This window comes from Cicer arietinum, chromosome 3 (assembly GCF_000331145.2).
Source record: "Cicer arietinum cultivar CDC Frontier isolate Library 1 chromosome 3, Cicar.CDCFrontier_v2.0, whole genome shotgun sequence".
NCBI lineage: Eukaryota > Viridiplantae > Streptophyta > Magnoliopsida > Fabales > Fabaceae > Cicer > Cicer arietinum.
Window position 1 is genome coordinate 39,017,535 of NC_021162.2, and position 52,589 is coordinate 39,070,123.

The 52,589-nt window shown below is 30.0% G+C and overlaps 2 protein-coding genes across 2 annotated transcripts; both read right to left on the reverse strand.

Moving 5' to 3' along the window:
* Window positions 1-6,364: 6,364 nt before the first annotated feature.
* On the reverse strand, window positions 6,365-15,655 carry LOC101501913 (vacuolar-processing enzyme gamma-isozyme-like). Its single transcript, XM_027334653.2, has 8 exons — window positions 15,244-15,655; window positions 10,665-10,749; window positions 10,261-10,346; window positions 8,105-8,304; window positions 7,773-7,821; window positions 7,326-7,580; window positions 6,814-7,020; window positions 6,365-6,594 (listed from the first exon to the last, which is right to left on the reverse strand). Exons 1-8 carry the CDS (start codon window positions 15,580-15,582, stop codon window positions 6,451-6,453), a joined length of 1,365 nt encoding a protein of 454 aa, XP_027190454.1. The 5' UTR covers window positions 15,583-15,655; the 3' UTR covers window positions 6,365-6,450.
* A 13,466-nt stretch (window positions 15,656-29,121) lies between these two features.
* On the reverse strand, window positions 29,122-30,935 carry LOC101497862 (protein GRAVITROPIC IN THE LIGHT 1-like). Its single transcript, XM_004499441.4, has one exon. The coding sequence runs from the start codon at window positions 30,629-30,631 to the stop codon at window positions 29,372-29,374; it is 1,260 nt and encodes a 419-aa protein (XP_004499498.1). The 5' UTR covers window positions 30,632-30,935; the 3' UTR covers window positions 29,122-29,371.
* Between the last annotated feature and the right edge of the window lie 21,654 nt (window positions 30,936-52,589).

Here is a 52,589-nt window from a genome sequence, read left to right on the forward strand (position 1 = left end):
GAAATAATTTTTTTAATAATTTTTCATATATTCTTATTTTATGATTATTTTTTATAAATTTGTGTATTTTTTGGTAAATAGAATATATATTTTTATTGTATAAAATGTTACTAAAAAATGGATTGACATAAATTGAAAGAAATTATAAATTGATTGACATTAATGAGTAATTGAATTTTTAACGTATAAAAATCATTACTCACCATAAGTGGAGTAATATAATTGTTAATGAAAGAAGGATATTTATGTCGATATTTATGAGTGATTAGGTAGTTTTTTTCTATTGAATTTAATTACTAATAATATAAATTATTACCATTGGTAAATGACTAATAATATTATAAAATAATTTATAAATTTATTATAAAATAACTTATAAAATAATTTGATAATAATATAAATTATAAATTATTATCAAATTGTAAAATAATATATAAATTATAAATTTATTATAAATAATTGTAAAATAATTTTATAATTTATAAATTTATTATAAATTATTACCATTGGTAAATGACTAATAATATTATAAAATAATTTATAAATTTATTATAAAATAACTTATAAAATAATTTGATAATAATATAGATTATAAATTATTATCAAATTGTAAAATAATTTATAAATTATAAATTTGTTATAAATAATTGTAAAATGATTTTATTATTTATAAATTATAAATAATATTATTATTAGGCATTTAGAGCATGTTTGAGAGGGGAGAAAAGATGAGAGGTCCACAGCTTTTTGGGTAATGTGGGAAATATTTGTATAGGTGGATGAAATAAAATGAGGTGGCATTCGGCGGTGAGGTGGCATTCGGGGTCTGTTTTAAATATATATAATAGATATAGGTTAATTCACTGCAATAAATTTCAAAAATTGTGACACTTATGTTGCGGTGGTTGTAGAAAAACCGCCATTGATAATTGCGACAGTTTTTATCAAGTGTCGCCGTTTTTGCATCCTGCTCCAAAAAACTCCCCATTTCCCAAATGTGTTTCAGTTTCCTCCTAAACGCTCAATGCTCAAATTGACAGAACGTCTTTCATTTTCATTTTCCCCAAAAACGCAACCTAACCTTCAATCTCCATCTCAGATTTATTTCCCCCAATTCACGTTACATCCTCCATCTCAGGTTTCTCCCCATTCGCGACCACCCTCCATCTCAGGTTCCTCTTCATTTGTGAAAGTTGGTTTTACATAATGGAATGATATGTCTTTTTTCATTACTTGGACACTAACTTGCTACCTTGTGTACACATTTCTCTTAATCAATTTGTCACAATGATTCTAACATCATTAGCATTGTTTATTATTAATTCATTTCCCTTTGTCAAATCAAATTTACAACATTAATTTGTTATTCTTTTTTGTTACAGTTAACTTTCTTTTATATGCTCTTTTTATCATGGCTTTGAGACTTAGTTGGATTCTGTTTTGAACACTTTATTTGAGTAAGTTTACTTCGCATGCTTTGACTAATTTGACAGTTTTTACGATGAAACTAGTGGTCCTATTTTCATTTAATCTTCTATTTGAGTTGTTTATTACCACAATTAAATCGGGGAATTAGTTTGATGTTTGCATGTTTTGATTTTGAGTCTTTGATCTTGTTTGAATTTTAATTAGTTTGATGTTAATATTAAAGTCTTGATTATGTATGAAAATGTGAGGTTGAATTTAATAAATATACTTATATGTTTTTTCAGACAACATATACTCTGAATTACCAAGAGATAGAAGACGTTCTTCTGATTTTAGTTGTCGATCTAATAATGGAAGATCATTAGGGACTATCTAGATGATTTATGAACTAAGTTTCATGCCATTGTTTTGCATGTCCAGTCACTTTGTCAATATTTTAGTTTTTGAATATTTAAACTAATTTATTTATTGTTTTAATTAAATTTAATGTATGGTTGTTACTTTTGAATATATTATATGAATGAGTTTTATTTATAATTTCATATATGTGTATTTTAGTTATATGAATGAGATTTATGAATATTTTTATTTTAATTAAATTAATGAAAAATGAAGAAAAAAAAAAAAAAAGAAAAAAAAAAAAAAAAACTAAGCTTGCGACGGTTCGTAACCGTCGCAAAAAGTACATAGTGGCGGTTCGTAACCGTCGCAATACCTTCCTGGACCAAAATATAGATGCAATTAAAGACCCTGTTGGAGGCGGTTATAACTGTTGCAAACATTTCCATTATTCTTTGTTCTGCAACACTTGCTATTGAGAAATATTTCATATTTGATAAATCAGCTCCTAAAGCCCTGTCACATAATAAAAAAAATATAAATGTACTATAATTATATTAAATTATATAAGGAAACTGCAATAGTCGAGAGGATCAAGTGACATGCAACATCAACTAAAAGGAGTGAAAGTCACCAATAACCATAGTTACCATCAAATTTCCATCCAAACACTTCATATTTTCCTCATAGAATCGTTCCCAAAGGGCCGAGATCATCACAATTTAAGAAAAAGGAAATATCATCTCTCTGATTTTAAATTGGTCCATATCTTTTAAATACTGTTTCCTAACTTTTCTAGTCCTCTAACTACTTATCCATAATCAGAAGGAAAAAGAAAAGAATTTCACTAAGTAGCAACAGAATTTCACTAAGTAGCAACAGGAAATAAATTGGCCTAAATAACTATATTGTTTCTTTAACTTTAATACCTCACTCCTAGTCCTACCTTTGCATACCAATTACATCTGGCTAGGCGGCAGTTGGATACGTTAATCCAAATTATGATTATTTTTATTGAACTGGATGTATATAGGGTAAGTTATAGTTAAAGGATAGTAAATCAGCCAAATTTTTTATTGGATATCCAAGTATCAAGGATCAACCTTACAAATTTTGATCAAAATGTCCCAAATTCATCCCAATGCAAATCCCAATTCATCTATGCTGAAAGATAGTGAGGTATCATGACAATGCTTACGGTGGTGTGAGGCACCTTTACTAACCCCGTGCAGCTGATAGATTGTACAAAATTTTACATTTGCCACTATCTCTACCAATCTTTGGGCATGTGGGGAGCTTGTGCGAAATTAACTAATAACTAAAGAGTGAAACTGGACTGAACTTGATTTACCCACACGCAAAGAGAGAACAGCCAAGCCTATTTTGCTAGGTGAGATCAAATAAATACATAGGAAAAATCAATCTTCAGGCCAAAATCAATGATAAGGATGGAAATATAAGTTAACAATTTCATTATTTAATACACATGAAAAGCACGAAGCCAAAGGGAAACAGCAATTATGAAGTGATAACAGAAACATAGCTCAAGATTTCAAGTACCGAATGTAATGCATGTGGTTATTTTAAAGAATAGACATAATCGGCAGAAAATCATGCACCAGCCATGGTATATCAACAGACAATGTCAACAGTTACATGTAAGTACTTCAATTCTGACATACCCTCCGAAATGATCAAGTAAAGGGACCTCAAACCTACATTTGAAAAATAACAGTTGTTTACTTATTATTGTTTCACATACAAATAAATTTTGTAAGGAAAAACATAGACTATTGTTGGAAAGAAAAATATGTAATCATAGATTATAACAAAGAATGAACTCATCCTGTCCCTCCAGTTCCACATGTTAATAGAGAATCAGATAGATAAAAGTTACAAAAGAATCACTTCTTTGCAACAACTTTTGTTATAAAATTGTTTATTAGCAAGTGTTCAGCAAGCAAATATTCAACCACACTTCTGTTGAAAAAACAAAATGTGAAACCCAAAACCCTACTCAATGTTGGAAATAGTATTCTTTATTATACTTCACTATCTCCATTCACCTATTCAATTGAACCACCAAAAATCAAAATGTTTGTGACATAATGTTAATAGTTATTAGTTATCAATTATAATTTGACATAAACTACAGCTTGTAAAACCTCATTAACTTGTGGATCTTCAGAAAATCATTTTCAAGAAAATTCTCCAATGTTTTAACACTATGGTTAGCATGAGAGTTAGAGCTAGAACTTGCATGTCAAAGAATCTTGCCAAGACAACGCACACGTCCTCTTTTTTCATGCCTTTTAACTTTTGAGTAAATATCATTCTTTTAGTTTATAGAATCTTGAATGGTTTGAGAATTATTTGAGGTACTTATGCTATTATTGAATCATGTATCTAACTCATGCTACAATTCAATAGAATAATCAATACTATTACTATTTTCCAGTGACATTAATGCCTTCAAATTTATTCATATATCATTTTATTTTATTTGTGAATGTTTTATGTTGCCACAAGTGTCCAATCTGCCAATAGGATTGTACCGTCCTCATTGTCTTTGTTTCCTAACTTATTGATGCTTATTTTTAGAGTTTTTTGAACAAAACAATTCAAATCAATAATAGCCTGATTGCTACTGTTTTTATAAAAAAACTTCAATTAAAAATTCAGATACATGATACATCTTCTTGGAATTACCGATAAAAAACAATATGCTTTGTGATTTTGTAGCAAAAGGTATTGTATAAATTGAAAATTACATGATACTATTTCAACAAAATCATTCTATCAAACTTGAGCATGAAAATGAGAAATTCCATATCAGTTTTTTTGCTCTATCACTATCTTTTCTCTGACTATGAAAATAGGAGAACTTCAAATCAGTGTTAAAATATAAAAAACTAAAATCAATCAAATCATTCAACCAATGCAAATTGTTAATAGAGGAAAAAAAATTCACTAACTCATTAATAGCTGAGTTTGAATCGTAGATCGAAAATTGTTGAATCATAAAAACGAGAATCAATGAATAAATTGTTGAGTTTGAATCGGAAATTGAAGGAATCCATTGAAGATGGAATCGAAAAAATGATGAAGAAATTGGAAAAAGCTTCTTCAACTGAAAAACGAGAATCAGTGAAGAAATTGGAAAAAACTTCTTCAACAGAAAAATGAGAATCATAATTAGAAAAACCTTTACTAATTTTTAAGATGAAATAAGGGAAAAAAAATAAGAAGAGCTTTTGAAGATGAAATAGGGAATTGAAATCCGAAAGATCTTTTGAGCAAATTTGAGAATAAAATTTGAAAAGGAAATACACTGAGAAGAAAAAGAATGGGAAAAAAGTTGAGATGGAAATGGGAAAGAAAGAGAATAGGTATTGTTAGGTGAATTGATGTTTGAGTGAATAAGTGAATTTTTTTTTTTTATGCAAATATTTGAGTGTTTTTTTAAGTTAACACAATGTATTGATATTAAATGAGAATAGGTTACACTCTATTTGTAGTTAAAAGCAACTAAAGTGATAAATAAGAAAGTACTATTAAAAGTTAAATGTCACTATAGATTTTTTTATAGTGTCTAAATCTAAAGATAATCATCAAAAACTCACATACACAATTGAGAGATCTTTGATTTGAACTTTAAACGTAATGTTCAACCTAACTATTTGAATTAAGATTAATGGTAGATAAATATATTTTATTAAATGATATTTGTATAAAATATATACATTAAAATTATAGCGTAAACTAAGATAAAAAAAAAATTTATAGCATAGACATTTTTTTTTTATTTTTTGTTATCTCTTATAATATATATTTTTGCAGCAAACACACATTATATGTGGAGTTTTTATAATCACATATTCATATATTATATTAATTTAGAGGGGGAAATTTTATTAGTATACTGAAAGTTTAATGTTTTTTGTAAATATATTTGTAATTTAAAAAAAAAAATCAATGCATACTTAAAGCCAATTTAAATTAATTTTTGGATAAAATTTCAAACAAAAATTATGACATAATTCCCTTACCGTGGAATAAGGGTACATATAATTTAATATACTTCATTCATCTCAAAATATAAATAAAAGTTGGTCCAAGAAAATTGATACATATATTTAGTAGTACAATTATTTATGTTATACATTATCAATGATTATAACACGAAAAAAGTTTATGTAAATGATTATGCCATAAAATAAATCACAATTAAATGGTAACTAATCTTAATTAAATATATTTTGTCAAAAAATCTTATTTAAATATATATTGTAAACACAAAATTCAAAAATAATTTATACAGAAAATTTTCTTATCGATATTTGGCACAAAAACTCTACTAGTTTAGCATAAAATGTTGGTTTTTCGTTCTTTTCAATTTTATAAACCTATGTCAGCTCTCCACAAAGTGATCTTAAAAATTAAGATTGGATGTTTTCTTTATAATTATTACTATTAACTTTTATTCTTTACTTATTTATTCATTACTAAATTTATTGAATTTAATTTAATTTGGTAAGTAGTTTAATTATGTAATTAATCTTGAGTTTTGGGACCATAGACATACCATGACTAACTATATACTGTATTTTGTATCAAGAATTGAACTACGGTTGATTCACTAATATTGTAATTATTACATTATTGAGGAGACATTTGAGATACTTATATTCTCTCTCGACAAGCTTGTGTTGATGCTGCTATCATTTGCTTCTCAGAAATACCAGCATTACACATATTAGCAAAGGCTCTTGAGTATTTCCTTCCATAGCTTGATAAAGTCCCACAATGACTCTCATAAGTTTTCATCTGCATCAGATTATATAGTGCAAACATAATTATTTAATATGTACCAAACATATAATCTGAAATCATACATGTTTGACTCTGAATATGTACAAGCAATTCATAAGTGATTTGTGCTTGAAAAATGATATGGTAATAATTAATGTCGAAGAACATCTCCATAAATTAATAAATAATGTTGTAAAAGAAAAAAAAAAACTTATTGTAATGAAGTGTTCTTACAAATGTCTTTAAGCAATCCCAATCATCAACAAGAGGTTGGCCGGATGCACGAACATCGACTATTATGGTGGAACCTTTCTCTTCCCCAAACAATATACTACTTATCATATGAACACTTTTGTCTACATATTCCCTATGAGCAATTTCAACTTCTAACTCCTTTTGAGCTTTTAACTTGTCTTCAGAACCATCTGAAGCACTTTGCAGCTGAAACAATTCAAAAATAATATTTCTCTTTTTAATGTTGTAATATTTTTATTTAAAATGTAAGGACAAAAACAATAACTCTTTCTATAAATCTTTCCACTTTTCTATAGTTCAAACATATATCATGGTTTTAATTTTAAATAAAGATGTGTATCCGATGAATTGCGACTTGTTCTTAATATTGTCGAAAGTACGACATCGCCGCAATTAAAGTTGAATCGGTCACATTTGAACCAAATACATGAAATTTTTTTGATATTTGTTTTGCTTAATTTTTGAAGAGGGAGTATACAATAAAAAATTACCTTGTGCATAAGGTGAATTAAACGAGCATCCCTTTGGCCAACATCCTTTGTTGGAGTCATAGTAGTGCTAGTGACATTGAAATTATCATTAACATTAGTAGGGACTACATTAAGGTATGATCCATAGTCATCGATGACATTAGCAGGGTCTGCACCGATGTATGTAACTAAAGAATCATTGTTGATCTTCATATCACCATATTCCACCACATGAGAATATTGATCTGCATTGTTTATTAATGTTCTCCTACGAACCTGTGCATTACTCACATAAAAATATTTTAATTTAGTTTATGTGTGTACCATTTATTTACATAATTATATATTACTCTCTCACTAAATATAAATAAAAATGGGTGAAAAAAAATAAATGTATTTAGTTAGAATAAATTCAAAATACATTAATTTTATCTCATATTTTACTTAACCAATTAATCGATGACTTACTGTTTCATATTGTTGTTTCAAAGTTTCTTTTGTCATGTCATTTCTGCTACTGCACCATTAACAAGGATGTCAGCAAACATCTCCCATTAGAGAAGATGAAGAAAAAGTTGAAAGGAAAGTGGAATTATTATTGGTAGAATAAGAAAATGATTACATCAAGTCATTTACATATGTAATAGGGCACAGGTAAGTAATAGGGCACAGGCCTTAAAAAATCAATGCAAAATTAAGACAAAAGCTTAATCACTTAAGATTAGCTACAATCCATTGTTTATTTGTTGGCACAACAACAACAACAATAATAAAACAAAACATTCATTATTAAACCATACCTGTCTTCCATCCAAGCAATGCTATATGTATCTCCCAAACATATATTATACTCAGGCGGTGGAGCAGGATATAAGTCTGGGCAGTAAAATGCATAACTATTCTCATTTGTATTTGAAGCTGTAGTCACATAAATGTTTATATCATTTGGAAGAAGCCCTTCAAACATGCTCCCAGCATCACATGCTTCCATGTATATCACCTTTTAATTTCACTAAATAAAATAAGCAATGCAATAGCCAACAACATACTTAAATATCTTGCTTCATAAAAACATACTTAAATATCTTAAGTAAAGTCATACTAAATCATTATTTTTTTTTTACAGTCATACTGAATCATTAATAATATCTCGTTACCTAATGTTTTTTTTTACAGAACTTTACTTTTTTTTATTTATTAAAATCTGATTAATGAAGTAAACAAATGGTAAATACATTTATATTTTCTTTTTCAAATTATGAAAATAGTTAATAAATATTTTCCTTTTGCTGGAATAAAGTTTATATCATTTTCAACTTATATTAAATTGGAGATGCAATTGTGCTCTGCAACTCTCATGGTAAAAGCATGCAGATATACAATTTCGAGTTGAACTTGATTGTATTTTAGTGTGTGAGAGCGTCTACTCTAGTTTTTTTGGAAAAAAATGGGTACAATTGACTAATATTTAATATCTAATTATTTACTTGGTTATTATTTTAACAAAATTCCTTAATTACTCACATGCATTATATTCTTTTTTTATCGAACATGCCTTACTTCTTATTTACACAATTTTTGTATCAAATCTATTTACACAATTTTTATCATCTTATAATAGTTGATCTTATCTAATTTTAAACTACACCCATTTTAACATTTTTTAGGGTACAAAAAGAGGGCCAAATTCCCAATATATGTTTTATTAAAAAAACAATATTACATTTATTTATTTTTCTCATATTTAAATTCTTCCTCGTTTAAGTAAATTTCGACTTTCATATTTAACTAAAATATCATTTATTTTTAGTCGTTATTAAATCAAAGAAATATTTAATTTTCATAATAAAAAGTCAAATAAGAATGTTATCAATTATTAACAAATTAAAATAATAATGTTTGGTCAATAGCTTAATGGATAAACTCACACACTTTAAGTAGGGAGAAATAAGAATTTCGAGTTCGAACTCATATCTTCCAATATCCATATCAAGTTTTTTTTGCATGGGCCAATATTAAGAATTAATAATATTAATATTGTTAGTTTTTCCGTGGAGATCAAACTCGCAACATTTTTATATGTGTATTCCTTAACTCTCTACTTCAGCCACCAAGTCAACCTTATACCTCTGATATCTATCTTTTATGTGTAAAATCATCTATAAATATTTAAATAATTGTGAATGCAGATTTTTTAGGGTTTTTTTTAAATAACCCTTTTTTCAAAAAAAAAAAGTTTACTCAAATACTCCATTTTAAAATTTATATACTTAAATACCCATTTTTTTACTAAGTTGCCATTTGGAATGGCGACTTCCTTAAGGAAGCCCACTTTCCAAATGGTGACCTCCCAAAGATTTAAAAAAAAAAATTCAATTTTTTTTATTAACAAAAATAATATATATATATATATATATATATATATATATATAATAATACATAAAATTACATAAATACAAATTTTAAATTACGATAAATTTTTAAAATCCTTTATCGTAATTTAAAATTTTTATTTATATATTCTTATGAATTATATTAATTATATATATATATATTACTTTTTATTTGAATAAAAATTGAAAAAAAATTATTTTTTTTTTTTAAAAAAAAAAAATCCTTTGAGAAGTCGCTATTTAGAAAGTGGACTCCCTTAAAGAAGTCGCCATTTCAAATGGCGACTTGTAACTTAGAAAGAAAAAAAAAAGGTTAAGTATATAACTTTGAAAAGGGAATATTTAAGTAATATTTTTTAGAAAAAGGGGTATTGAAAGAAAAATCCCTTTCTTTATGAGTGAAATCATCTTTAATTATTTAAATACTTTTTTGTATTTAAAATTTGTGTTTATAAATTATATTAAAATGTATGTGGACCATGTGGAAGGATTAACCTTACTTTTTCACTTTTTCATCCATACAATGAAACAAAACATTCAAAAAAAGAAAATGAAAAACTCACCATCTTTTGGTAAGATTTAGCAGCATGTTTCTTCTTCAACGCATCTACGAAATCATTGCCATAAAGTAAACCCCCATTTGGCAAGCCTGATCGGAAAGAAATAGTTTTGACAGAGATATACAAATTAAGAAAGTAAAAAACAAAGACTGGTCAAAATAAATACCAGAAAAAGAAATTTATTAATTATAAAAATAATTTCTGTCAAAAAGAAAGTTATTAATCTTTACATTTGAGTAATATTATTCTATACTATCTTTAATCGGGAACTTGGACAAAATATTGTCTAAGTTGAGACTTAATTTTTAGCTTAGGGACTGCTTTTCTTGGTGACAGTTGACACAGATAGTATCTTACAAGCTAGGGACTTAATTATTGTTGGTTGTTGGATTGATTAAACATGGCACTGAAAGTGAGAGTGGCGAAGGGACCTATTTGCTTGGGAAGAGTCATTCCTTGAAGAGTTACATGGTTTGTTGCCTGGTATATATCCTAAATACGGGGAACGCCATAATGGATTTGGAAGCATGACCCTCTTATTGGATACAAAGTAAAGTCAGGATGTTCTAAGAAACGATCTCATGACAATTAGAGACGTCAATTTCACAAGTGCATTAATTATTGATTTCAAATCATATATTTGAAGGACAAAAAATTTCATCATTATTAAAGTCCTAAGAAAAGAAGTCCCTAGTTAAAAAATTCCTAAAATTTTGTGGATTAAGTGAAGCTTATGAGTCTACTTTTTTGTGGATTAAGTGAAGCTTATGAGTCTATTTTTTGATATTTTTCTGATAATTTTTCAGTATGCTACGCAGTAGAAGTACTTCTCAAAAGATTAAAGTATGTAATTTGGTAGGCTACAATATGGTTTAGAAGGAACAAGATCATTTTTGAGGGAGTAGTGGCAGATTTTATACAAGTTATTAGTCACATTGAATTTGTTTCGTGGTGTTGGATAACATAACAGTTTATAAAGTAGGCAGACTTAACTTTAGATTTCCGGACTGGTGTAATAATCCTGCTATCTGCTTGCAAAGTCTTTAATCTACTCTACTTGTTCTTACTATAGGGGTTGAACTTCCAATACCAACCGAGTTGTTACTGGAACATGGTTTATGGGGTATAAGGTGCCAAGGCATAAAGGTGTAATTAAGCAAGGTTATGCTTTCTGTGCTCTAGTGTAAATTTATGTTAGTTATATTATAGGCCTTCGGTAACTCTTGCTATTTATAGTACTTGGATGTATTTGTGGCATGGATGAATGTGCATACACCAAATTATGTTAGAAGGGATTGAATCTTGTCTTACTTTTGAGTAGGGATCGCATAATAATATGCACTAGATATTCACCCAAATCCGTTTAATTTGGGCGGGAAAATTCCGCTTTAATTGAGTGTGGATCTTTTTTGAAATTAAAATTTGGGAGCGGAGACGAGTTTGGGTGGTGACATTCATCCCGCACTCGCACTCAAACCCGCCCCACAAGTAATATTAATGTAATTTTTAAATTATATATATATATATATATATATATATTGAATATACTTAATATTTTTTTAAATATTAAAAATTATAATTTTATCTCTATAGAAAATACTTTTTTATTTTATTATTCTCTTATAAGAATGAGTGCGGGTGTGGACGGAAAAACTCGAAATCCAGAGGCGGACGGGGATGAATGTCTAAATTTTACGTCCGTTATAAAACGGGGACGGGCGCGGATCTTCCCCGACTAGTCGGGTATAGAGGTGGAGGAGGCAAAAATCGTCTATGCCCCGCCCTGTTATCATGCCTACTTTTGAATAGATTTTGTGGAAGGTCTACACTCCAGGTAGAATAAAGGTGATATTGTTTTTGCTTTATGATGTTAAATCTATCTAAATTTTTTATTTGTAGTACGGGTTAAAGTACTCTTTATATTCTCTATATACGGGCTGGAGTATTCTTTATATTCTCTCTAATATAATTTTATTTTTTAAAAAATTAAGCACGATAATTAAGTAAATTTTAATTTTCATGATTTTATATAATCATCAAAAGACTTTAAGATAAATTAAAATAGAAATAGTCATCTTCTCACATTATTAAAAAATTAATTTAATTAAGAAAAAAAGAATTCATTTAAGATTATTTTAAAAAAATTACATCAAAAATATTGATAAATTAGTTGATCTAATTTATAGAGAATAAAAATTATACACAATCAATATAAAGTTATTTTGTTTGTATCTGACTATCAATTTTACAACTTGTTAACATTTTAAATAATTTATATATGAATTTAACTACTAAACAAAATAAATATGAGCAACAGAAATATATATATATATATATATATATATATATATATATATATATAACAAAATACGGTTGATGCACAGTATAAAATAGATATAATATATGATATAAAATTAGATAATAATATTATATAATAAAATAAAAATAAAATAAGATTATTATATCATGTGTTTAATATAAATATATTAATATTATTTTATTTTAGCACTGATTTTTTAAAAAATAGCATATATTAATAATTAGTTATTATAACATATTTGGCTACTCCAATTCTTCCAAACCATCTTATAACTCTCTTAATTTGACATTATTTGATTAATATTATATTCATCGTGACATGATATAATATATATATATATATATATATATATATATATAATTTTTAAATGAAAAATTTACTATTTTAAAATAAGCACATATTGTTTTCTTTCAAATTAAATTACAATAATTTTAAATATTATAAACTAATAAAAAATAGTTGAAATATTTTAAATAGATAATAAAATAATTTTATATTTAGAAAAACCATTAACACCATTAAATAAATGATTTTCAATTTTTTAAACTATCACGAATAATTAAATTATGATATTGTTTTGTTAGATAAGCTAAATAAGTATGTGAGATATATTATATGATAATATAAAATGGAAATTACCCTTATGAAAATATATATTAAAATTCATAGTTGTATAATTTTGAATAATAATATATTATATTAACTAAAATGAGAAATAACCCTGGTGATAAAAACATATATATCTTTTAAATCTAACTATTAATATTTTATTTTAAAATTTAATATCAAGTTATATTGTTTTATAATTATATTTTATTAGATTTTTTATTTTGTATATTTATAATGTATACAAATACAAAAAAGCCTTGCATATTAAGTATTTAATATATTGTTTTTGGTGAAGGTAAATATTTAATATATAGAAATCTCAACTATTAATCCATTTATACTATATAAAATATATATATATATATATATATATATATATATATATAAAACAAATTCTCTTATGTCTAATTTACACATGAAAGTAAAGTGTAATCTTTCAATATTCAAAAAGAAAAAACGAAACATGAGATTTTTTATGAAAAGATGATAATTACATGTCACAAATTTTTTAAGATTAATAATAGTACAAATGACAGCTTCTTAATTATTTTTCTTTCTCTTTCATTTATCGATAAATATATTGATTAATATTTTAAATCAAGATTATATAGTCGGTGACCAGTAAGAATTTCTTTTCTTTTTCACAACAAGACCGTCCCTCTTCTCTTAAAAAATGATTGTTTTACTTAAAATGATAATAGATTGTTTATAAAGTTGAACCAAATCAAGAAAAAACATGTAGTTAGCATTCATTTCTACATTTTTATTTGATTTATCATCCATTACTAACTTTTGTTGTACAGAGTCAACATACAGCTTTGTAAACAAAAAATGTAGTCTTAATAATTTACAAATTGAATTTTGACCATTATTTCATTAAGAAATCTTTTCTTTTTTGGGTACAATCTTGTCATTTTTATATGGAAGGGATATAGTAAGGTTTAGAAAACATATAACTAAAATTGGTAAAAAAATTGACCTTAAACAATATTTATTTCTATATTATGCCAAAAATAGATATACTTTTCAACTTTTTTCTCCATGTCGCACATCATTGGTTATTGTATTTTCTTTTCATAGTAAACTAGTTGCCTTATTAAGATACACCATTTGTTCCTTATTATAAATAATTTTAATAAATTGTACATTTTTTAAGGAATAAGTTAAAGTTTTGAATTATGCAACTAATAATATTGAAAATTGTTTCAATTAATGTATTCGTCGTATTGGAAAATTAAATAAATATTTAATGAAGGATATTATAGGATTGGTAAAATTAAAAATTAGTTAAAATTGTTTATAATAAGGAGAAAAAAAATATTAAATTTTTTTACTTATAATAAAGAACGAAGGGAGTATGTATTATTATATTAAAATATTTAAAATTTTACTATAAATATATATATTAATTATGCGAAGAGTTACTCTATTTAATAACTCAGCTAAATAACACTTGCGTCCATTATCTTAATTTTAGTTTTTATATTTTATATTTTAAAAGTTGTTATCTTTCTTTTTATAAAAATTTAAAAAAATCATAAAATTTTCAAACAAAACTCATAAAATTAATTATCATCTTCAATATAATGTAAATTTCATCAAATTTATAACTTAAATATTAAAATAAACTCAATTTAGTAAAATAAAATCGAATGTCTATTATATCGATTTATTTGTAATTATAATAATATTTAAAGCTTATAATTTACATATAAATAAATAATCATTTTTCTAATCCGTGCAACACCCAAAAATCAGTTATTAGTAACTAATCACTAATATTTTCTTATAAAATAATTAAAAAAATTAATTTGAGGGAACATTTAATAATTTTGTTAATCTCCAATAACAAATAATCTTGTTTTTGAGGAACAATATTAAATAATCTGATCCTTCAATTGTGGAGATCAAACTCATTCATTCTATCGGCCCAATTATCGGAAAATAATAAATTCATTCATTTTAAATTTATAAAATTAACGAAATTACTGTTAAATATGAAACTAAGATATATTTAGTCAAAAAAAAAAAAAAAACTGAGAGAAATTTATGTGTACCTTGGGAACTCCATAATAAACATCAGGACCATTTGGATGATTGATTAAAACGCCAGGTCTTGGGTTTTGTACATTGTATGCAATGTCATCGTACATGAAAACTATAATGTTTTCATCTTTAAGGCCACCTTTTTTTAGTATTTGATAGGCATGACAAATATCAGCTTGGTGCCTATAATTCTCATAACCACTAGATCCAGCAACTAGTAGGGCCCACTTCTTCCCTGTTAGAGACTCTTCTTGATTAGACATGGGGCGCAAACCTTCTAACACTGTCACTGTTACACTCATCCAAATTGAGGCTACCAATGCAACCCAGTATTTGTTCTTGTGATTCATTTTTTTATTGATCTATTTGTGGAACAAAAACAATTTGTTTGATCAATAGAGATAAATCTTTGCCTTTGCAAAAAGAGAGAGAGAGATAAAAATGTTACTGTAACCAGTTCTATATTTATATATAACAAATTAAATATTCATAATTATATAAGTTTTTTTCATAATCATCCATAAGGTAAATCACTTTTACACCGTCAACAGTTATAATGAAGAAATTGGTTACTATAATTATATGTTTTTTTAATCAATAATTATATGTATACATTTATATAAATTAAGTCTCCCTATAGTTAAAAAACCATTTTTAATAAAACATTCAATTAAAAAATACTATCATTGAATGACAAATTAAAAAAATTCATATATCTTACAGTCAAAATACATTTAATGCTTTCATTAAATACAATCTTTATTTCAAAAATCAAATTGTTTCATATTTGTCTTGTGATACAAATTCCACTTTGTTTCAAAAATAATATCTCTTTTTTTGTTTTCACGATTGAATGAAATCATTTCGTGTAAAAAAATTATAGATGGTAAAAGTTTGATATTAAAGCTGAAGATAACAAATTAATATATTTTATATTTAATTATTTTAATAATATATATTTAATTATCCAAATAAATTTATTTATAAAAAATTAGTAAAAATAAGATAATAAAAAATTTATCACTTGATTGTTAAAAGTATATTTCTTATTTAATACATTTGTGTTAAAAGTATAATTTTGTTTTCTTTATAATCTGGCCTCTAGTAAAAATAATCCTTGTTTAATCGGTGCTTGATATTGAAACCTCAAGACACCATTGTTAATATTAATATCTCCTATTCCAATTTATTTTTAAAATTGGAATAATATTGCAATTTTATAAATTTGTCTTAATTAACTAATAGTTATCTAAAAGTAGATTATAATATGACTTGGAAGTATAACCATCCATTAAAATATTAATTTACATTTATTTTAGAATATTTTAAAAGAGAAATCTATACTATAATCATATAAATCATAAAATCATATATCAAAAAATATATAATTTTTAACAGGATAAGTCTTTTTATAGAATACATATATATTTTTCATTAAAAATTAAAATTGTCCATAATAATATAAATTTAAAATATACACTTTTGTCATATACAAATTTGAAAATTAATTGATATATAGCTCTTTACAGAAGCTATGAGCAGGGTTTAAATCTAAATTTAAGAATTTGTGATTTGAAGATAAAAAAATTGAGATTGAAGACGAAGACAGTTGAGTTTTTATTAAAAAAAATTAAAATTGAAGATTAAGAAGATTGAATTTTTATTATTTAATTAGTTTATTAATTAATAAATGAATTTTAAGTTTTGTCATAATTCATTTTCAAATTTGTATAATTATCAACTTTTTGATTAGATATATGATTGAGTATTGATTATTTTGACAATCAGACAAATATAAAGTAATGGTTATATTGACAACAAATTCGTCTGTAATAAATTATTGATTGATTATAAAATATAGTAATTTATCAATTTGATTAAACAAATTTAATTACGTCAGTGTTTTGAATATCTGATATTAACCTAGGTCCAGTAGAATATTGTTGGCTTAATTGTACTTTTGGTCCCCTATTGTAGGTGAATCGCGAAAGTAGTCCTTCCATTTTGTTTCTCCCCGGTTTTGGTCCCCCAAACAGAATTTGAGTCCAAATCATGATGAGTTGTCATTTTTTTTTAATGACGTGTCAAAAAAATGGTGACCTGACATACTTCTATGTGGATTAAAGTCATTATTATATTATTTCAAATTAAAAAATAAAATTTATATTTGGCTTAATTGCAGTTTTGGTCCTCCTATTTTAGCTGAATCGCGAAAGTAGTCCCTCCATTTTGTTTCTCCCCAGTTTTGGTCCCCCAAGCAGAATTTTGGTCCAAAATTTCATGAAATTTCAATTTTTTTTTTTTGTATTTATTTAAGTCACATCATGCCTCAAGATTTCATTTGCAACAATTGTACCTGAAATATATGATCATAAATGGTGTAGTACGACTTTAAAAAATGAAATTTCATCAAATTTTGGACCAAAATTCTATTTGGGGACCAAAATTGGAGAGAAACAAAATAGGGGGACTACTTTCGCGATTTAGCTAAAATAAGGGGACCAAACCTGCAATTAAGCCTTTATACTTTTAAAAATTATTATTATGTTTTTAAAAAGTTGCCAAAATTAAGTAAAAAAAAACAGCACCTAAAATCGTGAACCCTAAGAAGTAGTGTGAACCCTAAAATGAAAATCAAAATCAGCCTCAATTCAAAAATAAAAAATCAGCCCCAATTCAACCGAAGCAGTTTGTGAACCCTTTTCATCAAAATCGACCACTTCCCTTTTCAACATCATTAGATTTCATCTTCTTCTTCATTGTTGTTCATCCTCTTCTTCATCTTCGTTTTTCTTCTTCATCATATGTATTCTTCATCTGGTACTATATTGGTATGGTTCAGTTCTGGTACTATATTGGTATGGTTCTGTTGTTTTGGTTCAGTTAGGTTATGGTTGTGTTTATAACATGTTGTTTTGTTTTTAACATGCTGATTTTAACATGCTCTTCTGGTTCTGTTTTTAACATGATGGTTCTGTTTTTAAGAAGAAGAACCCATATGAAGATTACGAACGATGGAGAAGAAAAATGAAGATAAAGAAGAGGATGAAGAAAAAGAGGAAGAAAAAGGAAGATGATGAAGAAGATAAAAATGGATGATGATGAACAAGTGGTCGATTTTTGATTTTAGGGTTCACATGCCTTGCTGATTTTTGCGTTGATTTGGGGCTGATTTTTTATTTTAATTTTAGCTTTTCTTTTAAAATTTGGAACAATATAATAATAGATTTTCTAAACATAAATTGTATTTTTTTTAATTTAGAAAAATATAATAATGACTTTTAATTCACATAGACGTCTGCCATGTTACCATTTTTTTTGACACGTCATTAAAAAAATGACAACTCATCATGATTTGGACTCAAATTCTGTTTGAGGGACCAAAACTAGAGAGAAACAAAATGGAGGGATTACTTTCGCGATTCACCTAAAATAGGAGGACCAAAAGTGCAATTAAGCTAATATTGTTTTATGTGAAAATCTTACATTGCATTTTTTTATCATTCTAAATCCTAAATAGTTTTTTTTACTATATATACCAACAAAAATGTGACTAATGTTAATCAACCCATATTATTTTGCATCCCTTTCAAATTCTAGCTAACTATTTACATTTTTTCAATGGCTGCCAAACAGGATGCAGTTATTGATATCAGGGCATTCAAGGAAACTTTCAATAGGCTAACAACTTTTCATACATATTAGTAAAATTGACAGATATGCTGGACAAATCATTTATTTCATTATTTCACCTAGTATCATATGCTCATAGATTGTTGACAAGGAATACAAAGTGAAACAACTCACTCTTGCTAAAAGCATCTCTAACCGGTGTTAAATACGTTTGTTAGTATGTGGAGTTACGTAAAATTGAGTTTTTTTGGAAGTTTACAGTTGGAGTTGTGTCAAGTTATCTGTACTTTTATAATTTAATAATAATAAATTTATAATTGTTACCTTTTTTATTAATTTATCAATAATAATAAATGTATGACCGTGAGTAGATGTTATTTAATGAATCAATGTTAAGTTCACCGGAGTAAAAAATGAATGAATTACTTCAAGATAAGATAATGTGGCACAATGCCCCTATTTATTGATGAATTTATTGAAAATGTTATCATATAAAGTTTTTCAAATTTGATTACGAATTTAAATTATTTTTATCAAATATATATACATGAAATTGAACAAATTTTTGTAAGTCAGAAATAGATTTTTTTTTTAGTATATTTGTTTTTACCACCAAATGTACACTTCCAAAAAATAATACAACTCTACTTTTTAGGCGATTCAGTTGTTGATCGCAATCTCGGGATGCGACGACTGAAGCAAAATTATTTCATCCTTAATAGAAGATCACATCCTGGGGATGCGCCCATCTACTAGTATATTTTTTTTCATTTTATTAAATCTGTTAATTATTATTTAATAAATTATTAATAATTAAAATATTTAAAATACTATTAATAAAATAAAATACGTTAATAAATAATAATAATAATAATAATAAAATTATATTAATAAAATAAAATAAAAATATATTAAATTGAAATAAAAAAATACATTAAATTTAAGAAAAAAAATAGCACAAATAAAAAAAAAACTACATCAAATTTAAATAAATTATTTTCATCTAAATGTCCTCCTGTTTCACATCTACGCGATCGTCGAACTCGTCTAGCCCTTTGTACGACTTGAGGTTGTTGTGGTTAATCCTCAATTTGATAATTATCCTCGTTATAAGATGTATGTAGATTAGAACCACTATCATCTGCTTCCGTATAATTTTGAATTTTGACGTTATACATGGAATCAAAAACAGCATAAGCCGTCTAAGGAGTTGTGCAATGAGTACCAAACAAATAATAGAAAATTATGCTCCCTGTCGGATGAACGAGAGTTGGTATTGTTGGCACACACACACACACACACACAGACACACACACATACACACACACACACACACAAATAAATTATTAATAATTAAAATATTTAAAATACTATTAATAAAATAAAATACGTTAATAAATAATAATAATAATAATAATAAAATTATATTAATAAAATAAAATAAAAATATATTAAATTGAAATAAAAAAATACATTAAATTTAAGAAAAAAAATAGCACAAATAAAAAAAAAACTACCTCAAATTTAAATAAATTATTTTCATCTAAATGTCCTCCTGTTTCACATCTACGCGATCGTCGAACTCGTCTAGCCCTTTGTACGACTTGAGGTTGTTGTGGTTAATCCTCAATTTGATAATTATCCTCGTTATAAGATGTATGTAGATTAGAACCACTATCATCTGCTTCCGTATAATTTTGAATTTTGACGTTATACATGGAATCAAAAACAGCATAAGCCGTCTAAGGAGTTGTGCAATGAGTACCAAACAAATAATAGAAAATTATGCTCCCTGTCGGATGAACGAGAGTTGGTATTGTTGGCACACACACACACACACACACACACACACACAAACACACACACACACACACACACACACACACACACACACACACACACACACACACACACACACACACACACACACACACACACACACACACACACACACACACACACACACACACACACACACACACACACACACACACACACACACACACACACACACACACATATATATATATAATTTGGTGTGATGTCTGAACCAATTCATATATTCGCTACTGTGGCGTAAAACACCTTCTACGAATTGACCTTGCAATACGTGATTCTGACATTCATCTAATGTTGAATCTCATCTTTCCAAACCACACTCCAATTATCATCAATGTCATGCCTCATGTCGATCTCATGGTAGATTGTCATATCCTCAAGTGGTTACGAAATTTGTTGATAGAAGCCAAACTGAAGTGCGACTTTATCTATATGATGTTTTTCGACAATATGATAACAGTGCAGATAAGTACATGCAATCCAAGTGTTCATCTCTTGTTCGGGTACCTCGTGTTGGAACCCGAGATAAGGTCTCCAACAAGACTGATATGTTAAAAATAGGCTAAAGTAAATATTAAGAGGTATAAAAAAGTACAATTAAAAAGTGCAACTAAATGTGAATTAATATATTACTTCCTGAACCATCATATGATCGATTGTATTTTAGTATCCTTATATGTCGTTGTGAGGAACTCTACTGAAATTTAGACCACCGGAATTAAATCTGTTGAATATATAAAAAATAATAAAATTAGTAATATGGTAAGTAATAAGTTTAAAAAAAATAAAAATATATAAAATTATTTGCAATAGTTACCTTTTATGCAAGTGGAAATATCCATGCACTGGGTGCATCTGGAGCGACACAAGTCAAACGATACCATGCCCAATTTTGCAACAACAATGCACATCCTCCCATCGATATTACATCGAGTTTCATAGCAAGGCATAATTCTCAATAGAGCGTTGCTAAAAATGCCAACCTCAACTATATTGGGATGCTTTATTTAAATCGCCTAAGAGTGAAAGATATTTTAAACGTATACGATTGTTGGATTTGTCCGACATCAACATCATCAAAAGTATCTTTAAGCCATTTTAATGTAATAAAATTACCCCTCGTTGATCCCTCAGGTGGGATAACTCCTAAGTATTCTTGACCAACATCTTTAACATTCACAAAATTCTAACGCTAACAGCAAAATCAGAAACATTTAATCCTAAAATGTAGTATACATTTTCTAAAGTTATTGTGCACTCATCTATTGGAAGATGAAAAGTATGAGTTTCTGGTCTCCATCTTTCAACCATAGCAGTAATCAGACCAAAATCTATTTTGTAGTTTCCAAGTTTGATCACTTCACCAAATCTGGCCTATTGCAAATACAACAATATGACTTCATTCGGTTTCTTGTTGACATGACCATGACATTTTAGTTTGTCCTTCGAGGGTATATGAAATTAATAATATATAAAATACTACGCTAATATATTTGAAAATAATATATATGACATTAATATAAAATACTCAATATATATGACACTAATATAAAATACTTAAAAATGCATTAATGCATCGAATTTCAGCTCTGTGATTCGTAGATAATTCCATTAGTAAAACATAAATTTTGACTTTAAACATTGAAGAAATTTTCAGCTATGTGATTTAAGAAATTTAGATTAACAATGTTGGAGGAAGTGTGTTTGAAAACGTTGGTTTAGAGTTCTTATATAGGAAGTCGCATCCCCAAGTAGCGATCCATTTGGAATGTCGCATCCCCATGTAGCGATTCCTTTGAGACGTCGTATCCCCGAGTTGCGATCCCTTAGGGATGAATCTGAGCTACTCATTTCATTTAATCGATGGTTGTGGATCCTTGTTACAATCATAAGTGTGGATCCTTATTACAATCAAAAGTGTGGATCCTTGTTCATTTCATTTAATCTGGACCATCGAAATAAATTTAACAACGATCGTGGATGGTGCAGTAGAAAAGTATGAATCCTTGTTATTTTAGTTGGACCAATCAAATTGATCTATTAAATCTTTAATCTTGACCATCCAAATTAATTTATCAATGGATGTGGATGGTGCATAGAAAAATATAAATCCTTGTTATTTTAGTTGGACCAATCAAATTGATATATTAAATCTTTAATCTTGACCATCCAAATTAATTTATCAATGGTTGTGGATGGTGCAGTAGAAAAATATAAATCCTTGTTATATTATTTGGACCAATGAAATTGATTCTATTAAATATAAAATTTTGACCTTCTACACTTTACTAATTTGTATAAATAGAAAACTATATCACACTATATCATCACACCAACATTTCATACTTAATCAATTACTTAATCATGGCTGCTCAACAAGTCATTTGTATTGTTTATTACAATAGTTCAATAGTTGACAGAGTTGAAGGTAAAACATTTGTAAGAGATTAAAAAAAGGCGTTCAAAGTACATTCTAGTAGCAACCTTGCTCGTCTAAAGAATGTCATTAAGAAAAAGTTACAGCTCGATGACAAAGTCACGATAACTGATATAGTTTACCGACACCTTGTCTTCTTTGGTGAAAATACAACCAGGTTTGAATTGATGAAGGTTTGCGATGACAAAGATATTCAACTGATGTTTGATATTTATACAAAGTTGTCACAACTCGACACCATCGAGTTATATGTTATATTTGAAAGTGGTCCTACTTCAACAAACATTGATCAACCACCAACCTCAAATATGCCTAATCCCAATTACATCCCATCGCTCGATCATTATCAACCCGACTACATTCCATCTTTCGATCAAAGCACCCCTTATCAACTCGACTTATATTCTCCATCACAACACTATGAATCATTCTCTAGCCAAAATGAACAAACTCAACAAGTCCACAATGTCTTCCAACAACTCTGTCATGAATCTCTCCCAACAAGTCCCTAATGTGATCTTCCACTTACTGTCTTGTATAATATCTAAAGTAGCAATGTAAATTTACAAGGAAATGGGGTTTGAATTGTAAATGCATCCTTTTAAACTTCCTGTTAAAAATTGAAGAAAATAACTCAAGATTGATCATGGTTGTGAAAACAAAAAATGGAGAACGTTCTTGGTTTTATACAGAAAATAGAGAACGTTTTTGGTTAGTTAAAATTAACAATTTAATTTATCTATTTAACTAGATAATCAAACAGACTGAAAGTAAATAGATAAGGGAAGAGATACCACACAAGGATATATCCTTGTTCACCCAACTCGGGCTACATCCAGTCCTCACAATTGTGGGATTTTCACTAAGTGCTATAATGGAGAACAATCTTGGTTTTACACACCCTGTTTCAGATCAACCTTGATCTGTTACAAAAAAAAAAATCATTTCCATCCATAAAGGAGTTCAATCAAATCACCTATCAATCTTTACATAGGATTTTACAATTCACATTTTAATCATAAAAGGATTTCCTACAAGCTTACTCAAAACTATATGTAAACTACATGTTTTTGATGACGACAAGACCACCAACTATGGACAATGCAGCAAGATCAAAAAGAAGATCAAACCATCTTGAATGAGCTTCCAAATCCAAATAATAAATGAGTAAATATAAAGGTATATGATACAAATCAATAGTTCAAATACTTGAGAACAATTCATATTTACATATGCATTTAACATGTTTTCAAAAATCAAAAACAACATTAACAAATCATTTAAAATCATATTTTTGACAATTTGCATAAGTGTATTCGAATACACCATGTTGTATTCGAATACAACTAAAGTCAGAAGCAAAACTTTAAAAGGTGTATTCGACTACACGCATCTGTAGTCGACTACAAGCTAAGTCAGTGGCCAAGTGTATTCGACTACACCCATCTGTAGTCGACTACATGCTAAGTCAGTAGTCAAATGTATTCGACTACACTCATATGTAGTCGAATACAAGTTAAGTCAGAGGCTAAAATACATTGATCTGTATTCGACTACACTGATGTGTATTCGAATACAAGATGTAAAATTTGAATTTTTTGAACGTTACAAAGACGTGTATTCGAATACACATATACTGTATTCGAATACACCTGGAAACATTACAATTTTTCAGATCTGGAATGCCTCTAGAACATTGTAATTTTTCATCAAACCTCTTGGATCAATGGCTACCAATCTGAAAGGATGTTTTATGGAGTATAAATACCCCATAACTTCAGATCAAAAATTAACCATCCTTGAATTAATTCATTTGAACAACTTTGAACAAAATTCTGATTTTTCTAAGTACTTGCATTAGATTTTCATATCATTCTAAAAAGTTCTCAAGTACTTGAATTACTATTGAGTTGTTTATCAATATACCACATCTTAGATTTATTCAAACCTTATTGTATCATTTGTACAAGTAAGATAGTGGTGTGCTATCTTAGAAAGAATTGTTAGAAGTTTTGTAGCAAGAATCCCAGGGTGGGAATTGTACATTTTCTGACAAGTAGTTGATTAATCTCTTGTGGTGTGCAAGAGGACTGGACGTACCCTTGGTTATAAGGGGAACCAGGATAAATCTTATCGTGTTCATTTACTTACTGCACTTGTTATTAAGCCTTGTTCTTAAACTCAGAAAATCCAATTACCATATCACTAAAAACAAGAAAATTTACTAACACCTAATTCACCCCCCCCCCTCTTAGGCGTACTTCTATACTTACAGATTCAACTCTTCTTGCATAGTTAGTATCCATCCATCATCCGATAAGGCTTCGTCTATAGTTGTAGGTTCAATATCATATAATAGTTCAAACATATACTCTTCTTTAAGAGCAGATCTGCTTTTCACAAGATCATTTTCATTTCCTATTATTAGAGAGTCTAAATGAGAGGATTTTTAATTCCATCGTGGTTTGGATTCCTTATGCTTTTGATTTGAGTTGTCAGGCATATCTTCTAATTCATTGTAGACTAACTTTGTTGATTCCTCAGATATATCAAGTTCTTCTTATATATATGGTTCCCCTAATGTGCCATACCAAGTGATTTTACCCTTCTGATCACCTCCAAAACCTATGAATCCTCCGTTCTTGAGGGTCAGTTCTTGGAACATAGACTTTTGTCTTGTCATGTGTCTTGGATACCTGCAAGATAGATTATTTTATTCTTAGGTACCTAAATTTGGTTGGGTCCTAGTTTGTTAGTTATGAAAGGTTTCTTGTCTTTTCATGTTTTTTGCATGGGACAAGTTCTTTTATTGTGACATTTCTTTGGGCAATATATGCAAGCAATATCAGATAGGTTAAACATAGGATTTTCCTTTGGTTCTTCAAAAACAATGCCACATTTATTGTTTCTGTTAACACCATAGATCATAGAAACTTGTTTGCTTTCGTTTATGTCATTTACAAGAAATTCTTGAAAAACTATTTAGTACTAAACATAATTGCAAACTATATTCTCTTAAGTTGTTGAAACATTTTCTTTCAGAGTTAGATTTTTCCTTTTTAGATTTTCAAACTTCTTTTTAACGGAAATGCATTTATTTGTTAAGATACCATGAGCTTTTCTAAGAGGCTTAAGTTTTGAAGAAACCTTATGATTTTTGTTGAGAAACTCATTTAAGAAATCTATAAGTTCATTACGAGATAGGTCAGATAATACCACAATTTCTTCATCAATATATCCATCTTCAGAGTTAGAGTCAGAGTGAGTATCATCCGTCAAAGTCATGTTTGCTTGCTCTTCGTTAGATGATTCATCAAAGTCATCCTAGGTAGCGATAAGACCTTTTTTCCTTGTCTTGAAGTCTTTCCTCTAGGATTTTCTTTTCTCAAGTTTTGGACATTCTGATTTGATATGACCTAATTTTTTGCACTTATAACAAATTAGTTTTTTCTTTTCTAATTTTTCACTTCTTTCTCTGCTATTTTGGGACCATCTAAAATCTCTTTCGTGAAAAGCTTTTTTTTTCTATTGTTCCACATGCGTTGGATTTGTCTTGAGATAAATAAAATTTCTTCATCATTTGAGTCTTCACTCTGATTTTCCAATTCGCTTTCTTCTGAGTCTCCAGTATCTTGTAGAGCCTTTGAGATCGTTTTCTTTCCTTGGGACTTGAGGGCCAAGGACTTTGACTTCTTTTGGGGCTCATCTTCAACCAATTCAATCTCATAGGATCTAAGTGAACTCATTAGCTCTTCTAGAGGCAGTTTGTTTAGATCCTTAGCCTCTTGAATAGATGTTACCTTCGGTCTCCAATTTCTATGAAGAATTATGAGAATTTTCTTTACATGGTTAGAGGTAGTGTAACTCTTTTCGAGAACCTTCAATCTAGAAACTAGAGTTTGGAACCTATAAAACATAGTCTCAATGTCTTCATCTTCTTCCATCTAGAAGAGTTCATACTTCTTGACAAGTAGATTTGATTTGGCTTCGTGTACCTTTTTATTTCCATCTTAGTTGAGAACTAGAGCATCAAAGATACTTTTTGTTGTTTCTTTGTTGTTGCATTTTTCAAACTCTTTGAAGTGATAGCATTCATCATGAAGGTTCTGGTTTTATGATGCATTTTGTATTGATTCTTTTGTTTAGGGTTGAGATCCTTCTCTAGATATTTTAACACCAACATCATCTTTTGGGGTCTCATAGCCATCTTTGACTATGTACAACAGTTCAGGATCGTGAGAGATATAGAAGCTTTTGAGTTTGTCTTTCCAGTACTTGAATATCTCCCCATCAAACAGGGGAGACATGATAACGTTTTCACCTATAACTTTGTCACCACAGTTAGTGATAATAACATATCTTTACTCAAATACAGTTAAGTGATCACAAGTCCATCAAATAGTTTTAGATTTTATGAGAAAGATCTCACAAGAAAGTGTTTACAAAGTTGTACTCTTAGAAACTTTTCTCAACACTTAAGTAATATGAATGATTAAGAGCAAGAGTGCATATGCGACTGTATATGCTTATAACAGTGTGGTTCTTATTGTATGTTTCAAGTGAGGAATGCACATCCTTTTATAGAGATTGTTTAGGGTTTCTGGTCATTGTCCTAATTGGAAAAATTCAGAATATATCATGAAGTTTCGTATCAAATATTTTGAGAATGATTTTCCAGAGAAAACTTTCCAAAATGAATCTTTGTAACCGATTTAGCATATCTTGGTATGGAGATAGAGGAAGCAAAGGACACGATGATCAGAGCATGTCTCATAGACCTTTCAAACAAGTAACAGATTCAGGATGTTCTTTAGAGGATGTGCAAAAGTTATGTTCTTTAGAGCATTGACTTTCATCATAATGTTAACTTTCATCAGAGCATACATTTTAAATCAGAGTCAGAGGATCAAATACTTGATGCGATTATCAGAGGTAAACAATCACTTTCTTGTCAGTATTATTAGAGGCAAACAATCGAATACTTCTTGTATTCATCAGAGACAGACGAATAGGTGTTTGTTGTAGTCATCAGAGGCAGACGAAATATATCATTGATTGTATTACCGGAGTCATCATATATGCATTTTAGAGCGCGATTACCAGACTTAAAATACTAAATCAAAAGAGGAGTATTGGTGTTCTTTTATCTTACACCAATCATCAGAAGATACAACATAAGATTATACAAAATTCACTTTATTTGAAAACTGCACACTTAATCAGAATGTTAGTGCTTTAAATTATTCTCACAAATTCATTTTGTTATCATCAAAATAAATAAGGTTCATAGTTCTTCAAACGAACTAGGTACTAAAAGTATTTTTGACAAAGTAGTGACTATACACAAGATAACATTTGTTACTATCAATTTGGTAAAGTTTTTTTTTTTTTCGAAGCACAATTTGTGAAAAATTAATCATTCACAAGTCAATTATACCATTCAAACTACTAACATCGAAAGAATGTAATCATTCTCTTTCTTTTTTTCTTTGACTCATTAAATTTGCTTAACAAATTCTCACTAAGTCTAGTTTCTAAAACACTTTTTTACAAATCATAATTATATAGCTCACAATTCCCCATCTCCTCAGATAAACCTAGATCATTGGCACAAGTATTGTGTAATGAACCAACAAACTTTAAATGAATGCATAAACTTGTAGGATTTTGATTGTCTGCAGTCAACAATCCACATATTCATAGCACATCAATGATCATTAGATCAAGACCAAACAATTTAAAATTTAAATTTCTAGTCCAACATTTTAGTTTAAAAAAAAAACCAAAATCAGCTGATCTCATTTCAAATTTCCCACTGCCACCAATGTCCGAAGTGTGAGAAAATGCTGACTATAAGCAATCTAAATCTGCGCAGAAATTTTTTTCATTTTGAAGTGGTAATGTACTGCTCTTTGATTGGTATAGTGCACTCTGCTGTAACAATGTACCCAGGAATCTTTTTTTCCCTAAAGCAATGAAATTCATGAGTAAAGGGAAAACTTTTATATACCTTCAAATCTCCCTCCCACAAATACTAGAATTAGAGTTACAACAAGAGACTTGGACTTGAACTTACAAACAGATAAAGGGACCATGTAATCTTACAAGCACTAAAAGGGATCTTAAAATTACAAACACAACATTATCTTACACGATAAGAAAATGATAGCTGAAACAAACACATACAACCGAACAGGCATTTTGCCAAAAAGCTTGTTCGTTTACAGCAATCATTCAGCTACCTTCACACCAGAGAGGTAAACTTTACTCTGAATCACACTTCCCCCAATAGAAAATCCAGGCATAACCATCAATCCAACTTTTGGCTTTTCATCACTGTCATCCATTATCAGATTCTTGACCACGCTTTCCATGTAAACATCGGAGAATTCACTCCCTCCTTTAACCTGAAATACCTTGACATTTGGCTCAAAAGAATAAGCTAATTTGTGTAGAAGCCAAATCGACTTGGCCAGTTTCAGAAAAGCCTGGTAAAACGGAGTCCTTGGATGCCCTCCACCCATCACGTAATTTCTCTGATCTAAATTTCCGAAGAATGATGCTTCCATTTTTGGATGAACTACGACTACATATTTGCTCCTGCAAAATTTTCCAAAAATTGAATCTGGATTTTGCCCTAGCATGTCCAAAGGATCCATCTCCCTTAAAGCAAGAAATTGGTGGAAGAAGCTCTCTTTGTCAACTATAATATTGTCTGATTTGACAGAGAAGCTTTCGTTCTCGAAGCAACCAAACATTCTTTGGCATATGTAAGACTCGAATGCATATTTCTTATGAGCTCTCTTCGCATAAACAACATTGGGTTCAATTGAGTTAGCAGCAGCATCAAGGTCCCACCCAGCCGCTTTCATCATGTTGATCAAAGGTTTTGAAAAATCATGAATTGCTTTCGCAGCTGCTTCCACAGAAGTGGTAAAGAGATCTGGAGTTAGATCAACAGGGAAAAATCCATTTCCATCTTCGGATTCTTTGCTTGACAAACCTCTAAGCTTCAGATTTTTTTCTAGTTTTGCTCGCTTCTGACTAGCCTCCTCAATCTGCTGTTGCAGTTGATGGATCTCTGAATCTTTATTCTGAATTTCAGACTGAAATTTCTTAACCATGACCTCGTAGGTTTTCAGGAGGCTCTGTTGTTCTTGAATTTCTGCAGCTAAACGCGAGTCTTGGGGAGAAACGCAAACGGGCTTTGGGTTGTTTTCCCTGTAGAAATGCTTGAGTTCAGATAGATTTTTCAGCTCACTAATAACAAGTTTATCAGCAGTGTGGATTTTATCAGGATCATAGGGAGTATGAGCAGCTTGCAATTGGATATAAGCAGACTTCAGAGAAGAGATATTTGTGAAAATTTTAGAAACTAGGGTTTCCACAGCTTCTGGATTCTGGTTCATGGCTTCTTCCATTGGTTGGGGGTGGACCTTCTGGCTGTTGCTCTCACGTAATTGGGTCTCTTTTGCTCCAGTGGGTAGCATAGCTAACGCCAATTGCGGGGTAGATGAACAAGCTTTCCGTCAACAGAATCAAAATTAACACAGAACCTGAAAGATTTCAAAAAAGTTCAATCAAGGTGTTAATTGCAAGAGAAATAATTGAGAATGTGTGTGTAAAAGCATGCAGGGAGTGGATGCATGAGTGAAACACATTCAACCTATTAAAAACGTCACCTGCTAAAAGCAATGTGCCATTACATACTTTTATCTCTAGCAATAAATACTTGTATCATTTCACATGATATTTCATGCTTGGTGGAGTTTAAGTATTGTTTTTTGGACTTTCTCAGGAAAAAAACTCATTCAAACATGATCCACGACCTCAAATATATAAATTTATAATACAAGGAAAATAGGGGTGCTCTAATTCGGAGGAGAAAATATGATATAAATGTACAACACAAAAATAGAGATAATCACTTAATTTATGAACTCCTTTGTCGTTTTAATTCTGGTGTGTTTTGTATTACTCGTTTCAGGACTTATTATGTATTCACTTTTATAATCTTCTAACTTAATTTCCATTACTGCTATTCTTGTTCCCTTATATGCCTTTTGTGTATGATTTTACTCGCACCGTGTATGTCTCTTTGTTTTCTTCTTCTTTTTGATCATGTCAAAAGGGGGAGAAAATTTGGTGTTGTTGTTGCATTTCAAACCTTGTAGGCACTCAAAAACAATTTTCAAATCATCACATACAACGGGGGAGTATGCACCTATTACGGGGGAGCAAAGATTTCAACATCACACTCTCTTCACAACAACATTTTGTCATAATCAAAAAGGGGGAGAATGTAAACTACATGTTTTTGATGACGACAAGACCACCAACTATGGACAATGCAGCAAGATCAAAAAGAAGATCAAACCATCTTGAATGAGCTTCCAAATCCAAATAATAAATGAGTAAATATAAAGGTATATGATACAAATCAATAGTTCAAATACTTGAGAACAATTCATATTTACATATGCATTTAACATGTTTTCAAAAATCAAAAACAACATTAACAAATCATTTAAAATCATATTTTTGACAATTTGCATAAGTGTATTCGAATACACCATGTTGTATTCGAATACAACTTAAGTCAGAAGCAAAACTTTAAAAGGTGTATTCGACTACACGCATCTGTAGTCGACTACAAGCTAAGTCAGTGGCCAAGTGTATTCGACTACACCCATCTGTAGTCGACTACATGCTAAGTCAGTAGCCAAATGTATTCGACTACACTCATATGTAGTCGAATACAAGTTAAGTCAGAGGCTAAAATACATTGATCTGTATTCGACTACACTGATGTGTATTCGAATACAAGATGTAAAATTTGAATTTTTTGAACGTTACAAAGACGTGTATTCGAATACACATATACTGTATTCGAATACACCTGGAAACATTACAATTTTTCAGATCTGGAATGCCTCTAGAACATTGTAATTTTTCATCAAACCTCTTGGATCAATGGCCACGAATCTGAAAGGATGTTTTATGGAGTATAAATACCCCATAACTTCAGATAAAAAAAAAAACCATCCTTGAATTAATTCATTTGAACAACTTTGAACAAAATTCTGATTTTTCTAAGTACTTGCATTAGATTTTCATATCATTCTAAAAAGTTCTCAAGTACTTGAATTACTATTGAGTTGTTTATCAATATACCACATCTTAAATTTATTCAAACCTTATTGTATCATTTGTACAAGTAAGATAGTGGTGTGCTATCTTAGAAGAATTGTTAGAAGTTTTGTAGCAAGAATCCCAGGGTGGGAATTGTACATTTTCTGACAAGTAGTTGATTAATCTCTTGTGGTGTGCAAGAGGACTGGACGTACCCTTGGTTATAAGGGGAACCAGGATAAATCTTACCGTGTTCATTTACTTACTGCACTTGTTATTAAGCCTTGTTCTTAAACTCAGAAAATCTGATTACCATATCACTAAAAACAAGAAAATTTACTAACACCTAATTCACCCCCCCTCTTAGGCGTACTTCTATACTAACACTATACTTCACACTATAGCCTTGAGTTTACAATGATATGACTTAAAGTGTTTTGTCAAAATATGAGAAGGCTCAACACTTGTTTGATAAATCTTTGACAGAGAAGTACATGAGAATGATTCTAAGAATCAAATGGGAACAATCAGACATGATTCAATTTATGTGAGCGAGAGCAATTCAAGTATGATTGAAATGAGTAATGAATTGCTTAGTAATGGAAGCTCTGACTTTCATTTGAGCTTGACATTCCTTTTATAGGCTTTAGGAAGATTGATGTTAGCCAAAAGAGTAATCGGAAAGTGCTTTGCTGTTATGTGTCAGATTTTGACCAAAGACCAGAATTTATTAATTAAAAAAATGTTCATGTCTTTAAACATTATGCGTTCTGTTTCTGTGATGGGAGTGGCTGGTCTGAAGCTTCTAATTCTTGGAAAACTTTGATTGTGTTTAATGTTCCTTTGATTCTCAGGTATATGATTGATGCATTTAGTTCAAGACAATGTTTTGATTTGTGCAAAACAGACTGAAGAATGATGTCAATCTACTTGAGAATGATTGTTGAACATTTTGGATACTGTTTAATCATTATGGAGACTGGTCTGGTCATTCTGGAGACTGGTCTGATCATTCTGGAGACAAATCTGATCATTCTAGAGATAGATCTGATCGTTCTAGAGACTGATGATCATTTTCGAGACTGATGAGAAATTTCTGCATATTGATGTTATCATTAAATATATTGATGTTTAACATGTTGATGAATGATGTTAACATGTTGAAGATTGATGGTAACATGCTGGAGAATGATCTTGATTAATATTAACATGCTAGAGAATGATCATTCTTGAACTTGGAGGATTGTCTTGTTTGCTTTTATCATGAGCTGTGCCTTTTATCCTTTGCTCTTTTTGGAGTGTTTCTATTTCAATTGCGAGCTTTGTATATTCCTTGTAGAATACTGGAAATGTACTTGCAAATCGTAGGAACTTTCTTTTCATTAAAAGATGACTTGAGCATTCTTGTTGTAATGAAGCTATGGAGAACGTTCTCCGTTTTCCAGTCTTTTGTCAAGAACGTTCTTCGTTATGTTTGTATAAGTTCTGGTTTTTTATCTTCGACAACTGTTTGCCAAGTTTTTCTACTTTGTAGTTTGGATTGATTCTTTGCCGAGATGAATCTTGTATATCCCTTGTGGAATACTGATAACATGATTGTGAAATCCAGGAGCAATGATTGTGAAATCCAGGAGCAATTTCTTCTTCAACAGAGGAGATCATTTGTTCTTGAAATTTCAGAATTGTGGAGAATGTTCTCCGTTTTCCATACTTCTCTCAAGAGCGTTCTCCATTTTTTCTTCGTATTTTTTCTTCTTTTTCAAATGATCTTGCTTCTGATTTATAGCATAGTATGATCGTTGATTGTTGTATTTGATCATCTTCTTCATGAAGATGTTATCTTTAAGATGTATTAATCATTCTCTTGAACGATTGATATATGATACATTCCTTTTGAGATTATTTCATTGTTGAGTATATACTTCTGCACTTTGATGAATTGAATGGCTTCTTGGTTGTTTACTTATGCAATTCATGTTCGTTAAACAAAACTCAAGTGAAAACAGAAAACATAGAACATTTTTGGTTAGTTAAAATTTAATTTATCTATTTAACTAGATAATCAAACAGACTGAAAGTAAATAGATAAGGAAAGAGATACCACACAAGGATATATCCCGCTTCACCCAACTCAGACTACGTTTAGTCCTCACAACTGTGAGATTTTCTCTAAGTGCTAAAACTGAGAACAATCTTGGTTTTACACACCATGTTTCAGATCAACCTTGATATGTTACCAAAACAAATCATTTCCACCTAGAAAAGAGTTCAATCAAATCACATATCAATCTTTAGATAGGATTTTATAGTTCACGTTTTAATCATAAAAGAATTTCCTACAAGCTTACTCAAAACTATACATCACATTATAGCTTGAGTTTACAATGATATGATTTAAAGTGAAATACACGAGAAGGCTCAACACTTGTTTGAGTTATGATTATTTGACAGAGAAATACACGAGAATGATTCTAAGAATCGAATGGGTAAAAATAGAACTGATTCAATGTATGTGAGTGAGAGAAATTCAAGTATGATTGAAATGAGTAATGAATTGTTTAGTACTTAAAGCTCTAATTTTCCTTTGAGTTTGGCCTTCCTTTTATAGACTTTAGGAAGGTTAATGACAACCAAAAGATCCGTTGAAAAGTGCTCTATTGTAATGTGTCAAACTTTGACCAAAGACCAGACTTTATTAATTAAAAAATATTTATGTCTTTGAACATTCTGTGTTTTGTTTCTGTTATGGGAATAGTTGGTCTGAAGCTTCTCATTCTTGGACAACTTTGATTGTGTTTAATGATCCTTTAATTCTCATATATATGATTGATGCATTCAATTCAAGACAATGTTTTGAATCTTGCAAAATAGACTGGAGAATGATGTCAATCTGCTAGAGAATGATTGTTGAACATTCTGGAGCCTGATGATCATTCTAGAGACTGATGATTATTCTGGACAGTAATGAGAACTTTCTACAGATTGATTTTATCATTCTAGATATTGATGTTTAATATGTTGGAGAATGATGTTAACATGCTCGAGATTGATGTTAACATGTTGGAGAATGATCTTGATTGATGTTAACATGCTGGAGAACGATCATTCTTGAACTTGGAGGATAATCTTGTTTTCTTTATCATGAGTTGTGCCTTTTATCCTTTGTTCTTTTTAGAATGTTTCTATTTCAATTGTGAGCTTTGTATATTCCTTGTAGAATACTGAAAATGTACTTGCAAATCATAGGAACTTTCTTTTCATTAAAGGATGACTTAAGCATTCTTGTTCTAATGAAGTTGTGGAGAACGTTCTCCATTTTCCAGTCTTTTGTTAAGAAAGTTCTTTGTTTTGTTTGTATAATTGCTGGTTTTTGATATTTGACAGCTATTTGCCAAGCTTTTCTTCTTTGCAGTTTGGATTGATTCTTTGTTGAGATTAATCTTGTATATCCCTTGTGGAATACTGATAACATGATTGTGAAATCTTGGAGCAATGATTCTGAAATCCAGGAGCAATTTCTTCATCAACAGAGGAGATCATTTGTTCTTGAAATTTCAGAACTGTGAAGAACGTTCTTCGTTTTCTAGACTTATGTCAAGAACGTTCTTCGTTCTGTCTTTGTATTTTTTCTTCTTTTTCAAAACGATCTTGCTTCTGATTTATAACATAGTGTGATTATTAATTGTTGTATTTGATCATCTTCTTCATGAAGATGCTATCTTGAAGATGTAATTATCATTCTCTTGAATAATTGGCATATGATACATTCTTTTTGAGATTATTTCATTGTTGAATAGATACTTATACACTTTGATGAAGTGAATGGCTTCTTGCTTGTTCACTTATGCAATTCATGTTCCTTAAACAAAACTCAAGTGAAATCATTAGTAGACCACCATTCATAAAACTTACTCTTTTATATCATAAGGTTTGTTGTCATTAAAACATACATCATAAAGATTTTTTCCTCAACAATATCAATAAGGAAGAATTAGGCGACTACAGTGAAGAAGGTGAAATCTACTTCGATGTTAACAAAGATACAGAAGCAGAAGATCAACCTATCCTACATGTATTCGATCCACCATTCCACATGAAGAACATCAATTTAGACATTGCAAAGCAACCAAGTGAATTTGATCACATGTTCATTGACGAAGTCCCAACAGTAGATGGAACTCTTGCAGTTGGAATGAAGTTTCAGAACAAGAATGAATGCGTAAATGCAATCAAACGTTATCATTTAAAACAATCATTGAATTTTGTGGTACAAAAATCAGATTTAGAAAGGTACGTTATTAATTGTTCAAATCCAAATTGTTTGTTTAGATGTAGAGCTTCAAAGCGCAAAAAGAGTGAATTGTGGGTGATTGGTAAATTGAATGTGCCTCATACATGCACAAATTTGGCACTGTTACAAGATCATACGAAGCTCGATTCTAACATGATATGTACAAACATAATGCAAGTTATGAGAGTGGACCCTTCAATCAAAGTGAAGGTCATTATTGCTCAGATTCAAGCTTTGCACAACTATACAGTTAGTTATAGAAATAATTGGTTGGAAAAAAATAAAGCAATCGAACAAATTTATGGCAATTGGGAAAAGTCTTACAATCAACTCCCACGATGGTTGTTGGTTATGCAAATGTTTGCTCCAGGAACCAAAATTGAAATGGAAACGATCCCAGCTTATCATGAGAATAGTTTGATAAATGGTATGAGAATTTTTCATAGACTATTTTAGGCTTATGTTTCGTGCATATCTGCATTTAAATTATGCAAACCAATTGTACAAGTTGATGTGACTTGGTTGTACGACAAGTACAAAAGAACTCTATTGGTAGCAGTTGCACAGGATGAGAATGACAATGTAATTCCTATTGCTTATGCTTTTGTGGTAGGTGAGACAAAAGAGGGTTGGAGTTTCTTTTGAGAAATTTGAGAAAATATGTCACTCCATAAGCAAACATTTGTTTGATTTTAGATAGACACGGATCTATTAAGAGTGCTTATAATAATTCGAATAATAGGTGGCAAGATCCTCCATCAAAGCATGTGTTTTGCATTCGACATATTTCGCAAAATTTTGCAAGAGAATTCAAAGATAATGCTTTGAAGAAAAAAAATTACTTCTATGGGTAATAATTTCATTCTTACTTATAATTAATGAAATTTTTAATAATTTAATTCTTAATTTTTATAATTAGTGTAATAATGCATTGTCTATTGTTTCAATATAGGTTACTCAATCAATGAGTCTACATATCGATACTATCGTAGAGAAATCAACATCGTAAACCCAAAAGCTTTGAAATGGTTAGACAACATACCGCAACAAGATTGAATTCAAGCATTTGATAGAGGTAGCCGTTGGGGTCAGATGACCACCAACCTTGTGGAGTCGATCAACGGAGTATTAAAAGGACCACACAACCTTCCCATTACTGCTTTGGTCCAATCAACATATTTTAAAACAGGGACATTGTTTCCAACAATGGTAAAACAACACACATCAATTTTAGCTTCTGGTCAGGTATACACAGAAACATGCATAAATTTTATGAAATCGGAAATACATAAAGCCAATAGTCATAGAGTCGATAGTTTTGATCGGAGCAACCATACTTTCATGGTCCATGAGATGGTTAATCCAAGAGAAAGGCGACCAAATGGTCATTTCGGTGTAAACCTTCTTAACAATTGGTGCGACTGTGGGAAATATCAAGTTAAACATATGCCTTGTTCACATGTGATAGCAGCATGTTCTAGCATCAAATATGATTATTGAAGCCTTATACCTGATGTGTACAAGGTGGAAACAGTACTAAAAGTCTACGACGAAGCTTCCAACCCATACCAAACGAAGGATATTGGCCACAATATGAAGGTATTAAGGTGTGTCACAATCCACTAATGCGAGAGTCAAGAACGGTCGTCCAAAGACCAAACGCATTAAAACAAAAATGGACACTACAGACAGAGTCCCAACAAAGTGTGGATTATGTCGAATCTCTGGTCATACTAGGATATATTGTACAAACGATGCTGACATATCTACTCAAAATTGATGTATTTTTTTCTTTTAATTTAATGTATTTTTATTTTATTTTATTAATATGATTTTATTATTATTATTATTATTATTAAAATTATTATTATTATTATTTATTAATGTATTTTATTTTATTAATAGTATTTTGAAGTTTTAAATATATTAATTATTTATAATTTATTATATACTAATTAACAGATTTAATAAAATGGGAAGAAAAAAAATATACTAGTAGATGGTTGCATCCCCAGGATGCGACCTTCTAGTAAGGATGAAAATTTTTTGCTTCAAGTTGTCGCATCCTCATGTTGCAATCAGCAACTAGGCCTAAAAAGTACGATATTTATGTATTATTTTTTAAAAGTATGACATTTTGGTGGAAAAAAAACAGATACATGCGCTTTTAAAGCGTTTTTTTTTTTGTGAAAGCGCTGTAAAATACATGCGCTTTCATATAATTGAATGACCTATTAGAGCACTTTTTATACAAGCGCTGTAAAAGACTTGCGCTTTAAATAAAAATCATTCACTTCAAATAAATAACTCATCAACCACTTTAAATAAAAGTCAACCCTACGAACCCTCATCTCCTCTAATGTGCGCCCATCTACTGCTCCTCCTTTAAAACAAATTGGATACGTTGTTTCAGGTACGTATTGTATTTATTAATTTTTTGTTGTCACTAAAATTGATAAATTATTTCATAATAAATCATATAAAATCTATTCTTTTTTGAAATTTGTAGATCTGTTATGTTTTGAAATCAGACTTTGACATCGGTTTCCATTTTCCAATATTAGATATATATGTGTACTATAGATTGGTATAATGTTATCAGTAGCTTATTATTTGTGTAACTGCATTTATATAAGTCATATAAAATGGACAGGAAATGGATGTCTGTCAAACGATATTCAAAAGAGTATGAAAAAGATCCAAATAGAGTTGTTTGTCCTTATTTAAAATGTTGTTTTGGAAAACGCGTTAGAGCAGATGAATTGGAAGGACATTTAGTATGGCATGGAATTGATCAAAGCTATACATGTTGGATAAGACATGGTGAGAAAATAAATGGAAATATTATTTTGGTGGTATAATATGGATAGGAAATGGATTTCAGCCAATCGATTGTCAAAAGAGTATGAAATTGGAGTGAAGGAGTTTGTTGAGTTTGCAGTGAAGAATGCAAAAGATCCAAATAGAGTAGTTTGTCCTTGTTTAAAATGTTGTTTTGGAAAACGTGTTAGAGAAGATGAATTAGAAGGACATCTAGTATGTAATGGAATTGATCAAAGCTACACATGTTGGATAAGACATGGTGAGAAAAAAAAAGGAAACATTAATTTTGAGAATAGTTCTACATATGCTTCAACTGATTTCGATACAGATACATATGAGCCGGACCGAGTTGATGAGATTGCAAAAGCAGTTGAAGAAGATCTTCGAGATTGTCCTAAAATGTTTGAAAGTTTGTTGAGTGATGCAGAGAAAGAATTATATAATAGTTGTACTAAATTCACAAGACTGTCGGCGATATTAAAGTTGTACAACTTAAAAGCGAGTAATGGATGGTTTGATAAAAGCTTCATAGAATTATTAACACTCTTAAAAGATATGTTGTCAGATGATAATGAACTTCCCAGTCGAACCTACGAGGCTAAACGAATTTTAAGCACTATTGGCATGAGTTACGAAAGGATTCATGCATGTCTTAACAATTGCATTTTATTTCGAAACGAATATGAATTACTAAAGGCGTGTCCTAAAAGCAATGTCTCTCGATATAAGAAGAAAGAATCTACTCCAGCAAAAGTCGTGTGGTATTTTCCTATAATACCAAGATTTAGGCGCATGTACCGTAGTGAAGAAGATTCAAAACACTTTAGAAGGACATCTAGTATGTAATGGAATTGATCAAAGCTACACATGTTGGATAAGACATGGTGAGAAAAAAAAAGGAAACATTAATTTTGAGAATAGTTCTACATATGCTTCAACTGATTTCGATACAGATACATATGAGCCGGACCGAGTTGATGAGATTGCAAAAGCAGTTGAAGAAGATCTTCGAGATTGTCCTAAAATGTTTGAAAGTTTGTTGAGTGATGCAGAGAAAGAATTATATAATGGTTGTACTAAATTCACAAGACTGTCAGCGATATTAAAGTTGTACAACTTAAAAGCGAGTAATGGATGGTCTGATAAAAGCTTTACGGAATTATTAACACTCATAAAAGATATGTTGCCAGATGATAATGAACTTCCCAGTCGGACCTATGAGGCTAAACGGATTTTGTGTTCTATTGGAATGAGTTACGAAAGGATTCATGTGTGTCCTAACGATTGCATTTTATTTCGAAACGAATATGAACTACTTAAGGCGTGTCCGAAATGCAATGTCTCTCGATATAAGAAGAAAGAATCTACTCCAGCAAAAGTTGTGTGGTATTTTCCTATAATACCAAGATTTAGGCGCATGTATCGCAGTGAAGAAGATTCAAAACACTTGACATGGCATGCAGATGAAAGAATTAGAGATGGAATGTTTCGACACCCTGCAGATTCGCCACAATGGGCAAAAATTGATCACGAGTATCCTGAATTCGGGATAGAGTCAAGAAATCTACGACTTGCACTTTCTACTGATGGAATGAATCCACATGGTCTTCAAAGTATCTCACACAACACGTGGCCTGTGATTTTGTTGATTTATAACCTACCTCCATGGTTATATATGAAGCGTAAGTTATCGATGTATACTTAACTCCTTTAATTGAAGATTTAAAAAATATGTGGGAGACAAGTGTGGAAGTTTATGATGGGTATAAGAAAGAATGTTTCAATTTGAGGGCTATGTTGTTCGGCACAATTAATGATTTTCTAGCATATGGTAATTTATTCGGATATAGCATTAAAGGTTAGTGTGCATGTCCTATATGTGAAGAGAGTACAAATTGGATGCGGTTGAGACATTGTAAGAAGAATGTATTTCATGGACATCATAGATTTTTACCTTATAGTCATCAGTATCGTGGGTGGAGAAATGCATTCAATGGAAAATCAGGGGAAGATAGAGCTCCTGTAGCACCGACTTAATATCAAATACTTGAAAAAGTACAAGGTTTGACCAATAAATTTGGCAAACCTTTTGCGGGAGAGCTGGTCAAAACTGGGTGGAAGAAAAAGTCAATTTTCTTTGAATTGCCATATTGGAAGTCATTGTATATAAGACATTTCCTCGATGTGAGGCATATTGAAAAAAATATATTTGATAGTGTTATTGGTACGTTACTCAGTGTTTCAGGAAATTCTAAGAATGACATCAATGCAAGATTGGACTTGGTCGATATGGGAATAAGAAATGAATTGGATCCCGTAAAGAAAGGAAATCGCACATATCTACCTCTAGCCGCTCATACTCTATCTAGAAAGGAAAAAATTGTTGTGTAAATTTCTACACAAAGTTAAATTTCCAGAAGGATACTCTTCAAACATTACAAATTTAGTTTGTATGAAAGGCCTCAAGTTAAAAGGTTTGAAGACCCATGATTGTCACATTCTAATGGAGCATTTGCTACCAATAGGTATACGTTCCATATTACCTCAAAAAGTTCGACGAGCCATAACTAAATTATGCTTCTTCTTCAGGGAAATTTGTAGTAAAGTGATCGATCCTTAGAAATTACCGACATTGCAGAGGGAAATTGTTGTTACTTTGTGTGACAGCATATGGTAATTTATCAGGATATAGCATTAAAGGTCAGTGTGCATGTCCTATATGTGAAGAGAGTACAAATTGGATGCGGTTGAAACATTGTAAGAAGAATGTGTTTCTTGGACATCGTAGATTTTTACCTTATAGTCATCAGTATCGTGGGTGGAGAAATGCATTCAATGGAAAATCAGAGGAAGGTAAAGCTCCTTTAGCACCGACTGGATATCAAATACTTGAAAAAGTACAAGGTTTGACCAATAAATTTGGCAAACCTTTTGCGGGAGAGCTGGTGAAAACTGGGTGGAAGAAAAAGTCAATTTTCTTTGAATTGCCATATTGGAAGTCATTGTATGTAAGACATTTCCTCGATGTGATGCATATTGAGAAAAATGTATTTGAAAGTGTTATTGGTACGTTACTCAATGTTCCAGGAAAGTCTAAAGATGGCGTCAATGCAAGATTGGACTTGGTCGATATGGGAATAAGAAATGAACTGGCTCCAGTAAAGAAAGGAAATCGCACATATCTACCTCCAGCCGCTCATACTCTATCTAGAAAGGAAAAAATTGTTTTATGTAAATTTCTACACGAAGTTAAAGTTCTAGAAGGATACTCTTCGAACATTAAAAATTTGGTTTGTATGAAAGACCTCAAGTTAAAAGGTTTGAAGACCCATGATTGTCATATTATAATGGAGCATTTGCTACCAATAGGTATACGTTCCATTTTACCTGAAAAAGTTCGACTAGCCTTAACTAGATTATGTTTCTTCTTCAGGGAAATTTGTAGTAAAGTGATCGACCCTCAGAAATTACCGACATTGTAGAGGGAAATTGTTGTTACTTTGTGTGAGCTTGAAATGTATTTCCCACCATCGTTTTTTGATATAATGGTTCACCTTACTGTTCATCTGGTTAAGGAGACACAACTTTGTGGGCCAGCTTATATGAGATGGATGTATCCGATAGAACGATATATGAAAATATTAGAAGGGTACGTAAAAAGTAGAAGTCGACTAGAAGGTTGTATTGCTGAACGGTACATTGTCGAAGAAGCTGCTGAATTTTGTTATGAATATCTGTCCAATGTTGAATCCATAGGGATTCCCATGTCTCGTCATTCGGGAAGAATATCAGAAGAAGGGATAATTGGAAAGAGACTAATGACTATATCAAGGACAAAATGGGAGCAAGCACAATTGTATGTTCTGAACAATGATGATGAGCTTCAACCGTATGTTACAATACACATGGATCTGTTATCTAGTTTGAACATGAATAGGAATCAAAATTGGATAACTCGAGAGCACAATTGAAGTTTTATAACATGGTTAAAAAATCACATAAAGTAAAAGTTTGATGTAGACCCCAAATCAATTTCATAGAGACTAAGGTGGCTAGCAAATGGTTCGAGTTTACATGTCTTCTCTTACACCGGTTATGTAATTAATGGCTACACATTTTATACCAAAGAACAAGATGAACAAACCACTATGCAAAATAGCGGTGTCACTCTCGTAGCCGAAGCGATGCATATCTCAAGTGCAAAAGACAAAAACCCAATATATGCAAATCTATCATATTTTGGGGTTATCGAGCGCAAATGGGAGTTAGACTACACAATGTTTCGTGTTCCCATATTTGGTTGCAAGTGGGTCGATAATAATAATGGTGTTCATATTGATGAATCAAGGTTCTTGCTTGTCGATTTTAATAGGGTGGGATACAAAGATGAGCCTTTTATTTTAGCGTTGCAAGCTCAACAAGTGTTTTATGTCACTGATCCTACTGATGATAAATGGTCTGTTGTCCTATCGACAAATAAAATAAGTGATGATAACAATAATGATGAAGATGTTGGTAATGATCTTTTCTTTGCAACATCACAACCACATGAAATTGATTCAACTGATGATGGTTTATATCTTAGAGATGATCACGATGAAGGAATTTGGATTAATCCATCGTTTTGTATCATTAATGGACAAACAAATGTGAATCCCACCAGGAAAAGAAGAAGGACATCTTAATGTGTTTAATTGTTTTATATAAGCCATGTAATCTGAACTGAGTTAATGTAATTTTATTGTTTGATTTGCCAGAATTGAGCATTTTAGTATTTAGCTTGAACTGTATTTGATTTTCTGCTTATACTTATTTTCTGCTTATATTTAGCTTGATCTTAGTGTTTTATACTAACTTCATGTAATTTAAGTGTTTGACCTGCCAGGACTGATTTTCTGCTTATATTGAACTTGAAAAAGCTTTGTTTAAGTACTGAGAATTTTTCTTGAACTTTAACTGATCATCCCAATATGATCTGATCATGTAATTTAGCATTGATATATATATATATATATATATAGGTATTTAACTAATTATTTGGAAGAACATAAACTTTGTAAGTTTACAGCGCTTTTGTCAATAAGCGCTATAAAAAGCCTTTAAAAAAAATAAGGAGGTCACATAGCGCTTGCACATAATAAAACAAATAAGCCTTTTAAATCGCTTTGTGGAAAAGCGCTGCAAAAGGGTCACATAGCGCTTGCACATAATAAAACAAAGAAGCCTTTTAAAGCGCTTCGTGGAAAAGCACTGTAAAAGGGTCACATAGCGCTTGCACATAATAAAACAAAGAAGGCTTTTAAAGCGCATTGTGGAAAAGCGCTGTCAAAGGGTCACATAACGCTTGCACATAATAAAATAAAGAAGTCTTTTAAAGCGCTTTGTGGAAAAGCGCTGTAAAAGGTTTCTTGCACATAATAAACACAAAGAAGCCTTTTAAAGGGCTTTGTGGAAAAGCACTGTAAAAGGCTTTTAAAAAAATAAAATAAGGAGGTCTTTTATAGCGCTTTTTCAAAAAAACATTGTAGTAGGGTTTTATATATAACAGTAAAACCGCTTCAGTTTCCTCTTCATTACGTAAACTTCATATACGCTTGTTTCCTCCTCTTCTTCATTCTCCTTCTCATTGTGAATCCTACGAACAATATTGCATTATTACTAACCCTTATTACGTAAACTTCATACGCTTGTTTCCTCTTCATTCTCCTTGTCATTGCAAACCATCTTTGTTTTTGCGAATCCTACTCTCCATTACGTAAACTTCATACGCTCGTTTCTGCGAACCCTACTCTCCTACGAACCGTTCGTATTTCTGTGTTGTTCTTCTTTGTTCGTATTTCTGCACCGTAACCCTACTGTTCTTCTGTTTTTCAGGTATTGTATTTATTAGTCTTTTGTTTCACGAAAATGCATGTTGAACTTATACTACTACGTACTCAGACTACTGCATGTTGAACTTGTTGAAGTTATACTAAATGAGGAAGTTGTCAACACTAAGACTTATGAAAATGAAGTCAAACGTGGTGCAACCATCATGCAAAATGTCATAAAAACAAGGAGTAGTGGCATAAAATTTGAGGTATACTATACTTTGTTTGCTGTTTATTTTTTATCTTTTTTGAAAGCATGTACTTACTATATGAGTTTATTAGGCTTGATGGAATGAGAGTGGTCAGCCAATTGACCCTAACAGTTCCATGTTTGTAAGTTATATTGGGGCTGTTGTTCGTCAGAATATCCCCATCATAATTGACGATTGGAGAGATAAGGCATTTGTGTTTTATTATTCATATTCATAACGTATTTTAAATTTTTACACGATTGTTATTTTTTTTTATATAGAATAAAAGTAAGGCAAATCGCGAGAGGGAAAAAAATTCGACGCATCCATACAAAAAATCTCGTATGGGATATGCACGTCTAGAGCAAAAACTTGTAAGTAATTAAACGTCACTTTTATATAATGTGGTACATTATAAACTATAGTTTCTAACTAATATTTTGTTTATGATCTTAACGAATAGCTACAAGACACCCAATCTGATCAACCGTTGGGTCGTCATATCTTGTGGAAGGAAGCTCGTGTAAATAATGATGGAGTGGTTTATAACGAAAATGTTCAAAAAGTAATAGAACTTTGTGTAAGTATATTATCACTTCAATATTTTTTTAATATTGTATTTTAAAAATGATATTGAACTTATCTTTTTAATCCTACATGTATTTTAGGAGAATCTCGAACAAAGTTCGGAAAATCAAGAGGACAACAAAGCTAGTTGTAGGGACATTCTCGGTAAAGTGTTTAATGTTCCTGAATATTCTGGTCGTGCGAGGGGGAAATGATTTGGCGTAACTCCTAAAAGCTATTTTCCACAAGAGAAGCACCAAAATCCATCTAATGAGGAAGTATTAGAGAAGCTCAAATTCCTATCAGAGCAAGTGGCACTCTTGGTGAAGACGAATAAAGACAAGCAACTTCCGGATCAGCTCTAACATGAAATACAAATGGAGAGTGAAAACGCGAGTTGCAACATTGGTCTCAAAAGTCTTCCCGAGGTAATTAATTATTTAATAAAATAAGAAATTAATTCAACCTAATTTTTTCACATACTTATGTATTAACCATTGATTTAGGGTGTCACTCCTTGCGTGTTGTACTTATCTTCCCCTACTCATCGCAAGGTCGGAAAAGGAACATTGTACAATACTTTGAGAGAAGTATTGCACAACACACTGATCCCTGCAGGCCATGTCAAAGTATCACCAGTTATTGCTTTGGAACCAAATGCACCGTTGCCTATACCGGACAACGATGCAGATATGAATTATTTGGGCGAAGCAATTGGTAGTTATGTGGCATGACCCACATATCTTGTTGCCCTTGATAAGCTATGTTTAATTAATTGAAATGTATGTTTAATTGATATGTATATTTAATTGCACGATATATGATTATGATTGATTATATTTAACTGTTGATTTTTTTTCCGCTGTTAACTTTAATTTCACATTTATTTAGATTCAGACAAAGTCTAAAGGGAATGATAAGAAGATTCCCAGAAACGAGTTAGTCACATCGCCGGAAAACGTTTGTCCCATTTATTCTGTAAGGTTTGTCAATTTTTTAGATTCAATAAACTAAAAAACTAATTAACCTCATTTTTTCAGATTCAATCCAATAAACACTCGCAAAATAAACCAGCTGCCACACCACAACTGGATGTTCGTGGTAAAAATAAAGCCGACAAACTTCAAAAATCGGAGGGTAATAAAGCTGGCAAACTTCAAAAGCTGGAGGGTAATAAAGCTGCCAAAGTTGCTGCTCAAAAACTGGATCGGGAAAAATCAGTTGCTACTCCTGCTCCTAAAATAAGTCATCCATGCCTTGCTCGATATGGGTTGTGTCCTGACATACAGGTCAAAACGAATTGGGGCAACCACAACGATTCACACATCATAAGCATGGATAAAGCTATATTCGGAGATGAGTATGAAGAACTACTTGAAAAAAAGCACATATACAAACTTCTCAACCATAAGGAGCTGAGTGCTACTGTCATCAGTTTCTACATTAGGAAAAAATTACTTTTAATTGCATTTATTGGTAATTAATTTAATTTATTGGTAATTAATCTAATTTGAAATTTTCATTGAAGGTTTTTGTATGAGAAGTTGGTGTGCACGCGCAGATTGTCAAATAGATTTTCATTCTTGTCTCCGCATAAGCTTCCGATGTTTAAACTCGATCTAGTGAATGTAAAGAAATACACTGTAGATATCCTATTAGGAAATAGAGATAAGGATAAGTGGTTCCTTGCACTATATAATTCAGGGTACGTAATTATATATTCTTTATTTATATCTTTTTTAATGTATGAGATCTTAATTTATTAGTTGTGTAAACAAAATTGTCAACCAAATTTTTGTTGTTGTATGACACATTGGGTGCTATTTGCAATCAATGCAACCTCTGAAGTTATATATTATTTAGATCCCTTGCACGACAATTACAACAATCACTCCGATATAAAGACTATGTTCGACATGTAAGTAATATTCATTTATTTCTTACATGTATATATAAATAATGTGTTTGTTAATGCTATAATAATCACATTTATTTATTCGATAGTGCTTTATAAGTTTTTTGAGCTCAAAGAGGTGCTACAATGTCAAAGCAAAAGTCAAATAACATCACATGGATTCCAATAAAGATTTGAAATATATGCCTTTATAATTTCATTTACAATCAATGCACAAATATTTATTGACTTATATGTTTTATTTTATAGTGCCCTCGTCAAACTAACAACATCAACTGTGGGTACTATATATTGCGATTCGTGAAGGAGATTGTTGATATGAATCAAACTAAAATCCCAGAAAAGGTACGGTATTTTCATTATTTGATTTTCATATATAAACTATGTATATATTTGATTCTAACTTATTTATGTTCAATTTTTATATTGCGCAGTATTTTGACAATTTCAGTCCAACATACTCTGAAAGAGATCTAATTGAAATAAAGGAAGACTGGTGTCAGTATGTGATTGAAATGAAAATTATTTGATTTGCTGGGAAATGGCATGCTACAAGGGATAGTTATATGAATATATGGTAGTTCTGTTATGTGTAGTTTTGATAGTTATATGTATATGAATAGGGCACATTTAAAAAGTTGTGAATATATAGTTATATGAATATGTATATAGTTCTGTGTTGTTGTCAATATGTGAATATGTATATGAATATGTTGTGAACTGATTGTGTAAATATGTAAAGTTATAAAGTTAAATTATAAAGTTATATAGTTTTGTTGTTGTGTACTGATTGTGTGAACTGAGTGTGAACTGATTCTGGATGAAAATGATTTTGGAAAAAAATTAAAAGACAGCGCATTCTAAAACAATGCTATAAAAAACCAAAAAGCGCTTTTTAAAAATTCCATTTACAGCGTTTTTTAATAAAACTAAAATAAGAATGCACCTTTTACAACGCTTTTTCAAAAAAGCGTTGTAATAGGTGCATAATAATGCATCTATTGAATGCACCTTTTACAATGTTTTTTCAAAAAAACGCTGTAAAATGAGTATAACAATCGCGCAATATATCTACCTATTTTATAGCGCTTTTTTATTTTAAAAAACGTTGTTGCATCTTTTTACAGCGCTAGATACTACAGCGCTTATTTTTTTTGAAAAAGCGCTGTAAATGACTTAAAAAAAGCGTTGTAAAATGCGTTTTTCGCGTAGTGTTAAAAATATAAAATACTAAAATGAAAAGAAAAAAAGAAGATAAATGATTAAAATCTTACTTGAAATTTAGTTAAAGAACCACGGAAACAATTATGCCTACTTAATACTACTCATTAAATAATATTACAAAAAAAATTATATTTTTAATACTTAATTAAATTAGTCGAATACCGCGTTAATAAATATTTTTCTAACATAAATATTTAGTATTATTTAATTGTTTATGCTAATCATTAAAATAATATGAAAAATAATTATTTTTCATATTTAGTCAAATTAATCAAATACATTGTTTATAAAGATTTTTCTCAGATAAATATTTATAAAAAAAAAATGGTTTATACAACTACAAAAATACTGTTTTTTAAGATATTTTTAACATAATTATTCACATAAAAATTAATATTTTCTTTTTATATAAGTATTATTTATGCTGAAAAATATATGGATTGTAAAAGAAATCATCTTTGTTCAATGTTTCAATTTTAAGAATTGAAAAGAAACATTATAAAAAGAAACACTAAAATTTCTTAAAATTTATATGTATATATGGTTATAAATAATGACAAAAAAGACTATTGACTAACTGTGAAAAGAATGTAGTTTTGTCGGTCAATAAGAATCAGTGATCTAACTATATATTTAAATGAATATTACTTCGACTAATCAATAATAACTATACCATTTTTTGAGTTATATTAACAATTAGTGTGAAATTATTCACACTGACAGAGTGCATGTCAATAAAAACTAAAATAATTATGAAGTGAAAGTTAGTTGAATTTATTTCATCAATCAATTAAAATTTATAAATCATTTCCATAAAAATTATAAAAACAAATGTTATATTTAAGATATTTATAATTATTAAATAGTAATAATAAATAATAAATAATAAATAATAAATAATAAATATTTTCAATATGTTACAAATATTATGTATGTTACAAATTTTCAATAAATTAATGTTAAATAAGATTTTATTCATAGAGAATTTCATATATTAATTTTTACTCTCTTTTATAATTTTCTCAATCTATTAATTTCTAATTCTTTTTATTAATTTTTAGTCCATATTTCAATGTTTAAATGATTGGAATTGATGTTTTTAGTCTAAAAAATATTATATAAATTCAAAGAGTGATTAAAATTAAATATATTCTTTTTAGGGAATAAACTTGAAAATTTGTAATCTTGCATGACAATAAATATTTATAACTTTATCGATTAATACATAAGGTATATAGTATATACTTTTTTTTTTTAATTTTAAAAGAGATGATAAATTCTATCATAATAAACTTACATAACTGCTAAGTCCTGAATTCAACATCGAACTTAACAATATCGGTATTTTCCCGTTTAACTAGAGCTTAAAGACATCGTAATTTATTTTTTTTACCCCCGTACACAAGATGTTTTTTTATTAGAATATCATCTTTTTTTTTTAAGTAACCAAAATGCCCCTTTATGGAAAAAAAAAATCAAAATGTCTGTACTTTTGATCCCTTCACGAGGTCTTAACCCCATGATGCGACTTGGTGAAGACATTTTTTTTAACATTCAATAGAAGGTCGCATCCCCCGGATATGACCATGTATTAGCTTGAAATTTTTTTCTCCATTTTACTAATTGGAAAATTATTTATTTAATAAATTAAAAATAATTATAATAATTTTAAAAAATAAAATACATTAATTTGAAAAGAAAGAAAAAAAAATGGTAGAATAGATGTGTCTAAAAAAACGATTGTGTTATATTATTTTAACAACTTCCTCATATTTTATAGATAAATTAGCAACTTAATTATATTTTGTTCACAACTTTCTCCTATTTTTTTGGATCTAATAAATAATAATAATAATAATAATAATAATTATAATTATAATTATAATTATAATTAAAAAAGTAAAATATATTAATAATATGAAACAAAATACATTAAATTGAACAAAAAATATATATCAAAATTAACGGTTGAATAGATGTGCCAAAACAAACAAGTGAATGCAGATTCAATTTACCAATCACTCACCAATCAATTTTTTTTGCGGTTAAATTAATTTGTAAATTAATAAGAAAATTAATCAATTTACCAAATCAAATGAGAAAATTTATTTTAGCAATTTGTGATTAATCAATTTGCTACTTACCAAATTGTAAGTATTTAGCCTTTGTGTAAATGTAATTTGGTAAATGTGATTTATCAAATTTCTCATTTTAGCAATTAATCAATTTACCAAATCACTGTTGTAGCTAAATATCACTAGAAGGGGGGGTTGAATAGGGATTTTGTTGTTAAAAACAATTTTTAAGTGTTTTAAAAACTATCCTCTTGCTGAGGATGGCTAGCTCGAGGATGGGATTTTTAAATCGTTAGATCTAAGCTGAGTAAAAAAGTAGGAGCAGAATATGAGGGACACACACACAATTTTATACTGGTTCACCCAAAGATGGCTACGTCCAGTCCTCACACCCTTGTGAGATTTCACTAACTTTCAAAACAGATCAATCCTCAACCCAAGGATGATTACAACTGTGTATTATCAAGCTTCACCAAGCTTACAATCAATTTCCAAATATTTCCAAGCTTCACTCACTAGGAAATTACAAAGTAGAATGAGAGTGATTGATACTTAATACTTTCTCAAAAGATATACAAAGATATAGTGTAGGATCAAAAAAAGTAATAAGGGAGGATGTGATTTGCTTCTTGAAAGTTTTAAGATGCTTGATCTTTTTATGCAAGTGTGTTGTGTGTCTTCCAATGGAGAGCTTGTATGCATTTTATAGAGATCCAAGCCTTTGATGACCGTTGGAGCTCATTTTCAAAGGATCCAAGGTTTTCATCATAATTACAGAACTGCCACTCAGCTTGTTAGGCTTAGGCAGAACCCATCCTCACGCAGCATAGCTTTGATCTTGACATGTCCTTGCTTTTTCACTTTAATCAGAGTGCAAGGCTGTTTCTGAGTTGCATTTTTCGAAGTCTTTAAGGTCTAGGTTGGCTTCACCTTTTGAGGTGATGTGGACAAGAGAGAAAAAGCCACTTTATGACATAGGACTGTCATACTCAGTCCGAGGATCAGATCTGGCAGCAACATGTGATCTTCCATTTTTGGCTTGTTTCAAGTTGCCTTTTGTTAACTTGACTTCCTTATGAATTAAAACGTGCAAGCCCATTAAATGTTCAGATTTTGACCTTTGCACATGCTTGATAGGTTGCTTTCACTTTTGCTAGCCTATCCTTTACATACTAGATCTAGCCATATTCACCTTTTTCTTTTGACCTTTTGACTCTTACTTTTGAATGCTTTGTTTATTCATGTTATGCATTTGAATAAACACATTTGTTCTGGTGAGAAATCAGATTATCCAAATCTGGAGATATTTCAAATTGCAGCAATTTCCATCCTCGCGCATGGAGCAATTTCCATCCTCGCG

What these genes read in the sequence shown, in the direction of transcription:
- LOC101501913 (XM_027334653.2), bottom strand. Translation starts at nt 15,582, where the DNA reads ATGAATCACAAGAACAAATACTGGGTTGCATTGGTAGCCTCAATTTGG. An exon ending in CTAAATCTTACCAAAAGATG is followed by an intron (nt 8,305 to 10,260) that starts GTGAGTTTTTCA and finishes TGAAATTAAAAG; the next exon opens with GTGATATACATGGAAGCATG. An exon ending in GGGATTGCTTAAAGACATTT is followed by an intron (nt 6,595 to 6,813) that starts GTAAGAACACTT and finishes AATCTGATGCAG; the next exon opens with ATGAAAACTTATGAGAGTCA.
- LOC101497862 (XM_004499441.4), bottom strand. Translation starts at nt 30,631, where the DNA reads ATGCTACCCACTGGAGCAAAAGAGACCCAATTACGTGAGAGCAACAGC.